This window comes from Anomaloglossus baeobatrachus, chromosome 3, assembly GCF_048569485.1.
Source record: "Anomaloglossus baeobatrachus isolate aAnoBae1 chromosome 3, aAnoBae1.hap1, whole genome shotgun sequence".
Taxonomy (NCBI): domain Eukaryota; kingdom Metazoa; phylum Chordata; class Amphibia; order Anura; family Aromobatidae; genus Anomaloglossus; species Anomaloglossus baeobatrachus.
Window position 1 is genome coordinate 267,976,726 of NC_134355.1, and position 72,089 is coordinate 268,048,814.

Genomic DNA, 72,089 nt, shown 5'->3' on the forward strand with positions numbered 1-72,089 from the left:
ATGCTGCTCCCACCTCACAGGGTCCCATGCATACTGCCCCTCCTCACAGTGTCCCATGCATGCTGCCCCCTCCTCACAGTGTCCCATGCATGCTGCTCCATCCTCACAGTGTCCCTTGCATGCTGCTCCATCCTCACAGTGTCCCATGCATGCTGCATCCTCCTCACAGTGTCCCATGCATACTGCCCCCTCCTCACAGTGTACCATGCATGCTGCCCCCTCCTCACAGTGTCTCATGCATGCTGCCCCCTCCTCACAGGTTCCCATACATACTGCCCCCTCCTCACAGTGTCCCATGCATGCTGCCCCCTCCTCACAGTGTCCCATGCATGCTGCCCCCTCCTCACAGTGCCCCATGCATGCTGCCCCCTCCTCACAGTGTCCCATGCATGCTGCTCCCTCCTCACAGTGTCCCATGCATGCTGCTCCCTCCTCACAGTGTCCCATGCATGCTGATCCCTCCTCACAGTGTCCCATGCATGCTGCTCCCTCCTCACAGTGTACCATGCATGCTGCTCCCTCCTCACAGTGTCACATGCATGCTGATCCCGCCTCACAGTGTCCCATGCATGCTGATCCCTCCTCACAATGTCCCATGCATGCTGCCCCCTCCTCACAGTGTCCCATGCATACTGCCCCCTCCTCACAGTGTCCCATGCATGCTGCCCCCTCCTCACAGGGTCCCATGCATGCTGCCACCTCCTCACAGGGTCCCATGCATACTGCCCCCTCCTCACAGTGTCCTATGAATGCTGCCCCCTCCTCACAGTGTCCCATGCATGCTGCCCCCTCCTCACAGGTTCCCATGCATACTGCCCCCTCCTCACAGTGTCCCATGAATGCTGCCCCCTCCTCACAGTGTCCCATGCATGCTGCCCCCTCCTCACAGTGCCCCATGCATGATGCCCCCTCCTCACAGTGTCCCATGCATGCTGCTCCCTCCGCACAGTGTCCCATGCATGCTGCTCCCTCCTCACAGTGTCTCATGCATGCTGCCCCCTCCTCACAGTGTCCCATACATGCTGCTCCCTCCTCACAGTGTCCCATGCATGCTGCTCCCTCCTCACAGGGTCCCATGCATGCTGCTCCTCCCTCACAGTGTCCCATGCATGCTGATCCCTCCTCACAGTGTCCCATGCATGCTGCTCCATCCTCACAGTGTCCCATGCATGCTGCTCCCTCCTCACAGTGTCACATGCATGCTGATCCCGCCTCACAGTGTCCCATGCATGCTGATCCCTCCTCACAATGTCCCATGCATGCTGCCCCCTCCTCACAGTGTCCCATGCATACTGCCCCCTCCTCACAGTGTCCCATGCATGCTGCCCCCTCCTCACAGGGTCCCATGCATGCTGCCACCTCCTCACAGGGTCCCATGCATACTGCCCCCTCCTCACAGTGTCCCATGAATGCTGCCCCCTCCTCACAGTGTCCCATGCATGCTGCCCCCTCCTCACAGGTTCCCATGCATACTGCCCCCTCCTCACAGTGTCCCATGAATGCTGCCCCCTCCTCACAGTGTCCCATGCATGCTGCCCCCTCCTCACAGTGCCCCATGCATGATGCCCCCTCCTCACAGTGTCCCATGCATGCTGCTCCCTCCGCACAGTGTCCCATGCATGCTGCTCCCTCCTCACAGTGTCTCATGCATGCTGCCCCCTCCTCACAGTGTCCCATACATGCTGCTCCCTCCTCACAGTGTCCCATGCATGCTGCTCCCTCCTCACAGGGTCCCATGCATGCTGCTCCCTCCTCACAGTGTCCCATGCATGCTGATCCCTCCTCACAGTGTCCCATGCATGCTGCTCCATCCTCACAGTGTCCCATGCATGCTGCTCCATCCTCACAGTGTCCCATGCATGCTGATTCCTCCTCACAGTGTCCCATGCATGCTGATCCCTCCTCACAGTTTCCCATGCATGCTGCCCCCTCCTCACATGGTCCCATGCATACTGCCCCCTCCTCACAGTGTCCCATGCATACTTCCCCCTCCTCACAGTGTCCCATGCATACTGCCCCCTCCTCACAGTGTCCCATGCATGCTGCTCCATGCTCACAGTGTCCCATGCATGCTGCTCCATCCTCACAGTGTCCCATGCATGCTGCTCCATCTTCACAGTGTCCCATGCATGCTGCTCCATCCTCACAGTGTCCCATGTATGCTACTCCCTCCTCACAGGGTCCCATGCATACTGCCCCTCCTCACAGTGTCGCATGCATGCTGCCCCCTCCTCACAGGGTCCCATGCATACTGTCCCCTCCTCACAGTGTCCCATGCATACTGCCCAGTCCTCACAGTGTCCCATGCATGCTGCTCCATCCTCACAGTGTCCCATGCATACTGATCCCTCCTCACAGTGTCCCATGCATGCTGCTCCATCCTCACAGTGTCCCATGCATGCTGCCCCCTCCTAACAGGGTCCCATGCATACTGTCCCCTCCTCACAGTGTCCCATGCATACTGCCCCGTCCTCACAGTGTCCCATGCATGCTGCTCCATCCTCACAGTGTCCCATGCATACTGCCCCCTCCTCACAGTGCTCCAAGCATGCTGCCCCCTCCTCACAGTGTCCCATGCATGCTGCCCCCTCCTCACAGTGTCCCATGCATGCTGCCCCCTCCTCACACTGTCCCATGCATGCTGCTCCCTCCTCACAGTGTCCCATGCATGCTGCCCCCTCCTCACAGGGTCCCATGCATACTGCCCCCTCCTCACAGTGTACCATGCATGCTGCCCCCTCCTCACAGTGCCCCATGCATGCTGCCCCCTCCTCACAGTGTCCCATGCATGCTGCTCCCTCCTCACAGTGTCCCATGCATGCTGCTCCCTCCTCACAGTGTCCCATGCATGCTGATCCCTCCTCACAGTGTCCCATGCATGCTGCTCCCTCCTCACAGTGTACCATGCATGCTGCTCCCTCCTCACAGTGTCACATGCATGCTGATCCCGCCTCACAGTGTCCCATGCATGCTGATCCCTCCTCACAATGTCCCATGCATGCTGCCCCCTCCTCACAGTGTCCCATGCATACTGCCCCCTCCTCACAGTGTCCCATGCATGCTGTCCCCTCCTCACAGGGTCCCATGCATGCTGCCCCCTCCTCACAGGGTCCCATGCATACTGCCCCCTCCTCACAGTGTCCCATGAATGCTGCCCCCTCCTCACAGTGTCCCATGCATGCTGCTTCCTCCTCACAGGTTCCCATGCATACTGCCCCCTCCTCACAGTGTCCCATGAATGCTGCCCCCTCCTCACAGTGTCCCATGCATGCTGCCCCCTCCTCACAGTGCCCCATGCATGATGCCCCCTCCTCACAGTGTCCCATGCATGCTGCTCCCTCCGCACAGTGTCCCATGCATGCTGCTCCCTCCTCACAGTGTCTCATGCATGCTGCCCCCTCCTCACAGTGTCCCATACATGCTGCTCCCTTTTCACAGTGTCCCATGCATGCTGCTCCCTCCTCACAGGGTCCCATGCATGCTGCTCCCTCCTCACAGTGTCCCATGCACGCTGATCCCTCCTCACAGTGTCCCATGCATGCTGCTCCATCCTCACAGTGTCCCATGCATACTGCTCCATCCTCACAGTGTCCCATGCATGCTGATTCCTCCTCACAGTGTCCCATGCATGCTGATCCCTCCTCACAGTTTCCCATGCATGCTGCCCCCTCCTCACAGGGTCCCATGCATACTGCCCCCTCCTCACAGTGTCCCATGCATACTGCCCCCTCCTCACAGTGTCCCATGCATACTGCCCCCTCCTCACAGTGTCCCATGCATGCTGCTCCATCCTCACAGTGTCCCATGCATGCTGCTCCATCCTCACAGTGTCCCATGCATGCTGCTCCATCTTCACAGTGTCCCATGCATGCTGCTCCATCCTCACAGTGTCCCATGTATGCTGCTCCCTCCTCACAGGGTCCCATGCATACTGCCCCTCCTCACAGTGTCCCATGCATGCTGCCCCCTCCTCACAGTGTCCCATGCATGCTGCTCCATCCTCACAGTGTCCCTTGCATGCTGCTCCATCCTCACAGTGTCCCATGCATGCTGCTTCCTCCTCACAGTGTCCCATGCATGCTGCTCCCTCCTCACAATGTCCCATGCATGCTGCTCCCTCCTCACAGTGTCCCATGCATGCTGCCCCCTCCTCACAATGTCCCATGCATGCTGCCCCCTCCTCACAGTGTTCCATGCATGCTGCCCCAGCCTCACAGTGTCCCATGCATGCTGCTCCCTCCTCACAATGTGCCATGCATGCTGCCCCCTCCTCACAGTGTCCCATGCATGCTGCTCCCTCCTTACAGTGTCCCATGCATGCTGCCCCCTCCTCACAGTGTCCCATGCACGCTGCCCCCTCCTCACAGTGTCCCATGCATGCTGCCCCCTCCTCACAGTGTCCCATGCATGCTGAACCCTCCTCACAGTGTCCCATGCATGCTGCCCCCTCCTCACAGTGTCCCATGCATGCTGCCCCCTCCTCACAGTGTCCCATGCATGCTGCCCCCTCCTCACAGTGTCCCATGCATGCTGCCCCCTCCTCACAATGTCCCATGCATGCTGCCCCCTCTTCACAGTGCCCCATGCATGCTGCCCCCTCCTCACAGTGTCCCATGCATGCTGCCCCCTCCTCACAGTGTCCCATGCATGCTGCTCCCTCCTCACAATGTCCCATGCATGCTGCCCCCTCCTCACAGGGTCCCATGCGTGCTGCCCCCTCCTCCAAATGTCCCATGCATACTGCCCCCTCCTCACAGGGTCACATGCATGCTGCCCCCTCCTCACAGTGTCACATGCATGCTGCCCCCTCCTCACAGTGTCACATGCATGCTGCCCCGTCCTCACAGTGTCACATGCATGCTGCCCCGTCCTCACAGTGTCATATGCATGCTGCCCCTCTCCATCAGCTCCTAATGCTGCCTTACTCTTTTTCATAATGACACCTCCATGCTGCCCCAATCATCATACTAAGACCACCACACTAGCGCTCTCTCCCCCCGCCTCCAGCAGCAGCAGCCTCTCCCCCAGCATCAGCCTCTCTCCCCCAGCCTCCCCCAGCATCAGCCTCTCTCTCCCCCAGCCTCCCACAGCATCAGCCTCTCTCTCCCCCAGCATCAGCCTCTCTCTCCCCCAGCCTCCCCCTCTCCCTCCCACAGCATCAGGCTCTCTCTCCCCCAGCCTCCCCCAGCATCAGCCTCTCTCTCCCCCAGCCTCCCCCAGCATCAGCCTCTCTCTCCCCTAGCCTCCCCCAGCATCAGCCTCTCTCTCCCCTAGCCTCCCCCAGCATCAGCCTCTCTCTCCCTCCAGCCTCCCCCAGCATCAGCCTCTCTCTCCCTCCAGCCTCCCCCAGCATCAGCCTCTCTCTCCCTCCAGCCTCCCCCAGCATCAGCCTCTCTCCCCCAGCCTCCCCCAGCATCAGCCTCTCTCTCCCCCAGCATCAGCCTCTCTCTCCCCTAGCCTCCCCCAGCATCAGCCTCTCTCTCCCTCCAGCCTCCCCCAGCATCAGCCTCTCTCTCCCTCCAGCCTCCCCCAGCATCAGCCTCTCTTTCCCTCCAGCCTCCCCCAGCATCAGCCTCTCTCCCCCAGCCTCCCCAAGCATCAGCCTCTCTCTCCCCCATCATCAGCCTCTCTCTCCCCCAGCATCAGCCTCTCTCTCCCCCAGCCTCCCCCAGCATCAGCCTCTCTCTCCCCCAGCCTCCCCCAGCATCAGCCTCTCTCTCCCCTAGCCTCCCCCAGCATCAGCCTCTCTCTCCCCCAGCCTCTCCAACAGCATCAGCTTCTCTCTCCCCCAGCCTCAGCCTCTCTCTCCCCCAGCCTCCCCCAGCATCAGCCTCTCTCTCCCCCAGCCTCAGCCTCTCTGACCCCAGCATCAGCCTCTCTGACCCCAGCTGCCCCCAGCACCAGCCTCTCTGACCCCAGCACCAGCCTCTCTGACCCCAGCACCAGCCTCTCTCCTCCCCCAGCATCAGCCTCTCTGACCCCAGCTGCCCCCAGCACCAGCCTCTCTGACCCCAGCACCAGCCTCTCTGACCCCAGCCTCCCCCAGCATCAGCCTCTCTGACCCCAGCATCAGCCTCTCTGACCCCAGCACCAGCCTCTCTGACCCCAGCCTCCCCCAGCATCAGCCTCTCTGACCCCAGCACCAGCCTCTCTGACCTCAGCCTCCCCCAGCATCAGCCTCTCTGATCCCAGCACCAGCCTCTCTGACCCCAGCCTCCCCCAGCATCAGCCTCTCTGACCCCAGCACCAGCCTCTCTGACCCCAGCCTCCCCAAGCATCAGCCTCTCTCTCCCCCAGCATCAGCCTCTCTCTCCCCCAGCATCAGCCTCTCTCTCCCCCAGCCTCCCCCAGCATCAGCCTCTCTCTCCCCCAGCCTCCCCCAGCATCAGCCTCTCTCTCCCCTAGCCTCCCCCAGCATCAGCCTCTCTCTCCCCCAGCCTCCCCCAGCATCAGCCTCTCTCTCCCCCAGCCTCAGCCTCTCTGACCCCAGCATCAGCCTCTCTGACCCCAGCTGCCCCCAGCACCAGCCTCTCTGACCCCAGCACCAGCCTCTCTGACCCCAGCACCAGCCTCTCTCCTCCCCCAGCATCAGCCTCTCTCCTCCCCCAGCATCAGCCTCTCTGACCCCCAGCTGCCCCCAGCACCAGCCTCTCTGACCCCAGCACCAGCCTCTCTGACCCCAGCCTCCCCCAGCATCAGCCTCTCTGACCCCAGCACCAGCCTCTCTGACCCCAGCCTCCCCCAGCATCAGCCTCTCTGACCCCAGCACCAGCCTCTCTGACCCCAGCCTCCCCCAGCATCAGCCTCTCTGACCCCAGCACCAGCCTCTCTAACCTCAGCCTCCCCCAGCATCAGCCTCTCTGATCCCAGCACCAGCCTCTCTGACCCCAGCATCAGCCTCCCCCAGCATCAGCCTCCCTCCTCCCAGCCTCCCCCAGCATCAGCCTCCCTCCTCCCAGCCTCCCCCAGCATCAGCCTCCCTCCTCCCAGCCTCCACTAGCATCAGCCTCCCTCCTCCCAGCCTCCCCTAGCATCAGCCTCCCTCCTCCCAGCCTCCCCTAGCATCAGCCTCTCTCCTCCCAGCCTCCCCCAGCATCAGCCTCCCTCCTCCCATCCTCCCCCAGAATCATCCTCTCTCCTCCCAGCCTCCCCCAGCATCAGCTTCTCTCCTCCCAGCCTCCCCCAGCATCAGCCTCTCTCCTGTCACCCTCAGCCTCGCTCCTCCCAGCCTCCCCCAGCATCAGCCTCTCTCCTCCCAGCCTCCCCCAGCATCAGCCTCTCTCCCCCCAGCCTGCCCCCCCAGCCTCAGCCTCTCTCTCCCCCCCAGCCTCAGCCTCTCTCTCCCCCCAGCCTACCCCCCAGCCTCAGCCTCTCTATCCCCCCAGCCTCCCCCCCAGCCTCAGCCTCTCTCTCCCCCCAGCCTCCCCCCATCCTCAGCCTCTCTCTCCCCCAGCCTCTCTGACCCCAGCACCAGCCTCTCTGACCCCAGCACCAGCCTCTCTGACCCCAGCATCAGCCTCTCTCTCCCCCAGCCTCCCCCAGCCTCAGCCTCTCTCTCCCCCAGCATCAGCCTCTCTCTCCCCCAGCCTCAGCCTCTCTGACCCCAGCCTCAGCTTCTCTGACCCCAGCCTTAGCCTCTCTGACCCCAGCCTCAGCCTCTCTGACCCCAGCTGCCCCCAGCACCAGCCTCTCTGACGGCAGCACCAGCCTCTCTCCTCCCCCAGCACCAGCCTCTCTCCTCCCCCAGCATCAGCCTCTCTGACCCCAGCATCAGCCTCTCTGACCCCATCTGCCCCCAGCCTCAGCTTCTCTGACCCCAGCCTCAGCCTCTCTGACCCCAGCCTCAGCCTCTCTGACCCCAGCTGCCCCCAGCACCAGCCTCTCTGACGGCAGCACCAGCCTCTCTCCTCCCCCAGCACCAGCCTCTCTCCTCCCCCAGCATCAGCCTCTCTGACCCCAGCATCAGCCTCTCTGACCCCATCTGCCCCCAGCACCAGCCTCTCTGACCCCCAGCACCAGCCTTTCTCCTCCCCCAGCCTCTCTGACCCCAGCCTCCCCCAGCATCAGCCTCTCTCTCCCCCCAGCCTCAGCCTCTCTCTCCCCCCAGCCTCAGCCTCTCTCTCCCCCCAGCCTCCCCCCCAGCCTCTCTCTCCCCCAAGCCTCCCCCCCAGCCTCTCTCTCCCCCCAGCCTCAGCCTCTCTCTCTCCCCCCAGCCTCCCCCCAGCCTCTCTCTCCCCCCAGCCTCCCCCCCAGCCTCTCTCTCCCCCCAACCTCCCCCCAGCCTCAGCCTCTCTCTCTCCCCCCAGTCTCCCCCCCAGCCTCAGCCTCTCTCTCTCCCCCCAGCCTCCCCCCCAGTCTCAGCCTCTCTCTTCCCCCAGCCTCCCCCCAGCCTCAGCCTCTCTCCCCCCAGCCTCCCCCCCAGTCTCAGCCTCTCTCTTCCCCCAGCCTCCCCCCAGCCTCAGCCTCTCTCTCTCCCCCCAGCCTCCCCCCCAGCCTCAGCCTCTCTCTCTCCCCCCAGCCTCCCCCCCCAGCCTCAGACTCTCTCTCTCCCCCCAGCCTCCCCCCCAGCCTCAGCCTCTCTCTCTCCCCCCAGCCTCCCCCCCAGCCTCAGCCTCTCTCTCTTCCCAGCCTCCCCCCCAGCCTCAGCCTCTCTCTCTTCCCAGCCTCCCCCCAGCCTCTCTCTCTCCCCAGCCTCTCTCCCCCCCAGCCTCTCTCTCCCCCCAGCCTCCCCCCAGCCTCTCTCTCCTCCCAGCCTCAGCCTCTCTCTCTCCCCCCAGCCTCCCCCCCAGCCTCAGCCTCTCTCTCTCCCCCCAGCCTCCCCCCAGCCTCAGCCTCTCTCTCTCCCCCCAGCCTCCCCCCAGCCTCAGCCTCTCTCTCTCCCCCCAGCATCAGCCTCTCTCTCTCCCCCCAGCACTAGCCTCTCTCTCTCCCCCAGCCTCAGCCTCTCTCCCCCCAGCCCCCCCCCCCCAGCCTCAGCCTCTCTCTTCCCAGCCTCCCTCCAGCCTCAGCCTCTCTCTTCCCAGCCTCCCTCCAGCCTCAGCCTCTCTCTCTTCCCAGCCTCAGCCTCTGTCTCCCCCCAGCCTCCCCCCCCAGTCTCAGCCTCTCTCTCTTCCCAGCCTCCCTCCAGCCTCAGCCTCTCTCTCTTCCCAGCCTCAGCCTCTCTTTTTTCCCAGCCTCCCCCCAGCCTCTCTCTTTTCCCAGCCTCCCCCCAGCCTCTCTCTTTTCCCAGCCTCCCCCCAGCCTCTCTCTTTTCCCAGCCTCCCCCAGCCTCTCTCTTTTCCCAGCCTCCCCCCAGCCTCAGCCTCTCTCCCCCCAGCCTCCCCTTGCATGATTATAGTGGACAAAAAGAGGCATCGCAACGATCATCAACTAACCTGTAAGGTGCCCATACATTCTAGGCTCTGCCTTAGCGCATACCTGCTCCGGTGCCCGCTGCCCTGCTCTGCTGATCATCCTCTTCTGGCTGGCTCCAGCTTCAGTCACGTCTTCCTCCGCGACGTGTGTCGTCTGCAGCATTGGAGGCTGCAGCACGGGGCAGTGAGCTGATTGGCGCGCCCCGCGCGCCTCTGACCCGGAAGTGCAGGCGATGGAACTTCCGGGGTTAATCAGCTCACTATGCCTGGTGCCCGCCGTGTATTTAAAGAGACAGAAGTGCGCCTTTCCTCCCTCTCATCCCCCCCCCGAGAACACAGCGGAGTGTAACGGAGGGAGGGGCGGGGATATAAAAAAAAATAAAAAAAATATATATATAATATATATATATATATATATATATATATATATATATATATATATTTTTTTTTTTTTGCTGCCAGAAAGTGCCGCCCCCCACAACGGGACCACGGGTGCCTAGTGGCAAATACGGCCCTGCTCACAGTCTACACGGGATGGGTGAGGATACAGTAGGTGAGGGTATGTATGTGTGTGTATCTGTATATGTGTGTCTGCGTGTGGATGGGGCCCACTGAGACTCTTTCACCCGGGGCCCACAAAATCCTGGAGCCGGCCCTGTCTGCATCCCTATATGTCACACAGCCTGTACCCCAACTTACCCCTCTCTCAAACCCCCTGCACCCCTTCTCACCATAATGCCAGAGTCTGCACCCCTCATATGCACTCACCATCTTCCCTCATTACCAGTCAGGAGTTCCCATCTCTTTCAGGAATCAGTATCTCCGTGCTTTCTAAAAGGCAAAACTGTGGCTCCTCCCACTCGGTCACATGGGCATGACATCATCGCAGGTCCTGTCTACACCACTAGGGTGTATTTTCGTCATCTGGGCAGGAGTTTCTGCTCTGCCCCTGCAGCACTCACAGGTGAAAGCTCCTAGTGGCCCCCTCTGAGCACGAGGTAGCTACGCTACTGTATAGGAGTCATATATCTGCTCAGTGGTGTAACTAGAGTTTCATGGGCCCTGGTGCAAAATTTGGACCTGGGGCCCCCTCCACATACATCGACACTTAGGATACGGAATAATGACACTGACACTTGGGGTATGGCACAATAACGCTGACACTTGGCCCTTACCCTCAGCACCCAGCTTTCCCATGATCTGAAATCCCTCTATCAGCACCCAGCTTCCCCATGATCTGAAATCCCTCTATCAGCACCCAACTTTCCCATGATCTGAAATCCCTCTATCAGCACCCAGCTTTCCCATGATCTGAGATCCCTCTATCAGAACCCAGCTTTCCCATGATCTCAAATCCCTCTATCAGCACCCAGCTTTCCCATGATCTGAAATCCCTCTATCAGCACCCAGCTTTCCCATGATCTGAAATCCCTCTATCAGCACCCAGCTTTCCCATGATCTGAAATCCCTCTATCAGCACCCAGCTTTCCCATGATCTGAAATCCCTCTATCAGCACCCAGCTTTCACATGATCTGAAATCCCTCTATCAGCACCCAGCTTTCCCATGATCTGAAATCCCTCTATCAGCACCCAGCTTTCCCAAGATCTGAAATCCCTCTATCAGCACCCAGCTTCCCCATGATCTGAAATCCCTCTATCAGCACCCAGCTTTCCCATGATCTGAAATCCCTCTATCAGCACCCAGCTTTCCCATGATCTGAAATCCCTCTATCAGCACCCAGCTTTCCCATGATCTGATAACCATCTTGTCTTCGGCATCCAGCTTTCCCATGCTCTGCCATAGATCTTTCCCTCAGCACCCAGCTTTCCCATATCAGAGCATGGGAAAGCTGGGTGCTGAGAGAAGATGTGCAGCAGAGCATGGGAAAGTTCTCCAAATACTATAATGGCCCACACATAGCCTTCCATATAGTATAAAGGGTGCCACATAACCCTTCATATATTAGAATGCAGCCCCATAGTCCTCCATGTGTTATAATGAATTTCCCATAGTCCTCCATATTTTATACTTCACCACACAGTCCTCCATGTTTTATAACACACCCCCATAGTCCTCCATGTATAAGGTAGCCTCCATAGTCCTCCATATAATATAATGTAGCCTTCATAGTCCTCCATATATTATAATGCAGCCCCATAAATGTTCATATTGTAGTATGCAGCCCCATACTCCTCCATGTATAATGTACCCCAATATTCCATGTATAAGGTGTCCTTCATTTCGTATTATGCAGCCCCATACTCCTCCAGGTATAATGCACCCCTAGTCCATGTATAAGGTGTCCTTCATGTTTATTATTCAGTCCCATAGACCTCCATGTATCATGCAGTCAGCCCCCCCAGGGCCAACATGTATCATGCAGCCAGCCCTCCAGGGCCTCCATGTGTCATGCAGCCAGCCCACCAGGGCTTCCATGTGTCATAAAGCCAGCCCTCCAGGGCCTCCATGTGTCATGCAGCCAGCCCCCCCAGGGCCTCCATGTGTCATGCAGCCAGCCCCCCCAGGGCTTCCATGTGTCATGCAGCCAGCCCCCCCAGGGCTTCCATGTGCCATGCAGCCAGCCCCCCCAGGGCCTCCATGTATCATGCAGCCAGCCCCCCCAGGGCTTCCATGTATCATGCAGCCAGCCCCCCCCAGGGCCTCCATGTGTCATGCAGCCAGACCCCCCCCAGGGTCTCCATGTGTCATGCAGCGCCCCCCCCCCCAGCCTCTATATGTCATGCAGCCAGCCAGCCTCCCCAGGTGTCATGCAGCCAGCCCCCCCAGGGCCTCCATATGTCATGCAGCCAGCCCCCCCAGGGCCTCCATGTGTCATGCAGCCAGCCCCCCCTCTCCCCGGGCCTCTACATGTCATGCAGCCAGCCCCCCCAGGTGTCATGCAACCAGCCCCCCCAAGTCTCATGCAGCCAGCCCCCCCCCCAGGTGTCATGCAGCCAGCTCCCACAGGGCCTCCATGTGTCATACAGCCAGCTCCCCCAGGGCCTCCATGTGTCATGCAGCCAACAAAATAAAAAAACCAAGTACCTCTCTTCTCCTTCTGACTGCGGTAGTTACGCCCCTGCCCCCATACTTCACATACCCTGCTCCCCATACAGCCTGCACCCCCCATATCACATACACACTACACCCCCATTACTTCACACACCCTGCTCCCCATACAGCCTGCAACTCCATATCACATACACACTACACCCCCATATGTCACACATCCTGCTCCCCATACAGCCTGCACCCCCCATATCACATACACACTACACCCCCATTCTTCACACCCTGCTCCCCATACAGCCTGCACCCCCCATATCACATACACACTATACCCCCATATGTCACACATCCTGCTCCCCAAACAGCCTGCACCCCCTATATCACATACACACTACACCCCCATATGTCACACATCCTGCTCCCCATACAGCCTGCACCCCCATATCACATACACACTACACCTCCATCCTTCACACAACCTGCACCCCATACAGCCTGCACCCCCTATACCACATACACACTATACCCCCATATGTCACACATCCTGCTCCCCATACAGCCTGCACCCCCATATCACATACACACTACACCCCTATATGTCACACATCCTGCTCCCCATACAGCCTGCACCCCCATATCACACACACTACACCCCCATACTTCCCACACCCTGCTCCCCATACAGCCTGCACCCCCATATCACACACACTACACCCCCATATGTCACACACCCTGCTCCCCATACAACCTGCACCCCCATATCACACACACACTACACCCCCATACTTCACACACCCTGCTCCCCATACAACCTACACCCCCATATCACATACACACTACACCCCCATATGTCACACACCCTGCTCCCCATACAGCCTGCACCCCCATATCACACACACTACACCCCCATATGTCACACACCCTGCTCCCCATACAGCCTGCACCCCCATATCACACACACTACAGCCCCATATGTCACACACTCTGCCCCACGTACCTCACCCTGCCTGTATCCCAACTTACCCCAACCTCAAACACTCTGCACCCCTGCGGGCCCGGAAGTTACGCCCCTGTATCTGCTCCATCTATGGTGGAAAGTACGGAGCAGCACGCACTACACGGCAATACTGCCTGCTATAACCCCGCCTATCATCAGTATAGCCCCGCCCATCATCAGTATAGCTCCGCCCATCTCCCCCATAAACCCCGCCCCTGCTTGAGAGCTCCATGACAACCTCTGTGTGGCTCAACAGTGACAAGCCCCGCCCCTGTGTCCCAGTCAGTGGAGACGTCTCCATATTGCTGGGGACGGAGAAGAGACCGAGGGGCGGAGCCGGCAGCGATCTGAGCCCTCAGTGTGTCACAGAAGTCGAGTGTGTGCAGCCAGGTGAGCGCTGCGTGTGGAGCCCGAGCGGAGGCCGGAGGCGTAGCACGAGCCCCGGCCGCTGTATACAGTGTAGATGAGGGTCTGTCTATATATCTACAGGTGACAGGGGGCGGTGCAGTCCTGGAGGGAATATATTACCATGGTAACAGCGACATCCAGCGATCACATCACCGAGGGGGAGGGGCCCGAACAGTGTAGAACATAACAACTCCCCCCCATGCCAGGCGCCCATTATTCTGTATGGAGGGCTATGTGGGGCCCATTATTCTGTATGGAGGATTATGTGGGGTCCATTATTCTGTATGGAGGGCTATGTGGGGCCATTATTCTGTATGGAGGACTATGTGGGGCCCATTATTCTGTATGGAGGGCTATGTGGGGCCATTATTCTGTATGGAGGATTATGTGGCGCCCATTATTCTGTATGGAGAGCTATGTGGGCCCATTATTCTGTATGGAGGGCTATGTGGGGCCCATTATTCTGTATGGAGGGCTATGTGGGGCCCATTATTCTGTATAGAGGGCTATGTGGGGCCCATTATTCTGTATGGAGGGCTATGTGGGGCCATTATTCTGTATGGAGGACTATGTGGCGCCCATTATTCTGTATGGAAAGCTATGTGGGGCCATTATTCTGTACGGAGGACTATGTGGGCCCCATTACTCTGTATGGAGCGCTATGTGGCGCCCATTATTCTGTATGGAGGGCTATGTGGGGCCATTATTCTGTATGGAGGACTATGTGGGGCCATTATTCTGTATGGAGGGCTTTGTGGGGCCCATTATTCTGTATGGAGGGCTATGTGGGGCCATTATTCTGTATGGAGGGCTATCTGGGGCCATTATTCTGTATGGAGGGCTATGTGGGGCACATTATTCTGTATGGAGGGCTATGTGGGGCCATTATTCTGTATGGAGGGCTATGTGGGGACATTATTCTGTATGGAGGGCTATGTGGGGTCCATTATTCTGTATGGAGGACTATGTGGGGCCAATATTCTGTATGGAGGACTATGTGGGCCCCATTATTCTGTATGGAGGGCTATGTGGGGCCCCTTATTCTGTATGGAGGACTATGTGGGCCCCATTACTCTGTATGGAGGGCTATGTGGGGCCATTATTCTGTATGGAGGGCTATGTGGGGTCCATTATTCTGTATGGAGGACTATGTGGGGCCATTATTCTGTATGGAGGACTATATGGGGCACATTATTCTGTATGGAGGGCTATGTGGGGCCATTACTCTGTATGGAGGGCTATGTGGGGCCATTATTCTGTATGGAGGGCTATGTGGGGTCCATTATTCTGTATGGAGGACTATGTGGGGCCATTATTCTGTATGGAGGACTATGTGGGCCCCATTATTCTGTATGGAGGGCTATGTGGGGCCCCTTATTCTGTATGGAGGGTTATGTGGGGTCCATTATTCTGTATGCATGACTATGTGGGTCCATTATTCTGTATGGAGGACTATGTGGGGCCCATTATTCTGTATGGAGGGCTATGTGGGGCCCATTATTCTGTATGGAGTGCTATGTGGGGCCCATTATTCTGTGTGGAGGGCTATGTGGGGCCATTATTCTGTATGGAGGACTATGTGGGCCCCATTATTCTGTGAGGGGGGCTATGTGGGGCCCATTATTCTGTATGGAGGGCTATGTGGGGCCCATTATTCTGTATGGAGGGCTATGTGGAGCCCATTATTCTGTATGAAGGGCTATGTGGGGTCCATTATTCTGTATGAAGGGCTATGTGGGGCCCAATATTCTGTATTGAGGACTATGTGGGGCCCATTATTCTGTATGGAGGGCTATGTGGGGCCATTATTCTGTATGGAGGGCTATGTGGGGTCCATTATTCTGTATGGAAGGCTATGTGGGGCCCATTATTCTGTATGGAGGACTATGTGGGGCCCATTATTCTGTATGGAGGGCTATGTGGGGACCATTATTCTGTATGGAGGGCTATGTGGGGCCCATTATTCTGTATGGAGGGCTATGTGGTGCCCATTATTCTGTATGAAGGGCTATGTGGGGCCTATTATTCTGTATGAAGGGCTATGTGGGGTCCATTATTCTGTATAGAGGACTATGTGGGGCCCATTATTCTGTATTGAAGACTATGTGGGGCCCATTATTCTGTATGGAGGGCTATGTGGGGCCATTATTCTGTATGGAGGGCTATGTGGGGTCCATTATTCTGTATGGAGGGCTATGTGGGGACCATTATTCTGTATGGAGGGCTATGTGGGGCCCATTATTCTGTATGGAGGGCTATGTGGGGCCCATTATTCTGTATGGAAGACTATGTGGGGCCCATTATTCTGTATGGAGGACTATGTGAGGCCCATTATTCTGTATGGAGGACTATGTGGGGCCCATTATTCTGTATGGAGGGCTATGTGGGGCCCATTACTCTGTATGGAGAGCTATGTGGGGCCCATTATTCTGTATGGAGGATTATGTGGGGTCCATTATTCTGTATGGAGTGCTATGTGGGGACCATTATTCTGTATGAAGGGCTATGTGGAGCCCATTATTCTGTATGAAGGGCTATGTGGGGTCCATTATTCTGTATGAAGGGCTATGTGGGGCCCATTATTCTGTATTGAGGACTATGTGGGGCCCATTATTCTGTATGGAGGGCTATGTGGGGCACATTATTCTGTATGGAGGGCTATGTGGGGCCATTATTCTGTATGGAGGGCTATGTGGGGACATTATTCTGTATGGAGGGCTATGTGGGGTCCATTATTCTGTATGGGAGACTATGTGGGGCCAATATTCTGTATGGAGGACTATGTGGGCCCCATTATTCTGTATGGAGGGCTATGTGGGGCCCCTTATTCTGTATGGAGGACTATGTGGGCCCCATTACTCTGTATGGAGGGCTATGTGGGGCCATTATTCTGTATGGAGGGCTATGTGGGGTCCATTATTCTGTATGGAGGACTATGTGGGGCCATTATTCTGTATGGAGGACTATGTGGGGCACATTATTCTGTATGGAGGACTATGTGGGGCCATTACTCTGTATGGAGGGCTATGTGGGGCCATTATTCTGTATGGAGGGCTATGTGGGGTCCATTATTCTGTATGGAGGACTATGTGGGGCCATTATTCTGTATGGAGGACTATGTGGGCCCCATTATTCTGTATGGAGGGCTATGTGGGGCCCCTTATTCTGTATGGAGGGTTATGTGGGGTCCATTATTCTGTATGCATGACTATGTGGGTCCATTATTCTGTATGGAGGACTATGTGGGGCCCATTATTCTGTATGGAGGGCTATGTGGGGACCATTATTCTGTATGGAGTGCTATGTGGGGCCCATTATTCTGTGTGGAGGGCTATGTGGGGCCATTATTCTGTATGGAGGACTATGTGGGCCCCATTATTCTGTGTGGGGGGCTATGTGGGGCCCATTATTCTGTATGGAGGGCTATGTGGGGCCCATTATTCTGTATGGAGGGCTATGTGGAGCCCATTATTCTGTATGAAGGGCTATGTGGGGTCCATTATTCTGTATGAAGGGCTATGTGGGGCCCATTATTCTGTATTGAGGACTATGTGGGGCCCATTATTCTGTATGGAGGGCTATGTGGGGCCATTATTCTGTATGGAGGGCTACGTGGGGTCCATTATTCTGTATGGAAGGCTATGTGGGGCCCATTATTCTGTATGGAGGACTATGTGGGGCCCATTATTCTGTATGGAGGGCTATGTGGGGACCATTATTCTGTATGGAGGGCTATGTGGGGCCCATTATTCTGTATGGAGGGCTATGTGGTGCCCATTATTCTGTATGGAGGGCTATGTGGGGCCTATTATTCTGTATGAAGGGCTATGTGGGGTCCATTATTCTGTATAGAGGACTATGTGGGGCCCATTATTCTGTATTGAAGACTATGTGGGGCCCATTATTCTGTATGGAGGGCTATGTGGGGCCATTATTCTGTATGGAGGGCTATGTGGGGTCCATTATTCTGTATGGAGGGCTATGTGGGGACCATTATTCTGTATGGAGGGCTATGTGGGGCCCATTATTCTGTATGGAGGGCTATGTGGGGCCCATTATTCTGTATGGAAGACTATGTGGGGCCCATTATTCTGTATGGAGGACTATGTGAGGCCCATTATTCTGTATGGAGGACTATGTGGGGCCCATTATTCTGTATGGAGGGCTATGTGGGGCCCATTACTCTGTATGGAGAGCTATGTGGGGCCCATTATTCTGTATGGAGGATTATGTGGGGTCCATTATTCTGTATGGAGTGCTATGTGGGGACCATTATTCTGTATGAAGGGCTATGTGGAGCCCATTATTCTGTATGAAGGGCTATGTGGGGTCCATTATTCTGTATGAAGGGCTATGTGGGGCCCATTATTCTGTATTGAGGACTATGTGGGGCCCATTATTCTGTATGGAGGGCTATATGGGGCCATTATTCTGTATGGAGGGCTATGTGGGGTCCATTATTCTGTATGGAGGGCTATGTGGGGACCATTATTCTGTATGGAGGGCTATGTGGGGCCCATTATTCTGTATGGAGGGCTATGTGGGGACCATTATTCTGTATGGAGGGCTATGTGGGGCCCATTATTCTGTATGGAGGGCTATGTGGTGCCCATTATTCTGTATGGAGGGCTATGTAGGGCCCATTATTCTGTATGAAGGGCTATGTGGGGTCCATTATTCTGTATAGAGGACTATGTGGGGCCCATTATTCTGTATTGAGGACTATGTGGGGCCCATTATTCTGTATGGAGGGCTATGTGGGGCCATTATTCTGTATGGAGGGCTATGTGGGGTCCATTATTCTGTATGGAGGGCTATGTGGGGACCATTATTCTGTATGGAGGGCTTTGTGGGGCCCATTATTCTGTATGGAAGACTATGTGGGGCCCATTATTCTGTATGGAGGACTATGTGAGGCCCATTATTCTGTATGGAGGACTATGTGGGGCCTATTATTCTGTATGGAGGGCTATGTGGGGCCCATTACTCTGTATGGAGAGCTATGTGGGGCCCATTATTCTGTATGGAGGATTATGTGGGGTCCATTATTCTGTATGGAGTGCTATGTGGGGACCATTATTCTGTATAAAGGGCTATGTGGGGTCCATTATTCTGTATGAAGGGCTATGTGGGGACCATTATTCTGTATGGAGGGCTATTTGGCGCCCATTATTCTGTATGGAGGACTATGTGGACCCCATTATTCTGTATGGAGGGCTATGTGGGGACCATTATTCTGTATGGAGGACTATGTGGCAACCATTTTTCTGTATGGAGAGCTATATGGGCCCATTATTCTGTATGGAGGACTATGTGGGGCCCATTATTCTGTATGGAGGACTATGTGGGGCCCATTATTCTGTATGGAGGGCTATGTGGGGTGCATTATTCTGTATGGAGGGCTATGTGGGGCACATTATTCTGTATGGAGGACTATGTGGGGCCCATTATTCTGTATGGAGGGCTATGTGGGGTCCATTATTCTGTATGTAGGACTATGTGGGAACCATTATTCTGTATGGAGGGCTATGTGGGGTCCATTATTCTGTATGGAGGGCTATGTGGAGCCCATTATTCTGTATGGAGGGCTATGTGGGGCCCATTATTCTGTATGGAGGACTATGTGGGGCCCATTATTATGTATGGAGGGCTATATGGGGCCCATTATTCTGTATGGAGGGCTATGTGGGGCCCATTATTCTGCATGGAAGGCTATGTGCGGCCCATTATTCTGTATTGAGGACTATGTGGGGCCCATTATTCTGTATGGAGGGCTATGTGGGGCCATTATTCTGTATGGAGGGCTATGTGGGGTCCATTATTCTGTATGGAGGGCTATGTGGGGACCATTATTCTGTATGGAGGGCTATGTGGGGCCCATTATTCTGTATGGAGGGCTATGTGGGGACCATTATTCTGTATGGAGGGCTATGTGAGGCCCATTATTCTGTATGGAGGGCTATGTGGTGCCCATTATTCTGTATGGAGGACTTTGTGGGGCCCATTATTCTGTATGGAGGGCTATGTGGGGCCCATTATTCTGTATGGAGGTCTATGTGGGGCCCATTATTCTGTATGGAGGGCTATGTGGGGCCCATTATTCTGTATGGAGGACTATGTGGGGCTATTATTCTGTATGGAGGACTATGTGAGGCCCATTATTCTGTATGGAGGACTATGTGGGGCCCATTATTCTGTATGGAGGGCTATGTGGGGCCCATTACTCTGTATGGAGAGCTATGTGGGGCCCATTATTCTGTATGGAGGACTATGTAGGGCCCATTATTCTGTATGGAGGGCTATGTGGGGTGCATTATTCTGTATGGAGGGCTATGTGGGGCACATTATTCTGTATGGAGGACTATGTGGGGCCCATTATTCTGTATGGAGGGCTATGTGGGGTCCATTATTCTGTATGTAGGACTATGTGGGAACCATTATTCTGTATGGAGGGCTATGTGGGGTCCATTATTCTGTATGGAGGGCTATGTGGAGCCCATTATTCTGTATGGAGGACTATGTGGGGCCCATTATTATGTATGGAGGGCTATATGGGGCCCATTATTCTGTATGGAGGGCTATGTGGGGCCCATTATTCTGCATGGAAGGCTATGTGCGGCCCATTATTCTGTATGGAGGGCTATGTAGGTCCCATTATTCTGTATGGAGGACTATGTAGGGCCCAATATTCTGTATGGAGGAATATGCGGGGCCCATTATTCTGTATGGAGGACTATGTAGGGCCCATTAATCTGTATCGAGGGCTATGTGGGGCCCATTACTCTGTATGGAGGACTATGTGGGGAACATTATTCTGTATGGAGGACTATGTAGGGCCCATTATTCTGTATGGAGGGCTATGTGGGACCCATTATTCTGTATGGAGGACTATATGGAGCCCATTATTCTGTATGGAGGGCTATGTGGGGCCCATTATTCTGTATGGAGGACTATGTGGGGCCCATTATTCTGTATGGAGGACTATTTGGGGCCCATTATTCTGTATGGAGGACTATGTGGCACCCATTATTCTGTATGGAGGACTATGTGGGGCCCATTATTCTGTATGGAGGGCTATGTGAGGCCCATTATTCTGTATGGAGGACTATGTGGGGCCCATTGTTCTGTATGGAGGACTATGTGGGGCCCATTATTCTGTATGGAGGACTATGTGGGGCCCATTATTCTGTATGGAGGATGATGTGGGGCCCAATTATTCTGTATGGAGGACTATGTGGGGCCCATTATTCTGTATGGAGGACTATGTGGAGCACATTATTCTGTATGGAGGACTATGTTGGGCCCATTATTCTGTATGGAGGACTATGTGGGGCCCATTATTCTGTATGGAGGACTATGTGGGGCCCATTATTCTTTATGGAGGACTATGTTGGGCCCATTATTCTGTATGGAGGGCTATGTGGGGCCCATTATTCTGTGTGGAGGGCTATGTGGGGCCCATTATTCTGTATGGAGGGCTATGTGGGGCCCATTATTCTGTATGGAGGGCTATGTGGAACCCATTATTCTGTATGAAGGGCTATGTGGGGTCCATTATTCTGTATGAAGGGCTATGTGGGGCCCATTATTCTGTATTGAGGACTATGTGGGGCCCATTATTCTGTATGGAGGGCTATGTGGGGCCATTATTCTGTATGGAGGGCTATGTGGGGTCCATTATTCTGTATGGAGGGCTATGTGGGGACCATTATTCTGTATGGAGGGCTATGTGGGGCCCATTATTCTGTATGGAGGGCTATGTGGGGACCATTATTCTGTATGGAGGGCTATGTGGGGCCCATTATTCTGTATGGAGGGCTATGTGGTGCCCATTATTCTGTATGGAGGACTATGTGGGGCCCATTATTCTGTATGGAGGGCTATGTGGGGCCCATTATTCTGTATGGAGGTCTATGTGGGGCCCATTATTCTGTATGGAGGGCTATGTGGGGCCCATTATTCTGTATGGAGGACTATGTGGGGCTATTATTCTGTATGGAGGACTATGTGAGGCCCATTATTCTGTATGGAGGACTATGTGGGGCCCATTATTCTGTATGGAGGGCTATGTGGGGCCCATTACTCTGTATGGAGAGCTATGTGGGGCCCATTATTCTGTATGGAGGATTATGTGGGGTCCATTATTCTGTATGGAGTGCTATGTGGGGACCATTATTCTGTATGAAGGGCTATGTGGGGTCCATTATTCTGTATGAAGGGCTATGTGGGGACCATTATTCTGTATGGAGGGCTATTTGGCGCCCATTATTCTGTATGGAGGACTATGTGGACCCCATTATTCTGTGTGGAGGGCTATGTGGGGACCATTATTCTGTATGGAGGACTATGTGGCAACCATTTTTCTGTATGGAGAGCTATATGGGCCCATTATTCTGTATGGAGGACTATGTGGGGCCAATTATTCTGTATGGAGGACTATGTGGGGCCCATTATTCTGTATGGAGGGCTATGTGGGGTGCATTATTCTGTATGGAGGGCTATGTGGGGCACATTATTCTGTATGGAGGACTATGTGGGGCCCATTATTCTGTATGGAGGGCTATGTGGGGTCCATTATTCTGTATGGAGGACTATGTGGGAACCATTATTCTGTATGGAGGGCTATGTGGGGTCCATTATTCTGTATGGAGGGCTATGTGGAGCCCATTATTCTGTATGGAGGGCTATGTGGGGCCCATTATTCTGTATGGAGGACTATGTGGGGCCCATTATTATGTATGGAGGGCTATATGGGGCCCATTATTCTGTATGGAGGGCTATGTGGGGCCCATTATTCTGCATGGAAGGCTATGTGCGGCCCATTATTCTGTATGGAGGGCTATGTAGGGCCCATTATTCTGTATGGAGGACTATGTAGGGCCCATTATTCTGTATGGAGGAATATGTGGGGCCCATTATTCTGTATGGAGGAGTATGTAGGGCCCATTATTCTGTATGGAGGACTATGTGGGGCCCATTATTCTGTATGGAGGACTATGTGGGGAACATTATTCTCTATGGAGGACTATGTAGGGCCCATTATTCTGTATGGAGGGCTATGTGGGACCCATTATTCTGTATGGAGGACTATGTGGAGCCCATTATTCTGTATGGAGGGCTATGTGGGGCCCATTATTCTGTATGGAGGACTATGTGGGGCCCATTATTCTGTATGGAGGACTATGTAGGGCCCATTATTCTGTATGGAGGACTATGTGGGGCCCATTATTCTGAATGGAGGACTATGTGGAGCACATTATTCTGTATGGAGGACTATGTGGCACCCATTATTCTGTATGGAGGACTATGTGGGGCCCATTATTCTGTAAGGAGGGCTATGTGAGGCCCATTATTCTGTATGGAGGACTATGTGGGGCCCATTGTTCTGTATGGAGGACTATGTGGGGCCCATTATTCTGTATGGAGGACTATGTGGGGCCCATTATTCTGTATGGAGGATGATGTGGGGCCCAATTATTCTGTATGGAGGACTATGTGGGGCCCATTATTCTGTATGGAGGACTATGTGGCACCCATTATTCTGTATGGAGGGCTATGTGGGGACCATTATTCTGTATGGAGGACTATGTGGGGCCCATTATTCTGTATGGAGGACTATGTGGGGCCCATTATTCTGTATGGAGGGCTATGTGGGGCCCATTATTCTGTATGGAGGACTATGTGGGGCCCATTATTCTGTATGGAGGACTATGTTGGGCCCATTATTCTGTATGGAGGGCTATGTGGGGCCCATTATTCTGTATGGAGGGCTATGTTGGGCCCATTATTCTGTATGGAGGGCTATGTGGGGCCCATTATTCTGTATGGAGGGCTATGTGGGGACCATTATTCTGTATGGAGGGCTATGTGGGCCCCATTATTCTGTATGGAAGACTATGTGGGGCCCATTATTCTGTATGGAGGACTATGTGGGGCCCATTATTCTGTATGGAGGGCTATGTGGGGCCATTATTCTGTATGGAGGGCTATGTGGGGCCCATTACTCTGTATGGAGAGCTTTGTGGGGCCCATTATTCTGTATGGAGGACTATGTAGGGCCCATTATTCTGTATAGAGGATTATGTGGGGTCCATTATTCTGTCTGGAGGGCTATGTGGGGACCATTATTCTGTATGGAGGGCTATGTGGAGTCCATTATTCTGTATGAAGGGCTATGTGGGGACCATTATTCTGTATGGAGGGCTATTTGGCGCCCATTATTCTGTATGGAGGACTATGTGGACCCCATTATTCTGTATGGAGGGCTATGTGGGGACCATTATTCTGTATGGAGGACTATGTGGCAACCATTTTTCTGTATGGAGAGATATATGGGCCCTTTATTCTGTATGGAGGACTATGTGGGGTCCATTATTCTGTATGGAGGACTATGTGGGAACCATTATTCTGTATGGAGGGCTATGTGGGGCCGATTACTCTGTATGGAGGGATATGTGGGGCCCATTATTCTTTATGGAGGACTATGTGAGGACCATTATTCTGTATGGAGGACTATGTGGGGCCCTATATTCTGTATGGAGAGCTATGTGGGGTCCATTATTCTGTATGGAGGGCTATGTGGGGACCATTATTCTGTATGGAGGGCTGTGTGGGGCCTATTATTCTGTATGGAGGACTATGTGGGGCCCATTTTTCTGTATGGAGGACTATGTGGGGCCCATTATTCTGTATGGAGGACTATGTGGCACCCATTATTCTGTATGGAGGACTATGCGGGGCCCATTATTCTGTATGGAGGGCTATGCGGGGCCCATTATTGTGTATGGAGGACTATGTGGGGCCCATTATTCTGTATGGAAGGCTATGTGGGGTCCATTATTCTGTATGGAAGGTTATGTGGGGCCCATTATTTTGTATGGAGGACTATGTAGGGCCTATTTTTCTGTATGGAGGATTATGTGGGGTCCATTATTCTGTATGGAGGACTATGTGGGGCCCATTATTCTGTATGGAGGACTATGTGGGGCCCATTATTCTGTATGGAGGACTATGTGGGGCCCATTATTCTGTATGGGGGACTATGAGGGGCCCATTATTCTGTATGAGGACTATGTGGGGACCATTATTCTGTATGGAGGACTATTTGGGGCCTATTATTTTGTATGGAGGACTATGTAGGGCCCATTATTCTGTATGGAAGGCTATGTGGGGACTATTATTCTGTATGGAGGACTATGTGGGGCCCATTATTCTGTATGGAGGACTATGTGGGGCCCATTATTCTGTATGGAGGACTATGTGGGGCCCATTATTCTGTATGGAGGACTATGTGGGGCCCATTATTCTGTATGGGGGACTATGAGGGGCCCATTATTCTGTATGAGGACTATGTGGGGACCATTATTCTGTATGGAGGACTATTTGGGGCCTATTATTCTGTATGGAGGACTATGTAGGGCCCATTATTCTGTTTGGAAGGCTATGTGGGGACTATTATTCTGTATGGAGGACTATGTGGGGCCCATTATTCTGTATGGAGGGCTATGTGGGGCACATAATTCTGTATGGAGAGCTATGTGGGGCCCCTTATTCTGTATGGGGGACTATGTGGGGCCTATTACTCTGTATGGAGGGCTATGTGGGGCCCATTATTCTGTATGGAGGACTATGTGGGGCCTATTATTCTGTATGGAGGACTATGTGGGGTCCATTGTTCTGTATGGAGGGCTATGTGGGGCCTATTATTCTGTATGGAGGACTATGTGGGGTCCATTACTCTGTATGGAGGGCTATGTGGGGCCCAATTTTCTGTATGGAGGACTATGTGGGGCCTATTATTCTGTATGGAAGGCTATGTGGGGCCCATTATTCTGTATGGGGGACTATGCGGGGCCCATTATTCTGTATGGAGGACTATGTGGGGACTATTATTCTGTATGGAAGGCTATGTGGGGCCCATAATTCTGTATGGAGGACTATATGGGGCCCATTATTCTGTATGGAAGGTTATTTGGGGCCCATTATTCTGTATGGAGGACTATGTAGGGCCTATTATTCTGTATGGAGGATTATGTGGGGTCCATTATTCTGTATGGAGGACTATGTGGGGCCCATTATTCTGTATGGAGGACTATGTGGGGCCCATTATTCTGTATGGGGGACTATGAGGGGCCCATTATTCTGTATGAGGACTATGTGGGGAAAATTATTCTGTATGGAGGACTATTTGGGGCCTATTATTCTGTATGGAGGACTATGTAGGGCCCATTATTCTGTATGGAGGACTATGTGGGGCCCATTATTCTGTATGGAGGACTATGTGGGGCCCATTATTCTGTATGGGGGACTATGAGGGGCCCATTTTTCTGTATGAGGACTATGTGGGGAAAATTATTCTGTATGGAGGACTATTTGGGGCCTATTATTCTGTATGAAGGACTATGTAGGGCCCATTATTCTGTATGGAGGACTATGTGGGGCCCATTATTCTGTATGGAGGACTATGTAGGGCCCATTATTCTGTATGGAGGACTATGTGGGGCCCATTATTCTGTATGGAGGACTATGTGGGGCCCATTATTCTGTATGGAGGACTATGTGGGGCCCATTATTCTGTATGGGGGACTATGAGGGGCCCATTATTCTGTATGGAGGACTATGTGGGGCCCATTATTCTGTATGGAGGACTATGTGGGGCCCATTATTCTGTATGGAGGACTATGTGGGGCCCATTATTCTGTATGGAGGGCTATGTGGGGCCATTATTCTGTATGGAGGGCTATGTGGGGTCCATTATTCTGTATGGAGGGCTATGTGGGGACCATTATTCTGTATGGAGGGCTATGTGGGGCCCATTATTCTGTATGGAGGGCTATGTGGGGACCATTATTCTGTATGGAGGGCTATGTGGGGCCCATTATTCTGTATGAAGGGCTATGTGGTGCCCATTATTCTGTATGGAGGACTATGTGGGGCCCATTATTCTGTATGGAGGGCTATGTGGGGCCCATTATTCTGTATGGAGGTCTATGTGGGGCCCATTTTTCTGTATGGAGGGCTATGTGGGGCCCATTTTTCTGTATGGAGGACTATGTGGGGCTATTATTCTGTATGGAGGACTATGTGAGGCCCATTATTCTGTATGGAGGACTATGTGGGGCCCATTATTCTGTATGGAGGGCTATGTGGGGCCCATTACTCTGTATGGAGAGCTATGTGGGGCCCATTATTCTGTATGGAGGACTATGTAGGGCCCATTATTCTGTATGGAGGGCTATGTGGGGTGCATTATTCTGTATGGAGGGCTATGTGGGGCACATTATTCTGTATGGAGGACTATGTGGGGCCCATTATTCTGTATGGAGGGCTATGTGGGGTCCATTATTCTGTATGGAGGGCTATGTGGGGACCATTATTCTGTATGGAGGACTATGTGGCAACCATTTTTCTGTATGGAGAGATATATGGGCCCTTTATTCTGTATGGAGGACTATGTGGGGTCCATTATTCTGTATGGAGGACTATGTGGGGCCCATTATTCTGTATGGAGGACTATGTGGGGCCCATTATTCTGTATGGGGGACTATGAGGGGCCCATTATTCTGTATGAGGACTATGTGGGGCCCATTATTCTGTATGGAGGGCTATGTGGGGCACATTATTCTGTATGGAGAGCTATGTGGGGCCCATTATTCTGTATGGGGGACTATGTGGGGCCTATTACTCTGTATGGAGGGCTATGTGGGGCCCATTATTCTGTATGGAGGACTATGTGGGGCCTATTATTCTGTATGGAGGACTATGTGGGGTCCATTGTTCTGTATGGAGGGCTATGTGGGGCCTATTATTCTGTATGGAGGACTATATGGGGTCCATTACTCTGTATGGAGGGCTATGTGGGGCCCAATTTTCTGTATGGAGGGCTATGTGGGGCCTATTATTCTGTATGGAAGGCTATGTGGGGCCCATTATTCTGTATGGAGGACTATGTGGGGACTATTATTCTGTATGGAAGGCTATGTGGGGCCCATTATTCTGTATGGAGGGCTATGTGGGGCCTATTATTCTGTATGGAGGACTATGTGGGGTCAATTATTCTGTATGGAGAACTATGTGGGGTATGTTTTTGGGTCGTTGTATAACTTTTATGATTTTTTTTATTCCATTTTACTTGTGCATGAGATTTAATGAAAGCAGCATTTAGTGGGAAAACCAATAGAATTGTTGTTTTTTCCCCGCGTTTATCGTGCAGTATAGTTAATACTTTCTGTTATGTAGGAGGCATCATGAACAATACTAGAATTCTGGCCTTAATTATTCTTATTTTTGATGCCGTTATCGTGCCGGATAAATCAGGTGAGAGTTGTAGAGGCTTTTCTCAATCATCTTTAGTTTTTTGTTTGTTTTTATTTTTTTTTTACATTATTTTTAATGTAAAAAAAAGGTTTTTGTGTTTTTACTTTTTATTTATCCAAATATCTTGTAGAAACAATCAATGGAAAATGGAGTTGAGGTAAGAGGGGGAAGTAGAAGAGCCGCTGAAAAGGACCCCCCGACAGTCCCTAAAACATAAGGAGCATTTTTCTTTTCTGTCTATCCTGTCAGTGGCGGATTCTCGTCCTCCCACCTGCGTCATACAGCCGGCACCAGGCGGGGAGCGAGGACGGGTCCCTGCCGCAGCGCTGCTATAGTCATTTGTATCAGTGACCCCTGAATATATATTTATACCGGGGGCACAATGCTGGTAACTCATGTATATTCTCAGTGGAGCGGACGGTGCACTGTGGTGGACTATATATTCATGGGCACAGCGTGGCGCATTTTTGCATTCAGGGGCACAGTGGGCGGCATTTTTTTATTCATGTCTCTTATATTGGTAACATTATCAATAATCAATAATTGTCAGATCCTGAAATTCTGATTTTTCTCCTTCAGGTCCTCTCTGTAGGATCATAGCAGATGGCAGACCGGCTTCAGGAGCAGCAGGACAACAGGAGGCCATCATTTCCTCGGAAGACCATGACACTTCATCTATCAAGCTGCACAGTGTCACCATGTGATAGAACGGCTGCAAGTGGCGCCCATAGTCTTACATAGGACTGCAGGTGACATCTACTACATTATCTATACTCTGTGAGTTATCACTGTGTTATCTGTGGTGTTACATAGGACTGCAGGTGACATCTACTACATTATCTATACTCTGTGAGTTATCACTGTGTTATCTGTGGTGTTACATAGGACTGCAGGTAGCATCTGCAATGGGTTGTAATGGCAGCTAGGAGCCAGGTGAAGACCCCCATGACTGCTGTTTGTGTCTTCCTGTGAAGCTCAGCCTATACACAGGCTTTATGGGAGAACATCATTTTTGTCTGTATATTGCAGTAGTGTAGTATTAAAGAATAGCAAGTTCAAGTCCACAAAGGCACTAAAAATACTATATTTATCAGCCTCCAAATAACCTATAGAATAATACTTCTATTATCTCCTAACGGTATATGTATGTGTTTAATAACCATGTGGTCCCTCGTCCCCTCATCCTGCACACGCTGGGGGGGTCATTCCTACTCCTGGGGGCGGCCCCCACCACACGGGAGCCTGATTGACAACGGTCCTGAACTACTGTTTACTGACCGCAGCAGGGACAATTAACCCCTTAGTGACGGAGCTAATTTTCACCTTAATGACCAGACCAAATTTTGCAATTCTGACCAGTGTCACTTCATGAGGTTATAACTCTGGAACGCTTCAACGGATCCCAGTGATTCTGAGACTGTTTTTTCGTCACATATTGGACTTCATGTTAGTACCAAATTTAGGACAATATTTTTTGCGTTTATTTATGAAAAAAATTGAATATTGGCAAAAATTTTGAAAATTTAGCAATTTTCAACTTTTGAATTTTTATACTGTTAAACCAGAGATTTCTGTGACACAATATAGTTAATAAATAACATTTCCCACATGTCTACTTTACATCAGCACAATTTTGGAAACAAAATTTTTTTTTGTTAGGAAGTTAGAGGGGTTCAAAGTTTATCAGCGATTTCTCATTTTTACATCAAAATTTACAAAACCATTTTTTTAGGGACCACATCACATTTGAAGTGACTTCGATAGGCCTAGATGACAGAAAATACCCAAAAGTGACCCCATTCTAAAAACTGCACCCCCCAAAGTACTCAAAACCACATTCAAGAAGTTTATTAACCCTTCAGGTGCTTCACATGAACAAAAGCAATGTAGAATGAAAAAAAGCAAAAATTAAATTTTACCTAAAAATGTTGCTCTAACCCAAATTTATTCACTTTTAGAAGAAATATCACAACAAAATGGACCCCAAAACTTGTTCCCCACTTTCTTATGAATGCACGGATACCCCACATGTGGTCAGAAACCTCTGTTTGGACAAATGGGAGGGCTCGGAACAGAAGGAACAATATTTGAATTTTGGAAAGCAAATTTGGCTGAAATAGATTGCGGGCACCATGTTGCATTTACAGGTCCGCTAAGGTACCTAAACAGAAGAAACCCCTCACAAGTGACACCATTTTGGAAACTAGATCCCTCAAGGCTTCTATCTAGGGGTATAGTGAGCATTTTAGATCCACAGGTACTTCACAGATTTTGTTAACGTTACGTTGTCATACTGAAAATTTTTATTATTTTCTCAAAAATGTTGCTTTAGCATCAATTTTCTCACTTTTTCAAGAGGTAATTCCAAAAGTTTGACCTCAAGGTTTGTTAACCACTTTTTTATGAGCGCGGTGATACCTCACATGTGGTCTGAAACCTTTGTTTGGACAAATGGGAGGGCTTGGAACGAAAGGAGCAATATTTGAATTTTGGAAAGGAAATTTGGCTGAAAAAGATTGCGGGCACCATGTCACATTTGGAGGACCCCTAAGGTACCTAAACAGCAGAAACCCCGCACAAGTGACCCCATTTTGGAAACTAGGCCCCTGAAGGAATTTATCTAGATGTTTGGTGAGTACCCTGAACCCCCAGGTGCTTCACAGAATTTTATAACGTTGAGCCATGAAAAAAAAAAAATAAAATTTTACCACAAAATTGTTATTTCAACCAGGTAGCTTTTTTTTTTACAAGAGTAAAAGGAAAAAATTCAGCATAACATTTATTGTGCAATTTCTCCTGAGTTTGCGATACCTTATATGTGGTGGAAATCAACTGTTTGGGCGCATGGCAGGGCTCGGAAGGGAAGGAGTGCAATTTGACTGCAAAATTGGCTGGAATCAATAGTGGACGCCAGGTTGCATTTGGAGAGCCCCTGAGGTGCCTAAACAGTGGCGGTCCCCCACAAGTGACTCCATTCTGGAAACAAGACACCTCAAGGCTTTTATCTAGGTGTATAGTGAGCAGTTTGAATCCACGAGTACTTCACAGAATTTGATAAGCTTAGGTTGCCATATTGAAAATTTTCATTTTTTTCACAAAAATGTTGCTTCAGCATCAAATTTCTTACTTTTTCAAGAGACAACAACAAACCGTGGACCCAACAGGTTGTTATCCAATGTCTTATGAGCACAGGGATACCCCACATGTGGCCAAAAACCTCTGTTTGGATAAATGGGAGGGCTTGGAATGGAAGGAGCACCATTTGAATTCTGGAAAAGTTGAAATAAATTGCAGGCACCATGTCACATTGCAGGGCCCCTTGGGTACCTATACAGCAGAAACCCCCCACAAGTGACCCCATTTTGGAAACTGGATTTTATTCAGGAGTATAGTAAGCATTTTGAATCCACAGGTACTTCACAAAAATGTTGCTGTAGCAACAAATGTCTCACTTTTAGGCTATGTGGCCATGATCCAGCGACACGGCGTCTAGTACACAGTGTCAGCCTCCTGCAGAGATGTGAGTGTTGTCCACGGGAGAACCCAGCTGCCCATGCCCACGATTTGGGTTCAGGCCGCTGTGGAGCTCTATGCTACCTGCAGAGAACACTCTTGGCTCGGGAAGCTGCACCACAGGTTAGTGTATGCTGCGGAGAAAAGAAGCACATTGGGCAAGCACATTGGGCATGGGATTTCTAAAAATCCTTCCACTGTGCTTCTACTGCACAACGCAGCGCTATGGACGCAGGGAAAACACTCTGCGCCCAAAATGCTGCAAATCCCGATTGTGGGCACACAGCCTAAAATGCTACAATGGATGAATGGATAGATGTCAAACATATATAACGTTCCACCCCCTGCATATTCTAAGCTGGCGCCCTTTAGTGCCTTTCATGTGGCACTAAAGGGTGCCTAACCTTGTATTTAGCCCCCCAAAAAATTAATAATTAAAATAAACGACGTGGGGTCCCCCCTATTTTTGATAGCCAGCTAGGGTAAAGCAGACAGCTGTAGCCTGCAAACCACAGCTGACAGCTTCACCTTGTCTGGTGATCAATTTGGAGGGCTCCCCAGGCGTTTTTTTAAAAAAAAAAAAAACGTGGGGTCCCCGCCAAATTGGATCACCAGCCAAGGTGAAGCGGACAGCTGGGGTCTGGTATTCTCAGGGTGGGAAGAGCCATGGTTATTGGACTCTTCCCAGCCTAAAAATAGCAGGCCGCAGCCGCCCCAGAAGTGGCGCATCCATTAGATGCGCCAATCCTGGCGCTTCGCCCCAGCTCATCCCGCGCCCTGGTGCGGTGGCAGATGGGGTAATATATGGGGTTGATACCAGATGTGTAATGTCACCTGGCATCAAGCCCTGGGGTTAGTGATGTCACGGCATCTGAACAGATACCCGACATTACTAACCCAGTCAGTAATAGAAAAAAATAAAGACAAAAAAAAAAAAATTATTTGAAAAAACACTCCCCGAAACATTCCTCTTTCCCCAATTTATTGAAAATAAACAAATTTCGGTCGCTGTAATCCATTTTGGAGGTCCCACGCCGATTCTGGATCTTCTAGAATATGGGGGGCACGTTCAGGGAACGTATCCCCAATTTTCTGGAAGAGCAAGCTCTCCATGAGCAGTGTGGGTGCAGTAATCTGAGAATACTGCACTCACACTGCCCCGGTCCAACTTAGGGCAGAGTGACCTGCAGTAACCTCATTCCAGAATATGAGGGGCACGCTCACAGAACGTACCCCCCATTTTCTGGAACAGCAGTCTCTCCATGTGAGGAGTGTGGCTGCAGATTACTGCACTCACTCTCCCCCGGTCCACAGTGGAGCAGCCTGTGCAGCAGCGACGTCAGTGTCCCTGCTTGCAGGGATCCAGCTGACAGCTGCTGTCTGCGCATGCGCCGCCAGCATTCAAGAAGGAGGTGGCGTGATCGCAGGACGGATCACCAGCCAGGTAACGTAAGACCGGGGGCGGACGCGGGGGGACGGCGGGAGACCTAGCGGGACCTGGGGACAACTTTTGTGCTGCATGTGACGTGTCACATGCGGCAAAAAGAGCAGAATGAATGCGGCCGCGCGCTGTGCGCCGCCATCTTCCACGCTCCGGAGGGGGGGAGTGGGGGTGGCTCTGGAGAACCGGAGGGGGCTCCGGTGAGCAGAGGGCTCTGGTGGACCGGAGGAGGGGTCAGGGGGAGGACATTTCCCTCCGATCTGAAATGTTTGATCATTTCAGATCGGAGGGAAATGAATGCAGAGCCGGCGCCGGCGGCAGTTTTCTGTGCGCTTCGGCGCCATTTTGACTGCTCCGGAGGGGGGGTGGGGGTGGGGGGGGACTCTCCGGTACCGGGGGCTTTGGGGCCACTAGGGGTTTAGATTTCTTTCTCATCTGACATGTTTGATCATGTCAGATGAAAAAGAAATCAGTTTTACCGGCCATTTATTTTTTTTTCATGTGTTCGTCGGTGTATACCGCCGATCACATTAACGGGGTCCAAAAAAAACACCCCGATTCATAATCTGGGGGGTATCAGCTACCCCCGGTAGCTGAAACCCCCGAGATTTTTGGTCGCTGGGGGGCGCTACAGGCTTTTTTCGGGCCGCCGCTTTAAAGCGGCGGAACAGAATAAGTACCCTGTTTTGCCGCCGCTTTAAGTCGTACGGCCATCGTTATGAGGTTAAGCATCTTAATTAAACACATACATTTAGCATTTTAGGCCGGGGCGGACACATGAGTTGTGCAGTAAGTTCAGCCGCACATGGGCCCAGTAGGGTCGGGAAGCCCCAGGATGTAGGGGAAACCCAGTCGCATGACCGGTCGCACAGACACTGTGATTGTTTCACTTTCTACCCATGTAGATTCTCCTTCTTAAAGGTCGAGAGAAGGAATTCCCTGTGTGTGTCTCTCTGATCAGTAGATTCTTCTTATAAGTAGATCATTATTTGTGGATCGGATAGACAGATTGCTGGGTGGGGCTGGGGAAAACCCAGCGGTCATGGTGCACATTGGTACTAATGACAAAGTTAGAGGCAGGTGTAAGGTCCTTAAAAATGATTACAGGGAACTAGGAGAGAAGCTGAAGTCCAGGACCTCCAAGGTGGTGTTTTCAGAAATACTACCGGTGCCACGAGCGTCACTAGAAAGACAGCGGGAGCTTAGGGAGATAAACACGTGGCTTAGAAATTTGTGCAGGAAGGAAGGGTTCGGGTTCATGGAGAACTGGGATGACTTCTCAGTCGGCTACAGGCGCTACGATAGGGACGGGCTGCACCTCAATGGGGAAGGTGCAGCTGTGCTGGGGGAGAAAATGGTCAGACGGATGGAGGAGCTTTTAAACTAGGATCTGGGGGGAGGGAGGATAGTGGAGCAAAAAAGAGGATAGATAGAGCAGATAGAGACAGTGAGATGGTAGGGGTCAATGAAGGATTAGGGGGGGATGGGACATGCAAGGAACGTAGGGAGGCTAGGAGTAATAAAGGTGTTAATAGGATTAAATGTCTACTGGCAAATGCAAGAAGTCTTGCAAACAAAATGAATGAATTGGAGACTCTTATGTCAACCATGGGTTATGATGTGGTGGGCATTACGGAAACCTGGCTGGATGAAAGCCATGACTGGGTGACAAACATACAGGGTTAAGGGTTATAGTACATTTAGGAGGGACAGGAAAGACAAAAAAAAGGTGGTGGGGTATGTATATTTATCAAATCTAACCTAAAACCTGTGTTGAATGATGACATTGGGGGGAACTGCAACAATGTAGAGTCAGTATGGGTAAATGTACATGGGGAGGAGAATAATGGAAAAATGCTAATTGGAGTTTGCTATAAGCCTCCTAACATACTTTAACAAATAGAGGGTGAAATGCTGGAACAAATTGAAAAGGCAGCTAATAATAATAATCGGGTTCTTATTATGGGGGATTTCAACTATCCAGACATACAGTGGGACATAGAATCTTCTGGTTGTGCTAAAAGCTGTAAATTCTTATCTACCATTCAAGACCATTTCCTCTCTCAGATGGTAGATGAACCGACGAGGGGAGATAATTTGCTAGATTTGGTCCTGTCAAATAGACCGGATACAATTTCAGATCTACAGGTCCGGGAGCACTTGGGCACCAGCGATCATAATATGGTAAGCTTCAACGTAATATTCAATAGAACATTTCAAAGGGGAAATGCTAAAACCTGGAATTTTAGGAAAGCTGATTTCAACAAATTAAGGGAAGAGCTTAAATGTGTAGATTGGGACAAAGTCATGGTAACTGGGGATACCGAACATAAATGGGGTAAGTTTAAGGATATACTGCTAGAGTCCTGTAAAAAACTTATACCCTCTGGTAATAAAACGTCCCGGAATAAAAAGAAACCACTCTGGATAAATAAGACTGTACAAAGTATAATAAAACAAAAACAAAGGGCGTTTAAAATCTTGAAGGCTGAGAATACAGAAATAGCATTGCAGGAGTATAAAGATATCAATAGGCAATGCAAAAAAGAAATCAAACAAGCAAAACTAGCTACTGAAACAAAAATCGCCAATGACATTAAAATAAATCCCAAAATCTTTTATAAATACATTAATGCCAAAAGGAAAACAAAGGATAGTATTGGCCCCTTAAAATATAATAACAAGTTAGTTATAGAGGACAAACAAAAGACTGAGATATTAAATAGGCATTTCTCATCTGTGTTCACCAAGGAACTGACTGTACCAGGCATCATTCAACAAGTGAAAAATCAAAGTTCCCCACCAGATATAATCAATTTAACACAAGAAGAAGTACGCCTATGTCTGAGTAAATTAAACATTGACAAATCCCCAGGGCCAGATGGCATTCATCCACGAATATTGAGGGAATTGAGCTCCGTAATTGGCAGACCGCTATATCTCATCTTTTTAGACTCGCGTGTAACAGGGTTGGTGCCTCAGGATTGGAGGATTGCTGATGTGGTACCGATATTTAAGAAAGGTAAGAGGGTAGATCCAGGCAACTACCGTCCAGTAAGCCTGACATCAGTAGTATGCAAAGTTTTTGAGGGCATTTTAAGGGATGACATGCAAAAATATGTTGCAGAAAATAATATAATAACTGACAGACAGCATGGATTCATGAAAGATAAGTCGTGTCTAACCAACCTGTTGGGGTTCTATGAGGGGGTAAGTGCAAACCTGGATATTGGTAATGCAGCTGATGTGATTTATTTGGACTTTGCAAAGGCATTTGATACTGTACCACATAATAGGCTTATACTAAAGCTCCAGAAGCAAGGACTGGGGGAAACTATATGCAACTGGGTAAGGAATTGGCTAAAAGATAGGAAACAAAGAGTAGTCATAAATGGAACATTCTCTAAATGGGCCATAGTCAGCAGTGGGGTGCCGCAGGGATCTGTGCTACGACCAATTATTTTTAATCTCTTTATTAATGACCTTGTGGATGGGATTGATAGTAAAGTGTCAGTCTTTGCTGATGACACCAAACTATATAGGATATTAAAAACTGACCTTGATAGTATAATATTACAAAAAGATCTGGATAAGATGTCAGAATGGGCAGATACTTGGCAAATGAGATTTAATGTTGATAAATGTAAAGTAATGCACCTAGGACGGAGTAATCCTATAACTGCGTATACATTAAATGGAAGTAAACTCGGGACTACAGAACAGGAGAAGGACTTGGGTATTCTCATTACAAATAAGCTGAGCAGCAGCACTCAATGTCAAGCAGCAGCTGCAAAAGCAAACAAGATTCTAGGGTGTATAAAAAGAGAGATTAGATCCCGCGATCCCAACGTATTATTACCCCTCTATAAATCACTTGTAAGGCCACATCTGGAATATGGGATCCAGTTTTGGACTCCACATTTTAAAAAGGACATTCAGAAGTTAGAGTCAGTTCAAAGGCAGGCAACTAGACTACTACAAGGAATGGAAGGCCTCCCATATGATGACAGGTTGAAAAAGTTAGATATGTTTAGCTTAGAAAAAAGATGTCTCAGAGGAGATCTCATTTATATGTATAAATATATGTGTGTGTGGTCAATATAAAGGACTGGCACATGACTTATTTCTTCCGAAGACAATACTAAGGAGCAGGGGACACTCACTGCGAGTGGAAGAAAAGCGATTCCGGCAGCTAAATAGGAAAGGGTTCTTTACAGTTAGAGCAGTCAGACTGTGGAATACCCTACCACAAGAGGTAGTAATGGCAGATACTATAACAGCTTTCAAAAAAGGGCTGGATGATTTCCTCAGTACACACAACATTGTTGGTTATAAATGACTTACTGACCAAATGTAGAACTGGTGGAGGAAGGTTGAACTAGATGGACCTAGGTCTTTTTTCAACCTTAGTAACTATGTAACTATGTAACTATGTCTATCCTGGCTGTCAAATTCAGAGCTTTAGCTGTAATCCACAGGCTGTACTCCTGTACAAAAAGCTCAGCGGTATTCTTCCTTACAGGCACATTGTCCTGGTACATAGAGATATGGCAGTATATAGTAGTACATCTCTATAGAACGGTAATTTACTAATAATCGCATTTTCAATACACTTTTTAAAAATAAACATCACTATTTAGGAAATAACATTTGCATCCTTTTAATAATAATGACATGTATAATACAGTTAATAAATAGTATATAATAGTATATAATGGTGATTGGAATCTTAAAATAGTGTAAAATTGTGTTGTTTTTTTTTCTCCACTACATTAATAAAAAACTTAAAGAGAATCTGTCATTAGGATTTTATACGTCAAACCTATGACGTACTGTATAGAAACACGCTTTGCTTCCCTTTCTTGTAGAAATCCATTTTGCTGTTTTAGAGAAATCCATAGTTGAGCTGAAGGCGCAGGGTCCACCCCACGGCCCTTCTGCCTCCATAACCTCCAATTGCAATTTTGGATTTCTCTAAAATGGAAAAATCAAAGATTAATTGGTATTCCAGCACCTTTTATATTCATGCCATTAGTTTGGGATATAAAATCTTAATGACTGATTCCCTTTAATACTATTGTAAGACTTATATACCTGTTTGGTAAAATGACAGTTAAAATTACAGCTCATTCTTATATAATGAAATTTATATAAATATAAAGTATGGCTTTTACACCTATGAATGAATAAAAAAAAAAAGTTTACTGATGTGAACAAGTGATCACAAAATTATCATTGTGTATGTGAAAATTGTATTCTTTTGTGAATGTGTTTACTATGTACATGCAATTGTAATGTGTAAATGGCCATGTAATTTTTATTATATTATGCTTTATGTCAATATACACATAAATGTGCTGGTATTTGAGTGGGGCGTGATGGTGGGGGGCCCAGACACGAATCCAGGCCCCTCACTGTCAGTGTCCGCTCGTGGTCTGAACACTTGTTCTATAGACAGCAGTGCCACAGCATTGCTATATACAGTAGAGGAAATCAGTCTTCTATGTAAACCAGCCACAAGCTGGTTTTCACAGAAGTAGGTCAAGGGTAAATGGTGTGCTCCGGTGGTACACCAACGGGAAGCGGTGTGCTCCGGTGGTACACCAACATTAAGCGGTGTGCTCCGGTGGTCCACCAACGGGAAGCGGTGGACTCCGGTGGTCCACCAACGGGAAGCGGTGGACTCCGGTGGTTCACCAGCGGGAAGCGGTGGACTCCGGTGGTTCACCAGCGGGAAGCGGTGGACTCCGGTGGTTCACCAACGGGAAGCGGTGGACTCCGGTGGTTCACCAACGGGAAGCGGTGGGCTCCGGTGGTTCACCAACAGGAAGCGGTGGGCTCCGGTGGTTCACCAACGGGAAGCGGTGGACTCCGGTGGTTCACCAACGGGAAGCGGTGGACTCCGGTGGTCCACCAACGGGAAGCGGTGGACTCCGAAGGTCCACCAACGGGAAGCGGTAGGCTCCGGTGGTCCACCAACGGGAAGCGGTGGGCTCCGGTGGTCCACCAATGGGAAGCGGTGGACTCCGGTGGTTCACCAACGGGAAGCGGTGGACTCCGGTGGTTCACCAACGGGAAGTGGTGGACTCCGGTGGTTCACCAACGGGAAGCGGTGGGCTCCGGTGGTTCACCAACGTGAAGCGGTGGGCTCCGGTGGTCCACCAACGGGAAGCGGTGGACTCTGGTGGTTCACCAACGGGAAGCGGTGGACTCCGGTGGTTCACCAACGGAATGCGGTGGACTCCGGTGGTTCACCAACGGAAAGCGGTGGACTCCGGTGGTTCACCAACGGAAAGCGGTGGACTCCGGTGGTTCACCAACGGGAAGCGGTGGACTCCGGTGGATCACCAATGGGAAGCGGTGGACTCCGGTGGTCCACCAACGGGAAGCGGTGGACTCCGGTGGTTCACCAGCGGGAAGCGGTGGACTCCGGTGGTTCACCAGCGGGAAGCGGTGGACTCCGGTGGTTCACCAACGGGAAGCGGTGGACTCCGGTGGTTCACCAACGGGAAGCGGTGGGCTCCGGTGGTTCACCAACAGGAAGCGGTGGGCTCCTGTGGTTCACCAACGGGAAGCGGTGGACTCCGGTGGTTCACCAACGGGAAGCGGTGGACTCCGGTGGTCCACCAACGGGAAGCGGTGGACTCCGAAGGTCCACCAACGGGAAGCGGTAGGCTCTGGTGGTCCACCAACGGGAAGCGGTGGGCTCCGGTGGTCCACCAATGGGAAGCGGTGGACTCCGGTGGTTCACCAACGGGAAACGGTGGACTCCGGTGGTTCACCAACGGGAAGCGGTGGACTCCGGTGGTTCACCAACGGGAAGTGGTGGGCTCCGGTGGTTCACCAACGTGAAGCGGTGGGCTCCGGTGGTCCACCAACGGGAAGCGGTGGACTCTGGTGGTTCACCAACGGGAAGCGGTGGACTCCGGTGGTTCACCAACGGAATGCGGTGGACTCCGGTGGTTCACCAACGGAAAGCGGTGGACTCCGGTGGTTCACCAACGGAAAGCGGTGGACTCCGGTGGTTCACCAACGGGAAGCGGTGGACTCCGGTGGATCACCAACGGGAAGCGGTGGACTCCGGTGGTTCACCAACGGGAAGCGGTAAACTCCGGTGGTTCACCAACGGGAAGCGGTGAACTCCGGTGGTTCACCAACGGGAAGCGGTGGTTGCACCCCGGTGGCAGGCTACAAAAGCCCAAGGTGAGCCTCGGTGGTTTGCAAAAAGGCCAAAGAATGCACCCCGGTGGCAGGCTACAAAAGCCCAAGATGCGCCTCGGTGGTTTGCAAAAAGGCCAAAGAATGCACCCCGGTGGCAGGCTACAAAAGCCCAAGGTGCGCCTCGGTGGTTTGCAAAAAGGCCAAAGAATGCACCCCGGTGGCAGGCTACAAAAGCCCAAGGTGCGCCTCGGTGGTTTGCAAAAAGGCCAAAGAATGCACCCCGGTGGCAGGCTACAAAAGCCCAAGGTGCGCCTCGGTGGTTTGCAAAAAGGCCAAAGAATGCACCCCGGTGGCAGGCTACAAAAGCCGAAGGTGCGCCTCGGTGGTTTGCAAAAAGGCCAAAGAATGCACCCCGGTGGCAGGCTACAAAAGCCCAAGGTGCGCCTCGGTGGTTTGCAAAAAGGCCAAAGAATGCACCCCGGTGGCAGGCTACAGAAGCCCAAGGTGCGCCTTGGTGGTTTGCAAAAAGGCCAAAGAATGCACCCGGGTGGCAGGCCACAGATAAAGATCACGAGCAACAGGAACATGACCAAGAGCTGAATCCAGGAGCAGAAGCACCATGGACACGGCTAAAGCTGCAACCAGGATCATCTTCACCAGTGATAAATGCAGGAACAGAAATTAGGATCATGGACACCAGTGATAGCCAGGAGATGTATCCAGGATGACAAGCTCCATGGACATGTAAATAATTTAAAATCAGGATTTCAGGCACCAGGGACATTGCCGAAAACTGCAAACACAATCATGATATCAGGACATCACCAGTAGCTGCAGTCAAGATCATAGTGACCAAAGACATGTCCAGAAGCTGTATCAAGGAGGATCAGGAATATGACCACAAGATGCAACTAAAGTAGGACTTTGCCAAAACCAGTGATCACCTGTAAAAGGTCACAGACTGAAAACTTGGAGATGCTAAAAAACAGTGTCCAGGAACAATGAAAGTTGTGAAAAAAAGAACACTGTGCAGAATCATACAGGTGTCCGCACAGGACAGGCAGGGGACCACATCACAGACACCAAATGTCAAAGATCCATGGAACCTTTGATGAAGAGGCCCAAGTGGAAGATAATAGTTCCAAAGAGATTCCAACGGGAAGCGGTGGGCTCCGGTGGTTCACCAACGGGAAGCGGTGGACTCTGGTGGTTTACCAACGGGAAGCGGTGAACTCCGGTGGTTCACCAACGGGAAGCGGTGGACTCCGGTGATTCATCAACGGGAAGCGGTGGACTCCGGTGTTTCACCAACAGAAAGCGGTGGACTCCGGTGGTTCACCAACGGGAAGCGGTGGACTCCGGTGGTTCACCAACGGGAAGCGGTGAACTCCGGTGGTTCACCAACGGGAAGCGGTGGACTCCGGTGGTTCACCAACGGAAAGCGGTGGACTCCGGTGGTTCACCAACGGAAAGCGGTGGACTCCGGGGGTTCACCAACGGAAAGCGGTGGACTCCGGTGGTTCACCATCGGAATGCGGTGGACTCCGGTGGTTCACCATCGGAATGCGGTGGACTCCGGTGGTTCACCAACGGGAAGCGGTGGACTCCGGTGGTTCACCAACGGGAAGCGGTGGGTGCACCCCAGTGGCAGGCTACAAAAGCCCAAGGTGCGCCTCGGTGGTTTGCAAAAAGGCCAAAGAATGCACCCCGGTGGCAGGCTACAAAAGCCCAAGGTGCGCCTCGGTGGTTTGCAAAAAGGCCAAAGAATGCACCCCGGTGGCAGGCTACAAAAGCCCAAGGTGTGCCTTGGTGGTTTGCAAAAAGGCCAAAGAATGCACCCCGGTGGCAGGCTACAAAAGCCCAAGGTGCGCCTCGGTGGTTTGCAAAAAGGCCAAAAAATGCACCCCGGTGGCAGGCTACAAAAGCCCAAGGTGTGCCTCGGTGGTTTGCAAAAAGGCCAAAGAATGCACCCCGGTGGCAGGCTACAAAGGCCCAAGGTGCGCCTCGGTGGTTTGCAAAAAGGCCAAAGAATGCACCCCGGTGGCAGGCTACAAAAGCCCAAGGTGCGCCTCGGTGGATTGCAAAAAGGCCAAAGAATGCACCCCGATGACAGGCTACAAAAGCCCAAGGTGCGCCTCGGTGGTTTGCAAAAAGGCCAAAGAATGCACCACGGTGGCAGGCCACAGATCAAGATCACGAGCAACAGGAACACGACCAAGAGCTGTATCCAGGAGCAGAAGCACCATCGACATGGCTAAAGCTGCAACCAGGATCATCTTCACCAGTGATAAATGCAGGAACAGAAATTAGGATCATGGACACCAGTGATAGACAGGAGATGTATCCAGGATGATAAGCTCCATGGACATGTTAATAATTTGAAATCAGGATTTCAGGCACCATGGACATTGCCGAAAACTGCAAACACAATCATGATATCAGGACATCACCAGTAGCTGCAGTCAAGATCAAAGTGACCAAAGACATGTCCAGAAGCTGTATCAAGGAGGATCAGGAATATGACCACAAGATGAAACTAAAGTAGGCCCTGGCCAAAACCAGTGAACACCTGTAGAAGGTCACAGACTGAAAACTTGGAAATGCTAAAAAACAGTGTCCAGGAACAATGAAAGTTGTGAAAAAAAGAACACTGTGCAGAATCATACAGGTGTCTGCACAGGACAGGCAGGGGACCACATCACAGACACCAAATGTCAAAGATCCATGGAACCTTTGATGAAGAGGCCCAAGTGGAAGATAATAGTTCCAAAGAGATTCCAACGGGAAGTGGTGGGCTCCGGTGGTTCACTAACGGGAAGCGGTGGAATCCGGTGGTTCACCGACGGGAAGCGGTGGACTCCGGTGGTTCACCGACGGGAAGCGGTGGAATCCGGTTGTTCACCGACGGAAAGCGGTGGACTCCGGTGGTTCACCAACGGGAAGCGGTGGACTCCGGTGGTTCACCAACGGGAAGCGGTGAACTCCGGTGGTTCACCAACGGGAAGCGGTGGACTCCGGTGGTTCACCAACGGGAAGCGGTGGACTCCGGTGGTTCACCAACGGGAAGCGGTGGACTCCGGTGGTTCACCAATGGAAAGCGGTGGACTCCGGTGGTTCACCAACGGAAAGCGGTGGACTTCGGTGGTTCACCAACGGAAAGCGGTGGACTCCGGTGGTTCACCAACGGAAAGCGGTGGACTCCGGTGGTTCACCAACGGGAAGCGGTGGACTCCGGTGGTTCACCAACGGGAAGCGGTGGACTCCGGTGGTTCACCAACGGAAAGCGGTGGACTCCGGTGGTTCACCAACGGAAAGCGGTGGACTCCGGTGGTTCACCAACGGGAAGCGGTGGACTCCGGTGGTTCACCAACGGGAAGCGGTGGACTCCGGTGGTTCACCAACAGGAAGCGGTGGGTGCACCCCGGTGGCAGGCTACAAAAGCCCAAGGTGCGCCTCAGTGGTTTGCAAAAAGGCCAAAGAATGCACCCCGGTGGCAGGCTACAAAAGCCCAAGGTGCGCCTCGGTGGTTTGCAAAAAGGCCAAAGAATGCACCCCGGTGGCAGGCTACAAAAGCCCAAGGTGCGCCTCGGTGGTTTGCAAAAAGGCCAAAGAATGCACCCCGGTGGCAGGCTACAATAGCCCAAGGTGCGCCGTGGTGGTTTGCAAAAAGGCCAAAGAATGCACCCCGGTGGCAGGCTACAAAAGCCCAAGGTGCACCTCGGTGGTTTGCAAAAAGGCCAAAGAATGCACCCCGGTGGCAAGCTACAGATCAAGATCACGAGCAACAGGAACACGACCAAGATCTGTATCCAGGAGCAGAAGCACCATGGACACGGCTAAAGCTGCAACCAGGATCATCTTCACCCATGATAAATGCAGGAACAGAAATTAGGATCATGGACACCAGTGATAGCCAGGAGATGTATCCAGGATGACAAGCTCCATGGACATGTTAATAATTTGAAATCAGGATTTTAGGCACCAGGGACATTGCCGAAAACTGCAAACACAATCATGATATCAGGACATCACCAGTAGCTGCAGTCAAGATCAAAGTGACCAAAGACATGTCCAGAAGCTGTATCAAGGAGGATCAGGAATATGACCACAAGATGCAACTAAAGTAGGCCCTGGACATAACCAGTGAACACCTGTAGAAGGTCACAGACTGAGAACTTGGAGATGCTAAAAAATAGTGTCCAGTAACAATGAAAGTTGGGAAAAAAAGAACACTGCAGAATCATACAGGTGTCCGCACAGGACAGGCAGGGGACCACATCACAGACACAAAATATCAGAGATCCATGGAACCTTTGATGAAGAGGCCCAAGTGGAAGATAATAGTTCCAAAGAGATTCCAAGAGGGCAGGAAGCCCAGCCAGCCAGGGGAAGAGTGGCAGGTGTGAGTGAGTTTCCTGGATTTAGACTTCTGTTAGCTGGGATCTAGCAGGGTGGAAGCATGAAGTTGAGCAGTCAAAAGCTTTGAAGCAGTGGTGGCACCACGTTTTCATAGGATTCAAGATCAGTCACTTCTGGTAGGGCTGGAAATACGTGTAGCATCCAGCTTGAATAAAGTCAGGCGGCAAATTACTGCAGCATTGCACAGTGGACACCAAAAAGGTGTTATGCCGGTTATCACTCTGGCATTAAATATATGGCAGACCTTTCTAGCTTATAAAGTGGTCTGTGGATAGATTGGCAACAAACAGTTTTGCAAACCAGGATCCTTTCAGCTACAGTCTCCAGCTTTGGCCACTAGGTAAGTAGGCTGGTGCATAGCTACCAGGAGTTTTTAGAGGACACCCAGGTGGGCCATTCACTAGGGACCTTGATATGGAGGTTGGAGACCAGTAGTTAATGTAGCTGGCAATGATTTGCTGTATTGTCAGTTTAGTTGTGGTATAGTGACAACATTTTGGAAATGCCACATTGGAACGCATACTCGCACAGTGCCTCTTGTTACAGGGATCAGAACAACAATAGAGTGTGACAAGATGTGGACACTGAGCAGCAGGAGGTGGATGAAGGACTGAAGTGAAGCACTGTAAGCAGCGACACAAGTCCACGTCACAGAGAGAAACAATCCAAGAAGCACCGCAGCAGCCGAGTAAGTCTGATAGAGATTCTTTAGACGGGGATGTATGATCAGATGAAGAGGATGTAATAAGAAAGGAAATATGTTTAATATGTTAATGCTGTAAAGTGTCCGAAAGCTATGGAGGGGAACCCGAAAAGAAAGGGGGTTTTCTACAAGGGGAAAGCTCAGAATAGTTGGCTATTAGGAAAAGTTGTGGCGATCAGGTTTTAAGATATGTATGTCTGTTCATTGTCACCCCCAGATTTTATGTCAGGAAATGAGATGATCAAACTATGAAACTTGGAGTTGCCAAAAATTTTAGAGGATAAATTAATGAATCAAATAAAATGGGAAAGAAAAAAAGTGTCTTCGATAATTGTCTAGTCAAAGGGATGTTGTTTTTAAGAATTGTTGTAAAAGGGTTGTGATGGGGACACTTAGAAGTATGTGGGTTTTGTTCGGTTGCCTGATCTTTGCATGTAGGATGAGTCCAACGAAGAAGGTTTTCTTCAGGTAACTGAAGTTAAGTGGAGTTGGGGGGAGAAAATGTTTCCCCAAATCAGGGTTATAAAGACTCTGAAGAGGAATTTTGCTGTATGAGAAAAAATTGTAACAGATTTTTACAATGTTTGGGTGCGCATTAGTGTTGTAATTTCTCCATGCCGCCTTGAGGTCAGTGGGTTTTGTGGCCTTTTTGTAGGGAGATGGAGTTGGGCCCAAAGATTTGAAGGAAAAGGAGCGACAGAAGAAATTGTTACTGTCTAGAATTATTCCAAATTGTGGTGGCAATTGAGCTTTGGAAAGAGAAATTGGAAGATAGTTGGGTGTTTTTTGGACAGACAATATTAGTGTAGTTGGAACAGTGTATACTATGATGGCTGGTAACCCGCACCGGCCTCTTACAGCACTCAGTGCTGAGGAGCGGGAACATAAGAGCAAAATTCTGGAGGAGCACGTGCCGGAGGCGAACGAGTCAATAGCAGAATATTGTACAGGGAAAAATGAAACTTTGTTAATTTGTTCCAAATGCGAGAAAAAGTTAGAGAAGTCTGCTAACAATGTGTGACAGGTATTGACCTGGATCTAAACCTTCCAGGTGAGAAGTCCTTGGTACCGGACATCTTGAGGAGACACAAGTCAGAATGGAATAGATGGAGCAGCTTCAGGAGACAGCGAAAAGATGTGGGTCCAGAGATGAATCTACTCAGGACAAGCATTGAGCTATTGGTAAGTTTTCTGTTTTGTTTTTATGTTTTCTTATGTTTTCCTTAATAACGCTGGTGCAGTCTTTTTCCTAAAGTCTTTGCACAAGTGGCCACTAATATAGTATACATGAAAATAAATCTTGTGCTCTGCAGATAGCTCCTGTAGTTTCTTGATTGCTGCATTTTTTTGTTTTCAAAAATTTTAAACTTAATTTATAATAGTTTTTTTTTTTTTATTCTTTTTGTGCAGAATATCAAGAATCAATGGAGGTGCATGCAGGAGCGAGATAAGAAGTTCATGGCTGAGAAGGAAAAAAGTTTCATTCTTCTGAGCTGCTGGTCTTTGTGTCCTGCCGAGAGCCCCATTAGTAAGCAGATTTATCCCATTCTTACACCTTTCAGGGAAGGTTCCAATGGACCGAATACAAGACTTTCAGAACACTCTTAGGCCTAGGACACACGGCGAGAAAAACGGTGCGAGTGGAATGCGATAAAAAATTGCATTCCAATCGGACCAATATTACTCTCTCTGACTGCTCCCATGAGCGATTATTTCCTCGGTCCTAATCGGACCGAGAAAACAGTCGCAGCATGCTGAGGGTGCAATGCGATCCTGTTCCACTCGCACCAATGCAATTCTATGGGGCAAGAGAAACATTACACTGCTCTTGCATTACAGCGGTGTAACGCGAGAGCAGTGCGATTCTCGCAGCAGCCGGCAACGGAGGAGAGAGGGAGATAAATCCCTCCTCTCCTCAGCTCCGGTCCTCCCCTCCTCAGCACTGGCCCCCCTCCTCCTCAGCGTCGGCCCTCCCCCTGTAGCTGTGGTCTGATCTGACCACAGACGCATGACACTCGGATCCTGCTGTGCTGCAAGCGTGAGCCGAGTGTCATGCGAGGATTGCACTAATCCCCATGTGGCCTTGGACGTAGGCCCTGTCCACACATTGCATTGTTTGATGCATTCTTGGTGCAGTTATTCGTGCAGTTTGTTGCCCAAATCTGCATGTCTATCCCTATCTCAGCAAAGTCTATGAGAATTCTGAAGTGTTGTCCGCACGTTGCTTCTTTTTTTCCTTGCAGTTTTTTTTTAGCTCTTCCAGCCATTGAATTCACTAAAAAAATGCTCTAAAAACGCCCCAAAAAACTCATAAAAAATGTATGCGTGGTTGATGTTTTTTGGTGCAGAAAATTTCTGCAGCGTGCACACATACCTTAAATTTAAAAAAATAGTTTGGTTGTCATCCGAAATACATAGAGACGTTGTCCGAAACCAAAGTTCATTTTCATCCTAAATGTCTAAAATAATTATTTAATCATTTTTCAAATATACTTCAATAAAGAAAAAAATCCCGATCGTTTCCCACCTGAAGTGAAGCGTCATCAGTGGCGGCTGTTCAGGTCTGGACGGTCCCTACTCTCCCCGCACGTCGTTCCCTCTAAGTATCCCAGCATGCACTGGGGATTCTCAAATGAAACGTCATCAGAAGTAAATAAACACAGGAAGACACAGTAGAAAGGGAATGGTAGGGAATTATTAATAGACGTAGAATAGAAAAGTGATTACGCTATTAAATTAAATAAACCTACAAGTGAGTGAAGAGCATTAGATAAAGGGCAAATACGCACAAGATGCAGGAGAAACCTATAAGAGCAAAGTGCAAGGCACAATGATAGAAAAATATATAATGGGATAATATAATAGTCATTTTATTTTATTAGGTAATATTAAAAACACCTGAATAACAAACTGGTGAATATTGACATCAAATAGGTAAATTGCTAGAATAATATATAGAATATATATTAGTAACTAATGTGGTGACAATATTGTAATCAGATCCCGAGATCACATTCTATCCAAGAGGAAATACTGTATAGAGCAGAGTAATAACGCAGCAAAATGAGGTCCAAATAGGAGACGTCACAAAGGGAGAGGCGGTAAGAAATGGAGCGCGCAGCGGCAGATAAGAAAACACCCGTCAGGAAAAATCCACCTTTTAAAAAAAAAAAAATAAATTAAATAGATAAATAGTTAAGATGTAAATGACCTTTGGTTTCGGATCTCCCCTTTATCACCCATTAACTTGTCATAAATTTGTTATTTTGTTACCTATTCTTCAGTGCTGCTGATCCATTGAATCTTTTGTGGATTTCTTGTTAATGGTAAAAAATGACAGACTTATGACAAGTCACAGGTTTTATATCCTGCACTGTGCCGACTCTTTAAAGGGAACCTGTCACCAGTTTTTTGGCCTATAAGCTGCGACCACCACCAGTGAGCTCTTATATACAGCATTCTAACATGCTGTATATAAAAGGCCAGGCCGCTGTGAGAACATAAAAAACACTTTATAATACTCACCTAAACCGGTCACTGCGGTGGATGTGGGTCATATAGGTGTCTTCGTCCTCCGGTTCCGGCGCCTCCTCTTTCGGCCATTTTCTTCCTCCTTCTCGTTATATACACTCGCTGGTCCCGCGCAGATGCACTACAATACTTAGATCTGCCCTGCTCAGGACCTGAATGCCGGTGAGTGTGGATGACGTTGGCTGCGTCATGCACACAGGCTTCAGGAGGAGGACAACAAAGATGGCCGAAAGAGGAGGCGCCGTCACCAGAGAACAGAGACACCCATATGACCCAACTCCACCGCAGCGACCATTTAGGTAAGTATTATAAAGTGTTTTTTATGTTGTACACAGCGGCCTGAGCTCTTATATACAGCATGTTAGAATGCTGTATAGAAGAGCCCATTGGTGGTGGCTTATAGGGCAAAAAAACGGTGACAGGTTCCCTTTAATGCTACAACACTTAGGTTATTGTGCTTTTTGTGCAGCTTGCAGGGTTACATGATACTTCATATACGATTTTTAGCTTTCTTGTTAGTAAATCACATTTTTTTTCCTCTTTTTCTTTCCTTAACTGAAGGCGACATATCTCCAAGGCATTCTGATCTCTCAGCAAATCAAGAGGAGCTGCAGACCGGGAAGACCGACCCTCAGGAGCCTCCTGGACTTCAGAGAACAAGGCCACCGACAGAGGAGAAACCTGTCCTCCAAGAAGCTCAGAAGAAGAGGCGATGCCCGGCAGCTTATCTGTTTTTGTCTTTTAAATGTGGTTTATACTTTTGCTGATGGTAATTTAATAAAATCTTTCTCCCATACGAGTTCTTCTTGCGTCGCCTCCAGTGAGTTATGGCTTTGGTGATAAATATAGCAGCAAAGCGGCAACTCAGTGGGAAAATAGCAGCAGGCAAATATAATGTGCAAAATCCGATGGCTAAATGATTATAAATAATGATGAAGTCAAAGCCTCAATATATATAAATATATATATTGTAGCAGTGAGATATAACCAAGGCATAGACAGCACTGGGGTCATACACGTTACTGTGGGGCATATACATTACTGGGGGCATACAGCTCTGGAGGGCAAACACATTACTGGGGTGGGTGGGATACAGCTCTGTGAGCTCATACAGCTTAGTAGGGGGCACATATAGCTATGGGGGGCCCATAGAGCTCAGGGAGGCATACACAGCTCTAGGGGGCACATACAGCTCATGAGGGCACATTCAGTTCTAAGTGGCCCATACAGCTCAGGAGGGGCACATACAGCTCAGGGGGGGGAAACATACAGCCCATCAAGTTCAACCTTTCTCCACCAATTATACTTTTTTTTATCACTAAATTATCTCTAACCGACAATGTTGAATACTGTGGAGATCATCCAACCCTTTTTTAAAAGCTGTTATAGTATCTGCCATTACTACCTGTTGTGGAAGGACATTCCACTATCTGACTGCTCTAACTGTAAAGAACTCTTTCCTATTTAGCCATCAGAATTGCCTTTCTTCCACTTGTTATGACTGCCCCATAGTCGTTAGTATGGTTTTTTTGGAAGGAATAAGTCAAGTGCCAGTCCTTTGTATTGACCACACATTTATTTATACTTGTACATGAGATCTTGTCTGAAACGTCGTTTTTTATCTTAGCTAAGCCAGCCTGACTTTCCAACCTCTCATCATATGGATGGCCTCCATCTCTTGTGATAATCTAGTTACCACCTTTGAACTGACTCTAACTTCTGAACAGGGTCGGCATCAGCACCCGGCGCACCAGGCAGTGTCAGGGGCTCCTGCCCTGACACTGTACACTGACACTGCTGCACGGTGCTCCTGCCCTGACACTATACACTAGCACTGCTGCACGGTGCTCCTGCCCTGACACTGTACACTGACACTGCTGCACGGTGCTCCTGCCCTGACACTATACACTAGCACTGCTGCACAGTGCTCCTGCGCTGACACTGTACACTGACACTGCTGCACGGTGCTCCTGTCCTGACACTGTACACTGACACTGCTGCACGGTGCTCCTGCCCTGACACTGTACACTTACAGTGCTGCACGGTGCTCCTGCCCTGACACTGTACATTTACACTGCTGCATGGTGCTCCTGCCCTGACACTGTACACTGACACTGCTGCACGGTGCTCCTGCCCTGACACTATACACTAGCACTGCTGCACGGTGCTCCTGCCCTGACACTGTACACTGACACTGCTGCACGGTGCTCCTGCCCTGACACTATACACTAGCACTGCTGCACGGTGCTCCTGCGCTGACACTGTACACTGACACTGCTGCACGGTGCTCCTGTCCTGACACTGTACACTGACACTGCTGCACGGTGCTCCTGCCCTGACACTGTACACTTACAGTGCTGCACGGTGCTCCTGCCCTGACACTGTACATTTACACTGCTGCATGGTGCTCCTGCCCTGACACTGTACACTGACACTGCTGCACGGTGCTCCTGCCCTGACACTGTACACTGACACTGCTGCACGGTGCTCCTGCCCTGACACTGTACACTGACACTGCTGCACGGTGCTCCTGTCCAGACACTGTACTGAACTGTAACCATAGGACAATGCCACCAGTTATAGTGACCCCATCACAACCTTAAAGCTCTGTGCGCACACTGCGGTTATTTGGCGCGGATTTGCCGCAGATTTTGCTGCAAAAAAAGTGCAGCTTTTGTTCATAACCTTTCTGCAGTCCTTCCCCAGCAAAATCTATGGGAAAATCAAAATGCTGTGCGCTCACTGCATTTTTCTTCCTATAGGTTTTGCTGCAGAATTTCAACTCGCGGAAAAAACGCATGCGGGTGCCGGGTACGTTTTTGACTCTGGTGCGGAATTCTGCCAAAGGGTGCAGATTTTTCTTAAGAAAAGCAAATTTCCCAGTGCGCACAGACCCTAAAGTAGATTTATCACTTAATCTTCGTCCAAGAGTTCACTTCAGTGTAAAAAAAAAAATACAAACCCTGCTGTCCCCCCCTTCCCCGTCCATGGGTCTACTGGCCAGTCTCTGCCGCTAGTGTTTGGTATTGACCATTTCACTGGTCACGATGACAGTGCAGCAGCCAATCAGTGAGCTCTGCCAGTGTAAACCGAACGCCCCAATCAGAGCTGCTGAGCTAACTGATTGGCTGCTGCACTGTCCTCGTGATGTCAGTGAAATGGTCAATGCCAGACTCATCAGTTGTTTCCCTGTCTATACCTCGCATGTAAAATTACCCGTGTACTTTTATCCATGTGTTATTAGACATCATCATGTGGATGGTGGTCTGTATGGGGCATGGGGGGCACTACAGCAGGGCATGCGATGATTGTGCAGCGCAATAAGTGGGAACAAGATTAGACATTACACAGATCCTCACTGTACATTCTGATGTCTGGTTTTCTCATCCGAGTTTTATCCGTGTTTCTCACAGATAGGACCCCTACCTATGAGAGTCTATGGGGCTGATCACAGATAGAGCCTGTACCTATGAGAGTCTATGGGGCTGATCACAGATAGAGCCCGTACCTATGAGAGTCTATAGGGCTGATCACAGATAAAGCCCGTAACTATGAGAGTCTATGGGGCTGATCACAGATAGAGCCCGTACCTATGAGAGTCTATGGGGCTGATCACAGATAAAGCCCGTAACTATGAGAGTCTATGGGGCTGATCACAGATAAAGTCCGTACCTATGAGAGTTTATGGGGTTGATCACAGAGCCCGTACCTATGAGAGTCTATGGGGCTGATCACAGATAGAGACTGTACTTATGAGAGTCTATGGGACTGATTACAGATAGGGCCCATACCTATGACAGTCTATGGGGCTGATCACAGATAGAGCTCGTACTTATGAGAGTCTATGGGGCTGATCACAGATAGAGCCTGTACTTATGAGAGTCTATGGGGCTGATCACAGATAGAGCCCGTACCTGTGAGAGTCTATGGGGCTGATCACAGATAAAGCCCGTAACTATGAGAGTCTATGGGGCTGATCACAGATAGAGCCCGTACCTATGAGAGTCTATGGGGCTGATCACAGATAAAGCCCGTACCTATTGGAGTTTATGGGGTTGATCACAGAGCCCGTACCTATGAGAGTCTATGGGGCTGATCACAGTTAGGGCCCCTACCTATGAGAGTCTATGGGACTGATCACAGATAGAGCCCGTACCTATGAGAGTCTATGGGGCTGATCACAGATAAAGTCCGTACCTATGAGAGTTTATGGGGTTGATCACAGAGCCCGTACCTATGAGAGTCTATGGGGCTGATCACAGATAGAGACTGTACTTATGAGAGTCTATGGGACTGATTACAGATAGGGCCCATACCTATGACAGTCTATGGGGCTGATCACAGATAGAGCTCGTACTTATGAGAGTCTATGGGGCTGATCACAGATAGAGCCTGTACTTATGAGAGTCTATGGGGCTGATCACAGATAGAGCCCGTACCTGTGAGAGTCTATGGGGCTGATCACAGATAAAGCCCGTAACTATGAGAGTCTATGGGGCTGATCACAGATAGAGCCCGTACCTATGAGAGTCTATGGGGCTGATCACAGATAAAGCCCGTACCTATTGGAGTTTATGGGGTTGATCACAGAGCCCGTACCTATGAGAGTCTATGGGGCTGATCACAGATAGGGCCCCTACCTATGAGAGTCTATGGGGCTGATCACAGATAGAGCCTGTACCTATGAGAGTCTATGGGGCTGATCACAGATAGAACCTGTACTTATGAGAGTCTATGGGGCTGCTCACAGATAGAGCCTGTACCTATGACAGTCTATGGGGCTGATCACAGATAGGGCCCGTACCTATGAGAGTCTATGGGGCTGATCACAGATAGAGCCCTTACCTATGAGAGTCTATGGGGCTGTTCACAGGTCCGTGTATTTGTGAAGACTTAAGGGTACTTTACACGCTGCGATATCGCTAGAGATTGCTAGCGATGTTGAGCGTGATAGCACCCGCCCCCGTCGCTCGTGCGACATTTGTTGCTCACCGCGACGTTACTAAGCGACCGTCCAATAGAAGTGGAGGGGCGGAGATGAGCGGGACGTAACATCCCGCCCACCCCCTTCCTTCCGCATTGCCGGTGGACGCAGGTAAGGAGATGTTCGTCGTTCCTGCGGTGTCACACAGCGATGTGTGATGCCTCAGGAACGACGAACAACATTGTACCTGTGGCAGCAGCGATATTAAGGAAAGGAGCGACGTGTCAACGATCACCGTTTTTGGATGATTTTGCGATCGTTGATCGTTGCTCCTTGGTGTCACACGCTGCGATGTTTCTACCGGCGCCGGATGTGCGTCACTAACAACGTGACCCCGACGATATATCGGTAGCAATATCGCAGGGTGTAAAGCACCCTTTAGTGGCTCACACAAAAACAGAGGCTTGACGGATTCTGATCCAAATAATGCAAGTCTATGGATCCATGAAGAAATTGGAAGCTCTCAGATACCATCTATCTCCTGGCTGTTTTTTCTAGACTGTTCGATAGAAGAAACCTTCTTACGATTTTTTTTTTATTGGAGAAAAACTGATGAAACTCTGACATAACTGATAACAAAATTTGTCACTGACTGAACTGATGACACACGGACTGTTATTTGTGTTCATGAAGACTCACTGACGTGTGAATGAGCCCCTTGTCAAGGGCGGAGGGGTGGGAACGCCGCTCGCCTGGGAATCGCTGGCGCTCGGGTCTGGTGCTTCTGCTCCTCAGTGGCTCGAGCACGGGGCCGGACCCGGGGCTCCAGCAGCGCCTCCTCGCCCACGAGTGAAAAGGGGAGGTTTGTGGTGGGTATTTGGGGATGTCGGCCGTGACGCCAGCCGCGGGTTGTGGTGATGGTGGGCACCACCGCTGCTGATGACGAGGGATCCCGGGAGCGATGGCGGAGAGCAGCTGAGGTGTTGACCCCTCCGTGGGTAGGGGCTGTTGGTCCCGGGGCCCCGGTTGGGGAGTAGGGAGAAGGTATAGGTGCAGGTGCCGAGGCGGGGAGGCAGTGTGGGTGCGGGTGCAACGTTGTGGTGCAGCGCGGTGCCGGATGGCACTGTTGTACTCACTCAGACACAGAAGGACTGAGTCTCTGGTAAACCAAACGGCTGGATGGACGGGGCCCACAGTCGGCTGCGGTGTTCTCACTCTCCCCGGACGGGTTGATGGTGGTTGTCGTTTTCCTGCACCTGTGTAAGTGTGTTTGACTCCTATGGCTTCCCACGGGTAGTCCGCTCCCCGGCGTGTACGTGTTGGGAGAGCCCGTTTTCCCACAGGCGCTGGCCCTTGGATCTCTGGCCCTTGGCGGTGGCACTTGACGGGTTGGGCTGTTGCCTTCTGATGGGACTTAGGTGGGAATGAACCCTGCCCTGAGGTCCAGATCGCAATCAGAAAATTTGACCTTTTTGGCGGCTCCTAGCCTAGTCGGGGTCTGAGTATCCTGCCTTGGTGCTTGGCTTCAATCTGCTCCCCGGTTCGGTACCGTCGGGCCACCACCCGACCCCGGTCCTACCGTTCCGCTGACCTACACCAACTCCTGCAGACGGCCACCACCGTCTGTCGACCTTGCTGAATGTGCCTGGGCTCCAACCCAGACACCAACAGTTTTCACTCCTCTCACTTTCACTGTCCACCACTAAACTCAACTGACTACTTTTCCCGCCTCCAGGCCTGTGAACTCTTCGGTGGGTGGGGTCAACCACCTGGCTCCGTCCCACCTGGTGTGGACATCAAGTCTGGAGGGTGGCAACAAGGATTTTGATTGACTGGTGTCACCTACCCAGGGGAGGGGGTGTGTGTGTGATGCTAGTGTACTGTGACCCCTGGGGGTCCAGGGCGTCACACTCCCCCTTGGTTAAATGCAGACCATCCGCAGGCTGCCCGTCCATCACCGGTTTTATTTTCTGAAAAATATAAATAACAGGAAAAACAAAGAAACGGTATGCATATTTTTTTAGATCTTCCCTGACGGGAGGCATATTACTTAAAACATTGCAAACAGTAATAAAACATTTTTTTAATAATAACAACGGACGGGTCCGCTTTCCCTCCCAAACAACCTAAACCTTGATGCTACCCCTAAGAAATGGGCAGCACCCCTTTTCCCCAGTCCGGAAAACAGGAACCTGGCTCAGGTCGCCCAAGCGGGAATGGGTACGGTGTCTCGCACCCGGTTGTCATTCAGGGGGCCCCACGTCCAGGGGGACCCCTGACCCCGGAGTATGGTCACCGGTCCCGGTGGTGACCGGACCCCAGCCTGCTCTGCTACGTGTCCTTCCTCCAACCTGCCTCTCCGGAGGCGGTTAACGGAACTCAAGCCCGGAATTATTTACAAGCCCACCAGTTTGTGGGTGGCCTGCGAGTTCTCGGCCATGTTCATGATTTCTCATGTGGGCAGGGGCTTTTAGGGGTTAAGAAAAAATAACTTAGGGTCCCAATGGGGGACAACAGTTCTGCTGCAAATCAGGTTACAGCGCGGCTACCACCGCGGAGGGCCCATCCGGCCGACGGTCTGACGGTCTATCGGGCTCCCCATCCAGGTGTAATAGGCGCTGGGACTGCATGCCACTAACGAGAACGGCGGCGGGGGCAGCGTACTCGGGGTCTCCTCCTCCATCAGCTGCACCAACTCGGGCCCACCTGCTGCGGCGCCGCCGGGTCCCAGCTCCCACTCGATTAGGGCTTGGGAGCCTGCGTGGCTTGATTGCGGCGCTGCACGGCCGGGGCGGCCCCTTGCTCATGGGCCCCTTGCACCAACTCCTGCAGACGGCCACCACCGTCTGCCGACCTTGCTGAATGTGCCTGGGCTCCAACCCAGACACCAACAGTTTTCACTCCTCTCACTTTCACTGTCCACCACTAAACTCAACTGACTACTTTTCCCGCCTCCAGGCCTGTGAACTCCTTGGTGGGTGGGGTCAACCGCCTGGCTCCGCCTCACCTGGTGTGGACATCAAGTCTGGAGGGAGGCAACAAGGATTTTGATTGACTGGTGTCACCTACACAGAGGAGGGTGTGTGTGTGTGATTTTAGTGTACTGTGACCCCTGGGGGTCCAGGGCATCACACCCTCATTAGACCGGGTTCACACCAGTGTATTTTCGGCTGAGTGCTGTATGTGATAAAGCAAACATTGCACTGACAGCACACGGAGCCATGGTATTCAGTGGAGTCCTGCAGATGAGCATTTTTGTTCTTCACTGACCAAATCTGCATGTAAAACAAATCTCAGCATGCACTTGTTTCTTCTGTGTGTGAGGTCAGACTCGCCCATTCAAGTCGAAGGCTGGGGTCAGAGGGGCATAGAGCATGGGATGTGGTATCCTGATGACACTCGGCTCCGGCTCTGCCGATGACACTCGGCTCCTGCTCTGCCGATGACACTCGGCTCCGGCTCTGCCGATGACACTCGGCTCCGGCTCTGCCGATGACACTCGGCCCCGGCTCTGCCGATGACACTCGGCCCCGGCTCTGCCGATGACACTCGGACCCCGACTCTGCCGATGACACTCGGACCCCGGCTCTGCCGATGACACTCGGCCCCGGCTCTGCCGATGACACTCGGCCCCCGGCTCTGCCGATGACAGTCGGCTTCGGCTCTGCCGCTGACACTTGGCTCTGGCTCTGCTGATGGCACTCGGCTGTGGCTCTGCTGATGGCCCTCGGCTAAGGCTCTGCTGCCATTATTTTCCTCAGTCTGTTTAGAACTGAAGAAAATCTCGCAGATCAGAGCTGCAATATGGACTTGATTTTCTCATTGCTTTCATCCAATTTACACTCTAATGTAAGCGAGCCCTAATGTGGCGCCCTGGACAAGCCAGGACGTCACAAGCACAACACCAACACACCCCACACTCCCGGTCAGGCACACCGAAGTCAGACAAAAACCCTTGTTGCCTTCCTTCAGGGGCTGATGTCCACACCAGGGGGGTGGGCCAGGCGGTTGGCCCCGCCAACCGAGGAGTTCACAGTCCTGGAGGCGGGAAAAGTAAGGAGTTCAGTTTGGAAGTGGAAGTGAGAGGAAGGAAAGTGGTAGAGGAGCATGCGTGGTGAGTAGAACTGGAAGGCTGAGTTCACATGTCCAGAAATCATCCATTAGAACAGACCCAGCAGCAATCCATTGGCAAAAAAGTTGCACACACAACTTATGTCCCCTTTTAATAAACTGATTTCAGCTGGATCCGTTTTTGTGTGGTTTTTTTTCAACATTGAAGTCTATAGAAAATGGATCTGTTAATTAGCCATCTGATTTTCTTTCATTTGAAAAGGATCCATTTTTTGCTTACTGGATCAGTTTCAAATGAAAGAAAATTGAAGGCTAATTGACAGATCCGTTTTCCATAGCCTTCAACAAAAAAACAAAACAAAAACAAAACACTGATCCAGCCATAACTAGTATTTAAAAAAAACAGACATGGGAGCAAGGCCTGAGCAGCATGGAGTGTGAAAAAGAATGATGGAACTTCCTAACGTGAACAAGTGCATACTGAGCATAAAACGTAACAAAAAAGAGACAGTTGCACTCCGTAGTGTTAAGATATACCGTATTTTTCGGATTATAAGACACACTTTTCCTCCGAATGTAGCTTACCACAGGGTGATGAAGAGGGGTCAAAGGAGGCATGGGAAATGCTGTGCGTTATGCTGCTGGCGCTGTTCTGTGGATTGGGCGGCGCGGCTCTGCTCTGTGCGGCGGGCGGCCATTCTGAAGAGGTTGGCGGTCAAGGCTTCAAATAATGGCACCTAGAGTCAGCGCATGCGCAGATGGAGCTCTCAGCTGAAGCTCCTACCTGCACACGGGCCGACTCCGGCCGCCATTATTTTAAGCCCTCACCGCCGACATCTTTAGAATGGCCGATGCCTCACCACCCCCTGCACAGAGTAGAGCCGCGCCACACAGAGCAGCCCAACACAGAGCAGAACAGAGCCGCGTAACCAGCCCCGCAGCAAGTATCTAGGCTCCCCTCTGTACCACTTGCAGCATTGCAGTACTCCAGTACTGCCCTTGCCTGCTGTGACCCCAGCTGCACTACTGCCCCCTCTCCGTGGTAAGACACCACCAAATTATAAAACGGACCCCATATTTTTTTTTACTTTTTTTTTTACTTCAAATTTGGGGTGCGTCTTCTAATCCAGTGCGTCTTCTAAAACGAAAAATACTGCATGTAATAATGAATATAGGAATATAGACATGCATTACCGCTACAGAAAACATAGGAAAATTGAGATAATTAGCACACAAAAACGGCCAGTTTTATGAGCCCAATTGCCAGCGGCAACATGCAGAAAAGTAACAAATATAGATAGGAAAAAAAAAAGCAGTCTCCTTCGTATGTTAACGGGGTATAGAAACAAGGCGGAATTATTTCTACGTTTTGCAGGCTCCTCTTGCGTGAATTGGAAGTTAATACTTTCATCAGTTCGGCAAATATCCTCTAGTGAAGCCCACAGACTTTGATAAATTTATTTGCTACACAGAATATATAGGACCCCCTCAATTTCCGCATAGAATCGGGTTTAGGGAGGATGATAGTTGTCCTAAGTGTGAAATGGCACCTGCGGATATTATGTATATGTTTTGGAATTGTGTTTGGTTGGGGCGATGCTGGAATGATCTGTTACATTATTTGAAGATGTATTTCTGTTGCATATTATACCGAAACCTTTGGTGTGTACTGTGCCACATAGGTGAGATAAGACAGGATGAAATAGAGTATATATTTCAGGGAAATTGGCTCATTCAGGCCAGAAAACGTATTGCTTCCAGGTGGAATGATCCACCTGTCCTGGAGCAGAAAGAACTGGTAAATAAAATAAGCTTCTCTATTAGAATGGAAGAAGGCTGTACAGAAAACACAACACTGGATAAATGTGAGGCAATATTGGACACATGGGGGGCATACCATGAACACCTTTCCTCTTCAGAGGCTATAGTGAGGTACGTACTGTTTAATCTTATTCCAATTAATCCAGTGATTCCTAATGATCTTTCCTTTGTGAATTTGGTAATTCAAGCTAGCCATGTATCTATTGTTTGTATCTTGTGTGAAATACACATGTACTAATTGTTTATGTAGGTGATAAATCTTTGACCACGAGAGGACAGAGATTAGTAGTTGTCAATTTTGTATCTGTTAAAAAATGTATAAAGAATAATCTGATAAAAAAATATAAAAATAATGAATAAGTTGTATCTGCACAACTATTTTGTAAACGGGTTGCTGCTTGATCCGTACTAACGAATGATTACTGGACATGTACATATAGCCCTACTTTGCAGCACTGGGGTTCTGGGTGCAAATCGCACCAAGGACAACATCTGCAAGGAGTTTGTATGTTCTCCTAGTGTTTGTGTATGGATTGGGAGGAAACCCACGCATACTAAAAAGAAGGTAGTTGGATATTGAGCCCTAATGGGGGACTGTAATGATATTGGCAAAGTGCTGTGAAAAGAAATAATTTTTTTCTAAATTCCAACCTTATATTCCCCTAGGGCAAAATGGCAGGCTGCAAGTTGGATAAGAGACCTCTGCTGTTCCAAGTTTCCTTGATTTATCATTTCTGGTGTTGGTGAAGGAGGCCCTTGCAGTGCGGCCATGAGATGAAGACTGTTGATTGCTTTCTTGTGTTGTCCCTTTAAAAAGAAAAAAGTATATATCAAAGAACCACCACAAGCGCTCTCAAAAGCAAATTAGTATGAATAAAATAAAAATAAAAAATATATACCGTATTTTACGTTTTATAAGACGCACTGGATTATAAGACGCTCCCCAAATTTAGAGGAAAAAAAAAAGGAAAAAATATGGGGTCCGTCTTATACGCCGATGTTGTCTTATCGGAGGGGGGGCGGCAACGGTGCTGGAGCTGGGACACAGGACGTAGAGGCTGTGCTGGCAGCAGCGGCGGGTCAGTGGTGGCGACGGGTAAGTGGTGGCAGCGAAAGCTGCAGTGGTTGTGTGGTGGAGCAGGCTGGTGCGGTGAGTAACCCAGTCTGTCCGCGGTCCGGGCTTCAAAGAAATTCCTCTCATCCAAGAGCTCCATCTGCGCACGTGCTGACTCCCGGTGCCATCATTTGAAGTCAGGACCGCGGACAAACTAGGAAACCCGCCACACAGCCACCGCAGTTCGCACAGCCACCCGGCCGCCCACACGGAGAGGCAGCCGGCCGCCGGCACCGTCAGGCACCCGGCCGCCTGCACGCACCAACAGACACCCTGCCGGCCACACAAACAGCCTCCGCCAATTCACCTCCCGGTAAACTACGGTATATTCGGATTTTAAGATGCACCTCTCATTTTTCTCCCAAATTTTTGGGAGGAAAAATGCGTCTTATAATCTGAAAAATACGGTATATGTTAATTTTTTACCTTTACCTAATTTCATATAGGGTAAATGGGGGTGGATTTAAACTTTAGTTTTTGTTCTTTAAAGTGAATCAGTCACCAGGTTTTTGCCACCCAATCTGAGACCAACATAATGTAGGGTCAGAGATCCTGCTTCCAGCGATGTGTCGCTCACTGGGCTGCATAATGCAGTTTTGATAAAATCGCTGATTAAATCAGCAGTAGATCATTACAGCACTACTTTGTGTGCTGCAGGTAGTCCAGCATGTTCATGAGCTCTGTATAACTGCTAGATCTGCAGCAAAGAAAACATTGATTTTATCAGAATGACAGCAAACAGCTCAGTAACTGACACATCGCTGGAACCAGGGTCTCTGCCCCTATGCTGCTCTCAGATAGGGGAGCAAAAAGCTGGTGACATATTCTTGCCTTTAAATACTTTTTGATAAATGTTTGTATTGTGTATTAAAGGGGTGGTCTGAAGGAAAAAGGAAATCTCATTTAAATCCCTGTCTATTTCATGCTAGAATCCATGTAATTTTCTAATATATTTATATTAAAGTTCCTACCGTTCCCTAAATACACTAACTGCTATTCTATTGTGCAAACTAAAATGTCATCAGAGGGGCAGAAACTGCGGCAGTGACCACAGCCTCTGTCCCCTCCCTAAAACGAAGCGCCATCATGACGCTTGTTTCAGGGGTTGGTCTGTCCCACTGTGTCACTCCCTGTGCACTCTACAATCTGCACAGTGCTCGTTCAGTTATCAGTTCAGATCTGTAATAATCAGCTGGTAACAAATAGGTGTCTATACCAGACACGCAGGAGACTAGCGGCACCCCGCTGGTGACGTCACTAGTTTCAGGGAGGGGACAGAGGCTGCCAGAGACACTGATCCCTGATGATGCTTCATTTGAGTATCCCAGCATGCACTAGAATTCTCAAACAAATCATCATCAGACAGGAAATAGAAAAAATACAACATAGTGTAGTTACGGGACGGTAGGGAATTTTTAACACAAGTATATTACAAAATAGCTTAGATTATAGCATCAAATAGATAGGGATTTAAATGAAATTTCCTTTTGCCTTCGGAACACCCCTTTAATCTTCTTAGGGAACTTGCGATCCTCTGTTCACCCCATACAATACACTGCAATACTATAGTACTGCAAAATTGATGATTTCTATAAAACCCTGTCACAACTTTGGCACTTGGTGTAGCATCTTAACCCACACATTCTTTTACATGAAACCACGCGCCTTTCCAGCTACACCAGTCCTTTGTCCAGCTAGCCACAAGGTGTCTAAAAACACAAATCCCCAACAAGCCTGTCCTCCCAGGAGGGCCACTTTCCATATAAGAGGTACTAGGAGTCCTTTGTATATCAGGGCACAGCAATAGCTTAAGGTGGCTTTACACACTTCAACATCGCAAACGAAATCGCTGTAACGTCACCGGTTTTGTGACGTAATAGCGACCTCCCCAGCGACATTGCAGTGTGTGAAACACATCAGCGACCCGGCCCCTGCTGTGAAGTTGCTGATCGCTACAAATCGTTCAGGACCATTCTTTGGTCCTTTGTTTCCCGCTGTGCAGCATGATCGCTAGAAAGTCTCAGTGTGTAAAGGGGCCTTTAGACCTCAAATAATAAATGTTCTCAGCTGCCTACAGATAACATCTACTATAATAAAGATAAAAAAGCACTTACCTGATAAATGACCATATCGGTTAGGAATATCCTTAGCCATAACCAAGTGACAGTCTTCCACGGTAAACAAATTCTGGAGAATTCTAATCATTCACGAAGTGGAGAGCAGTCATGATTTGCAATAAAACAAACAAGAAAAAAAACGTTAAAATGTCATCTAAAGCAACTTAGTTTTAAAATTAGAGGAATTTCCTTCTAAGCTGGTCTGCTGCTTCTGGACTACATATCAAGTAAGTGACAAAAATTATTCGTTACGATACATGCATTAGGGAATAGGTTGTCCGTCCCGCTTTAATAAATAATTTATGAATGCGGTGTTCCCCAACCAGTGGCTGAGGAGCCACATGTGGCCCCTCCATCTCTTGGCATCCTTAGTGACTTGTGTGCACCGGTGACACGACACCAAGGTTCTCATCACAATAATTCTAACACAGGGGACAGTAGTGAAGCAACATTGAGGAGACATTTGGTCTTACCGTTTTGTTTGTTGAAAGAAATCTGTCAATATGACTGTTCAAACCAAGTACAAGTGCTCGGTGCACCCTTGGTGTGGCCAAACAAATCAGTTCACCTTTCCCCCTATTTATCACCTACCCCAACCCCGTAGACCTGGATTGATAGCTTTTGACTTTACAGGAATCAATTAGGTGGGAAGGTGCAGTAAAATGCTTGGTCACGGGGGGCGTGTCCTGGCTATGGAGGAGTGAGGACGTGTTTGTCTCAGCTCCTGCCACCGGACTACATTACTGACAATTAAACCAGCCCAAGAGCCTGGAAGAAAAGGATATGCAGCGCAGGAGAAGGGAGAGCTCCCAGGGGCCCAGCAGAGGAGCGTCACGGACAGAGGAGAAGGGAATTAGAGGCTTCCTTACCGGGCCGAAGCAGAGGACAGCACTGCAGACATCTCCCAAGATGGAGAGGCAGGGGAAGCCCCAGCAACAGCAGAGACAGAGAGAGGAAACCACCCAGGCAGTGGAGGAGAGGCAGCTGATAACCCCAGACAGCCAGCGTGCAAGGTCTCAGGTACAGGAGATCCCTGGAGCAGGGAGCATGGGTACAACCCCCACCATTGCTGATTGCAGACCTGCAGTGGGGAGGCCTCAGGAGGGGGGAGAGGTGTCCTTACCCCTGTCACAGAAGGAGGACAATAATAAATCTCAAGCAGAGGCTGTTAATGCTGCAAATGGGGAACAGGGCCCTGCTAGTGGAAATCTCCTATCTTCAGTGAGACACAGCCTGAGTCAAAGTGTGTATGATATGGAAATGCAAGCAGAGTTAGAGCCTGCCACAAGTACAATAAGATCACATGAACCAGGAGTGCTGACAGAACTTAATGAAATCCGGGCACACATCTCTTCTATGCCCACCAGAGAAGATATGGAGACATATATAGCAAGGCTGGAACAGGCATACCGCACAGAGCTGTCAGCCCTGAGGGGGGAGGTGGAAAGAGTGGACACTCAGAACCAAATACAGGCAGCTAAAATACAGAATATAGAAGACACCACTCAGGCACAAGGGGCCATTTTGGATCAACACTCCCGCCAAATACAATATATGGTGGAAGCAATGGACGATGCTGAAAACAGGGGCCGGAGAAACAATTTAAGGGTCCGGGGTTTACCAGAGTCTGTTGAACCTAAGGATCTCCAGAGAGCCCTCCAAGTGATGTTTAATGAGATCCTGGGTGAACCATCAAGCCAACCCCTGGAGCTAGACAGAGTGCATAGAGCGCTTGGCCCTAGACCTACACAGAATGACAGACCTCGAGATGTGATTTGTAGGGTCCACCGTTATGTCCTTAAAGAGGCCATCCTGTTTAAGTTGCGCAGTGGAGTTTCACCATCATACGAGGGGAGCCAAGTCCAGATTCTGCAGGACTTATCCCGTTTCACTTTACAAAGAAGGAGAGCACTGAAACCTCTCCTGGACATGCTCCGTTCGTATGAGTATAAATACAGCTGGGGATTTCCCTTCCGCCTGCAGGTCCGACATGCGGGAAGAATGCATGTTCTTAGGAACCCGACTGATATGCCATCGTTTGCTGCAGCCCTGGACATTCCGTTGGTGCCTATAGAGGAATGGCCGGTGTTTCCAATGGGGGTATGGGGTGCTGCCCCAGATGGTGATCGGATGCGTGGCCCTCGAAGAGGAAGACCAGTCTGATGTTTAAGGAGTTATTGGTTTATAAACAAAAATTCATTGGGTTGTTTCTCAATAGAATGTACCTCCCAGTTTTGCTATAATTTTTTTGCCAGGGGGATTAAGTCTTTCTGATTATGAGGGAGGGGGGGGGGTTCCCTCCCGCCTTCCTGGAAGAGGGGGCGGGGGGCACCCCCGTACTGTGTATAGCACATTATTCTCTCTAGACCTTGTGTCCTCACATTATATAGGGCTCTGGCTGACAAACTAAGTTGAATAATTGCTTATTGTTAGTCCGGGGCAGGGGGCTCCTTTGTAGAAAGTTCCCTCCCTGATTGGGATAACACGCCATAAAGGAGTGGCGTAGTCTCACCATCCCTAGGTTAGACAGTTTGGTATTCTCATACCTATACAGTTACTTTTAGTCTTTTTAGACCCGACGTTAGGGTCTTGTTGTGACCTTGCAGGTGGGAGGCACTCTGACCTCCTTGCCTTTGGTTTCTACTGCTTTGTTGGTAGTTTCTTTTGTATTCTCGACCTTCTTACCTCTTCTCTTTTATTTCCTCTTCTCTTTCCCTGCTCTTCCTATCCTACTTGCCTGCACATCTCTCTCTCCCTAATCCCCGAACCTATCCCTAGAGTCCCCACCGTTCCTCCGCATTGGAATGACGCAGATTAATTGGGGTTCACTAAATGTGAGGGGACTTAATGTCCCGCAAAAACGCTCCCAGATATTTTTTGACATGCACAAAAAAAGAGTCCATATACTATTGATCCAAGAAACACATTTTAAAACGGGCCACCTCCCCATCTTTAGAGACAGATATTACACTAACTGGGTCCACAGTTCCAACCCAGAGTCAAAATCCAAGGGAGTGTCCATAGGCATCCATAAGTCCCTAGTGCACACAGTTCTAGATACACGGGTGGACACGGAGGGAAGATTTATATTCCTGAAAATTAATGTTAACTCATCCATCTTTACCATTGTCAATTGGTATCTACCGAATAGAGATCCGGCGACGACCTGCTCCTCTCTCCTGTCATCACTGGATGAATTCGCAGAAGGGACTGTGATCGTAGGCGGTGATTTAAACTTCACTTTGGACCCTAAGGTAGACACAACGTCGGGACATAACTTTCTCTCAATAAGGAAACTAACGAAGGTTAAACGTTGTATACAGGAACTCAGATTAGTGGATGCATGGAGAACACTACACCCAGTAGACCGTGACTACACATATTTTTCCCCGGCTCACTCTTCGTACAGCCGCATAGACCTATTCCTTGTAAGTCAGAAGGCCCTGACATGGCAGATACAGGCCTCTATAGGCAGTATCTCTTGGTCAGATCATGCCCCCATATTTTTGAGCCTCACTATGCCGGATGGGCCTGGGAGGCCATGGTCTTGGCGGTTGAATGATAGTCTGCTGAGGGACCAGGGATGCTTGAAAGACCTGCAGAACACAATAGATGAATTCTTGGAGATACACTCAGGAGACACTACTACCCTACCTGTTCAATGGGAGACACTAAAGTGTGTGTTGAGAGGGATTCTGATCAAACATGGGGCTAGGATTAAGAGGGAGAGAGCCCAAACTATTCTGTCTCTACTTCAGAATATTTCAGACCTAGAGAAGATCCATAAGCAGACATTATCCCCGGTGACACTGACAGAGCTAGTTAAAAACAGAGAGGAACTTAAATCCATTCTGGACCGACAATACGAGCGCCACAGGAATAGACTAAAAAGATTTATGTATGAATATGCGGACAAATGTGGCAGACCACTAGCTAGGTTATTACATCCGAGGGGGGACCCCAGTCACATCCCTACGATCAAAAAATCGGACGGCCTTTTGACTCAGAACCCAATCCACATAGCGGACCAGTTTCAAAAATATTATAGTGACCTTTACAACATAAGGGGCAAATTTGGGGATATGCCACAAGAAGCTTTGGAGACTAAAATAAATGATTACATACTTAAAACAGCCCTGCCGACTATACCCAATACTGAGGTTGAAAACCTAGAAGCAGACTTTACAGAGACAGAAGTGGCATCTATTATCAGGGATTCTCCCTCAGGCAAAAGCCCAGGTCCGGACGGGTTTACCCCCAAGTTCTATAAAATTTTTCAGACTCAGTTATCCCCGTTCATGACCAAAGTATTTAACTCCATATCTGAAAACTCCCAGTGGGTAGCGCAGTCTCTTGAAGCACACATATGTGTTATCCCCAAACCGGGAAAGGACCACTTGCTGGTTACAAATTACAGACCCATCTCACTGATTAATTTAGATTTGAAATTTTTCTCTAAAGCACTTGCCAACAGACTTGCCCTGTCCCTGCCTGGGATAATACATACGGACCAGGTGGGATTTGTAAAAGGCCGGGAGGCACGGGACAACACCAACAAATTGTTCCTCCTGATGGCTCGGTCGAGGGCTCAGTCTCTCCCCATGTGTTTACTTTCAGTGGACGCGGAGAAGGCCTTCGACCGGGTCAGTTGGAGCTTTATGATGGCAGCCTTGAGACAGGTGGGTTTGGGTCAGAAATTTTTGGGCAGAATTGCGTCCCTGTATACGAGACCCTCAGCAAAAGTGAGGACAAATGGGTTTCTATCATCATCCTTTCTGGTCCACAATGGAACGAGACAGGGATGTCCACTGTCGCCCCTCTTATACGTCATAGTCATGGAGCACCTTGCGGTCGCCCTGAGAAACAACACAAGCATCCACGGGATAGAGGCGGGTGGGGAGAACCGTAAGCTGGCTCTATTCGCGGATGACCTTCTCATGTTCATTTCCCAACCACACATATCCTTCCCGTCCTTGCTCAAGGAGTTCGAAGAGTTTGGCAACTTAAGCAACTTCAAAGTAAATTTTTCCAAATCAGAGGCCATGAACGTGACTTTATCGGCAGAAGACCTTGCGAGAGTATCACAAAACTTCCCTTTTAAGTGGCAACCGTCAGTTTTAAAATATCTGGGAGTTATGGTACCTAGGGATCCAGCAAAAATTGTACATCACAATTTTTTCCCCTTATTAGAAAGGACAATCAGGGACTTAAAGAAATATGACAAAAAGAGATTGACGTGGTTTGGGCGTATAAACGCGATAAAAATGGATGTGTTACCGAGGTTCCTGTTCCTGTTTCAGACAATACCCATACAGCTACCGCTAAGTTACTTCTCCAAGATCCGGACAGCCTTGTCTGGGTTTGTCTGGGGGAACAGGAGACCCCGAACAGGAATTAAAACTCTGACCAGACACAAAAGTGACGGGGGGGCGGGGCTCCCAAATTTTCAATTATATTACAAGGCAGCTATCCTAACGAGATTACTGGACTGGCATTTCATGGTAATTCGAAACAATGGGTGGTGATTGAACAGGATGTGCTGGGAACTCCCTTACATTTACTTCCATGGTTAGAGAAAGAAAGTAGGATCCAGATAGCGAAAGGAATGGAGTTCACGCGGACAGCGATGGGGATGTGGGATGGAGAGATAAAAAAGGGATCTCTCTCTCAGGAGCAGGGCCCACTTACCCCCGTATTCGGTAATAAGAAGTTCCCCCCAGGACTCCACTCCCATAGATTCGGGGATTTACTCGGGCGGATGATACGTGCCTCCAGGGACACACCCTACCCACTTATATTCCATGCAGGCCACAGGGAAAGAGATTCCTGGATGGAATATATGCAGTTGAAATCTTTCCTCTCGTACCAGGACAGGGAGAGAAGGATGAGGACACCCCCTACTCCTTTTGAGAAAATATTTTTACAGGGCTCATCACCTGGACATGGCATCTCACTCATTTATAAAATGCTGACCAGAGAAAATAGGGTGGATAAACCTCACTTTGTCTGTAGGTGGGGAGAGGAACTGGGAGAGGATATTCCAGAGGACGATTGGAGCAGAGCGTACCTGTGGACCCACAAGCTTTCCTTGGCGTGCGCCGCTCAGAGAAAAGTTATAAATTCTCACAAGGTGGTACCATTACCCGACTAAATTACATGCTATATTTCCCTCTGTGTCTGATGTGTGCTGGAGGTGTGGCACAGACACAGGTACAATGCTACACATATGGTGGAGCTGTACTAAGCTGCAACCCTTTTGGGACTCAGTGTTCTACCTGTACAAAAAGATGAGCGGAGGTGAAGTAGAAAAATCCCCCCAGGTTGCTCTTCTTTCTATGCTCCCAGGAGCTATTAAAACACAAAAAAGGGACATGTTGCGATTTTGCCTGGCGGCTGCCCGTATGATTACCCCACGATTTTGGAAACAGACTAGATGCCCTACGGTGCTGGATTGGTTGGAGGAAATGACAAACCTCCAGAGAATGGAGGAGCTGACAGCAGAACTAAATGGGAACACAGAAAAATTTACTACAGTTTGGAGACCATGGATTATGTTCACGGAGTCCCCAGAGTTTGTGGAGAGTTTGGCGAGCTTTTTGAACTGAGAAACGGTGGGGAGTCTCATTCCTCCCCCCCCCCCCTTTTTTCTTTGCTTTTCTTGCTTTCCCCCCTCTCCACCCTTCTCTCTAATTTCCTCTTCTTTATGCTTGTATCTTTCCTCTTCATTTCTTTCATTTCTGAACATTAATCTGCATTTTCTAGTTTCATTTTTTATATGAAAAGATTTATCAATAATTCATAAGACAATAGACACACAAGGAGAATGAGTATATTAGGATACGGGAAGTCAAAAGAAGTGGGAATTCTGACCTATAATTTATAAGTGGTTGTATGGTAATAGCACAAAGATCATTTGAAGAATTCCAAGAAATTTAGTAATGTAACAATTTCTGGATGTTATCCCGGCATTGAGAAAATGATGTTTGTGTATTGTAATTGCACAAATGATATGTTTGTATGTTGACAACAGTTTCATCAATAAAACAGATTTGAAATTAAAAAAAAAAAAAAAAAAAAAAAAAAAAAATGCTTGGTCACACAAAGGGGGCACCGATGCATCCAGTGCTTGGTTTGAACTGTCATTTTGTGCTGACAGACACTCTTCAAATCACAATCACCTTAGTTCCTGGAGAATATTCTTGCAGAAAGTTATGGCTTTTTCATCTAATAGTTCTAGTTTATACTTGCGCTCTACACTTGGACTTGCAAGCTGAGCTCATTACTAAACACATCTGTAGTTTTCTAATTGTACACTACAGACATTGATGTCACAGATAATATACATACTAATGAGCTTAGTGGAATGAGACTGAATTTTTATTGCCAGTGTGAGCGTACCCTTACAAATATACCGAGGAACACTCACAAATCTGTCAGTATTCACATATACCTTTATCGAGGGCTTCTGAGGAGTGCAGGAGATCCCAGCATTCTCTTGCAGTTTTAAAGCTTTCTAGGACTTCGTTAGGGTTAGCAAGATCATTTTTACTAACAATCACATGACGACTTCGACCTTTTCCGGAGAGTTCTTCATCATCTGAGCTCTAAGGAACAAAGCGAATGATAAATTAATTAGTACCTTTGCATCACAACTACTTCCCATATTATGTAATGCACTTTATCCTGAACGGTCACCACGACAGTTTTTCTATTACACTCATGCTGTTCCTCTGAGCATTCAGTTTTTTTTCAAATCCACCTTACGGTCTGGAGATAGTGGCTTTTTATTTAGTATGGATTTTTATGGCCTTTAGAATAAGGTTTGGCTACCCAGATTCTATGGGGGCATGTCTTTAGACCGCTCTGCATTATTACCCAGTGAGCCATGTCTTCCTTTGTTACAGGCTATAAGGCTACTGCCGAAGCGCTGCGTTCTAAAAAGCAACATGTCACTTCTTTCGTGCACTTTGAATGCAGGTCCCGCTCTGTCTATGGGAGAGGCTGCATCCAGAGCACATGGAATCGGCTTTTTTTTTTTTTTTCATTTCGGACTGTTTCTGCAGCGATTTGAAGCACACGTGTGCTGTTCAAATCGCTGCAGAAATTTCTGCAGGGACAGAATGCAACGTGGGCACATAGCCTAACAATTAGCACTTAACAGTGCCCAAAAACTATTAAAACTATTTGGCGGATTTCAAAAACAAAAAAACAGAATACTCAGGAGGACAGTGGGAATTTAATAGTTAAAACAGTCTGGCTTTGACATGATGATGGTCTCTCTAAGTGTACAGCCTCTGGAATCCTCATGATCTCTAACACAGCCGGTCCGGAACCACAATTGCGCTGAACAGCAAGAATGTAGTAAGTTCTTAAATATGTGCCCTGATGCTCCATTCAATTGTTATAAACACTAAAGCGGGCTTTACATGCTGCGATCTCGCTAGCGAGATCGCAAGCGTTCGTACCTGCCCCCGTCGGTTGTACGACACGGGCAAATCACTGCCCGTGCCGCACAACCTCGCTTAACCCCGTCACACGCACATACCTGCTCTGCGACGTCGCTCTGGCCAGCGAACCACCTCCTTTCTAAGGAAGCGGTTCGTGCAGTGTCACAGCGACGTCACACGGCAGGCGTCCAATAGAAGCGGGGGGGCGGAGATGAGCGGAATGTAACATCCCACCCACCTCCTTGCTTCTGCATTGCCGGTGGAGGCAGGTAAGGAGATGTTCCTTGCTCCTGCGGTGTTACACACAGCGATGTGTGATGCCACAGGAACAACGAACAACATGGCTAATAAGCAGAGAACGATTTTTTGTTTCAGGACGACCTCTCCACGGCAAACGATTTTGACCGCTTTTGCGATCGTTTAAGGTCATTCGTTAGTGTCACACACTGCGATATCGTTAATGACGCCGGATGTGCGTCACAAACAACGTGACCCCGACGATAATTCATTAACGATATCGTAGTGTGTAAAGCCCGCTTAAGAGTTGAGCACTCTACTCAATTGTTTTATTCAATCATAATGCCATTATTAAGAGCATGAAAAGTGCATAGGTGTTTACAGCTCTATTCAAAATCAAGCCCTCTTTCTAGAGGTTAGACATTTATTATCGATCCTTTATATCATTAAAGGGGTTGTCTGGACTTTGGGAACAAGGTGGCAGACTATGTGACTGTAGACTAGT